Raw genomic sequence first — 72089 nt, forward strand, 5'->3', positions numbered from 1 at the left:
AAAGGAGAAAGTTCATGTATGTATTCAAATACATACCTTCAGAAACTGTGTTCATTCATTCAACCAAACAGATATAAAATACTTGTTGGTCAATATCAAATATATGTTCAGAGAGATAGCGCTACCTACCCAGTTCTAGATGCAGGAGCAGAAAATTAGAAGTACTGAATACCAGTGTATAGATAGATATTCAGATGAATTATGACAGAACACAGAGGCAATGGGACTTACTTGTTTCTACTCTTAATGGATTAAATAATGAATTAATCAAGTTTACACAATGTCAAAATTGCAAAATGAGCTTTGGAACTGCTGTAAAATAATTCACAATCTAATAAGCAAAAGCTATCACTGATTGGTAGGCCATCTTTAATGTTTCCTTTTTCATTTCCTAATTGTCTTGATTTTCAGTCTTATCAAGCAGTGGATGGATACCGGAAATTGGGAGTTCAAGGTCAGGTAGGAGAGCTTCAATCTTGTTTAACAGCAGTGAAATGGAGATTAATGAAGAAGTTGAAGAAACAAAACTGAGAAATGGACTCAGGTCATAAGAACAGCTAGAGCACCATTTTAATATTTTGCTTAATGCATCAACAACATATTTAAGACAATCCTGAGAGGAGCGAATGAAGCGGTGGCACTTGAGAACTAGAGAACAGATTTTTCAGATGTCTGGTGATGTCCATCAGTCTTAAGATTCTTCTTTATCATTGCCTAAAGGTCTTGTGCCCACACAAACAAATAGTTTCCATAGTTTGAAGTCTCACCAATGGCCATTAGCTGCATTTGATATTTCTGTGCAAGGCAATGCCTTTGCGTTCTTGACACAACCAATTATCTCTTCACAGTCTGTAGAGACCCCAAAACAGCTCTAAATATATGCTGTCCTTGGGAGATGCATGCCTTGAATTAAAAAACAATTACCTTTATTTTGTTCTAAGAAATGTCATTTCTAATAAACTGCATTGCATTTAAACCGGTTAAGGATTGCAGAAGACTAATGGACCATGTTAATATATAGAAGGCTGTTAAATAATCCCCCCTTCTCTTGTTTCAGAACAAACTATGCACTTACCCAAATTGCTAGAATTTATCCCTTTGAGACCTACCAATGCATCTTGTTGGTTGTACTGATTCCCTTAAGCTATTAGTTTTATCCCAAAAGGTATCCACAATCACCTGTAATGGCCTTCTATAGTCCAAAGGGTGACAAAATACCTGCTTGTTTTTTCTAGTAAGACTTTACCTATATACATCTTTGGTATCTCACACTGAAAATATTTTTGCCTTGCCAAGGTCAGCTTAGGGTTTTTTTGTTAATGGTAGGTACTGGTAGTGAACTTGCAATAATGTCTTGTTCAAATAGCTTAGGTCTATGCAGTTGTGAAATTTACCTGATTTCTCTATCCCTACCATATGTTTGATGAGTTCTGTCACTTTGGCTCTGATGTTATCAATTTCTATTCGTTTGATTGCTTTCATGGTTTTGCCTGTCAATGTTATTGGGACTGTATGTAGCAGAAAATAAATAAATAAGGTTTCTGTTTGCTTATCTGTTATTTGCATGGGTGTGATGTGACACTGACAGTTTTCAAGAAGAGGCTGGATGAATACTTGTCAGAGATGCTTTAGGCTGATCCTGCACTGGGCAGGGGGTTGGACTAGATGGTCTGTATGGCCCCTTCCAACTCTATGATTCTATAATGTATGTAATGTTTGATATTTCATTTGTCCACTAGTACTTGCTGATAGCATGAATTTCTACTGGAAATTCCAAATCGCCTCCTTTTCCTTGGTATGCTGCTGCCTCCAGTACACATTGCCTTAGTGAGAATAGTACCAGTATACAGTTTCAGCTTTTACTTCACTTTGTGATACTTGTGCTGCCCCATCTTGCATAATGTTGAGGAAGTCTCTAATAGAGATGGGCATGATCCAAAAAATTTTAACGATCCAGCGGATTGTAGATTGGTGCTGACGACAATCCCGAATTAACGATCCACGCCGATCATCTCCCATTCCCGAGCCGCGGATCGTGGATTGTGGATCGTGGAGGCAAAAGCAGAGGGGCACCCCGCTGTTCTCAGCGATACAGGAACGGTGGGTGATGCCGACGGCATCTGTGTTTGTGTTTGGCCGTCTGTGTTTGGCCGTCAGAGCTGTCTATCACGGTTTGCAGGGATGAGATTGGAGTGCCCATGGCTACAGAACACCCCCTTCCCCCTCCCTCCCCTGCTTAAGATGTTTATAAAGCAGTGTTTCGTCAACTTTTAAAAATGTCTTGATTAAACAATTATAACTATTTTCATTGTAATGCAAAGCAGCATCAGGAGACTGCTGTTGTTCAGCAAATGAGAAGTGGGGAGGTTAACCCATTACTTTCCAGCTGTTGCTCTGATCCAAGTTTTCCTGAAGCTTTTTTTGTCCCCTGCAGGAGAAAAGACAGGAGTCGCCATACCTTTTTCCTATAGAAAGAAAGCAGTTCATGCAGTAGTGTTGTCAACTTCCAGGTGGGACCTGGAGATCTCTCAGAACTAGAAGTGATCTCCAAATGACAGAGATCCATCCCCTGGAGAAAATAGTAGCTTTGGAGGGTGAACTCTATGGCATTAATATTCCCCTGAAATCCCTCCCGCCGCCTTCCCCCTCCCTCCCCTGGGTGTCTTCTCCCAACTTGTGACTGCTTTGCTGCTCCGTGGTTGGAAGGAAGTCCTGCTGATCCAGGAAAGCTGGGCTTCCATTCTGGTTTCCAGGGCGACAGAAGGAGGGCAAACAGAGCTCAGGCTTTCCCCTGGCTCCGTTGCCAGGGGAATAGATTCCTGGCGCCTGAGTGTCTGGATCCCCGATCCGAGCCCGAATGCAACAATCCAGGCCTCTCCCGATCGCTGGATCGTTGGCCGTGGCCGATCACGATCTGCCGGTTCGTGATCGCGCTATCGCCATTATCGTGGGTTTTTTCCAATTGTAATGCGGATCGTGCCCATCTCTAGTCTCTAACCCATTCCATTTACTGATGCCATACTGCCTGTTCAGCACTCAGTTTCATGCTTAAGCCAGCAACACAATGTTTCTTTGCCAGATGCTAATATAAGCTTAATAACCCAGTTTGATATTTTAGTATATCCTGTTCTGATGTTATGGATGTAGGAAAAAAATCACTGTCCAAACTGCTGCATTGATCATCATTGTTCGCTTATCTCAACTGAGAGGCAGGTTTGTTCTGTTTTGAGCATTTGCAGACTCCAGCATAATCATTCCTTCTACAGCTTCTGCCAAAGACCAAAGGATGGACATTTGTTGGGATTATGTTGTTTGCCACTGTATCCATGGTTTTCATTTTGAGATCTCTGTGCTTATTCCTGCTCTCATTTTGTTGATCACTGTGTTTGCTTTTGTTGATACAGTGCATGCTTTCAGCTTCTGAAGGATGGATCACTTGCATTTGGGCTAGAGTTCATTCACTAGCTCGGCATATGCCTATGGCTCTTTGCAGAGTTAATGTAGACCTTTTGAGCACTATTTGGGTTCCTTTGTCTTTAGTGCTTATGGCTATTCTGTCTAAGCACCATATGTACATGAATCTGCCATTTTGTGCACCCTAGCAATATAATGCTCTATTGTTTCAGCAGGCTCTTGTTCACATTTATTAAAGAGAAAGCTTTCATGTATGCTGTTTCTGGTAGGTTCAAAATGCTTTTTCAGCGCTCTGATAACTTGGAGGGATCTGACTGTTGATGGTATATCCGGATGCTGCTGAAGCTAGTGACTTTCCTTCCCCGTCACAGGGTTAATAATGCTGGGAGCCTAACTTTTTCCCTTTGTCGTCCAATTCTGTTGCTGCCATTTCCAGTATATCTGTTTGTTCCATTGATGTTTGTTCCTCTTGAAGGCAGGGCTCCTTGAGCTGTTTGTCTTCAAAAAAGTTCTGACACTACATTTTTAATATTTTTGAGTTATAGATTCAGTAACTGATATTTTATTGAAAGTTAGCCAAAGGGAGTTTGCCAAAGTAAGATAAGCCAGAATAGGTCTACTTGGAAGTAAGTCCCATTTTATTCAGTGGATTTTACTCCTGGGCAAGTAGGATTGCAGTCTATGGCTCTTCCATTAGCTCTCTGACTTAAATCCCGGAGCTGCATTTCCAGTTCCTCATACAAGTCAGATAAGTCTTAGTTGCAGTTCTCCCTGTTAAATGGGAGAGCTATCTATCATAACACAGAAGTTCAAGTACATGTTTAGACATAAAGCTTGGGTAGGGTTGCCAACTCTGTCTTGGAAAATTCCTGAAGATTTGGGGGCAGTGCCTGGGGAGGGCTGAGCTTGGGGAGGGGAAAGAGAGCTAGGCAGGAATGTAATGCCATAAAGTCAGGGTTGCCCACTCATGGCAGGCAACTAGCAGGAGATCACAGAGGGCAGGGACTTATGTTTTCAGTGTTGTGATAACACCATGGCCGATTCCAGACGACTAACCTTAAGCCGTTTCATGCCGCCCTCTTCCGGATCGCGACGGGGAAAATGCGAAATATCGCGTTTCCTCGCACGAGTTTTGTGCGATGACGCGCAAAACTCGCGCGAGGAAACGCGATATTTCGCATTTTCCCCGTCGCGATCCGGAAGAGGGCGGCATGAAACGGCTTAAGGTTAGTCGTCTGGAATCGGCCCATGACATCACTTCCAGTGTGACCCATAAGTGACATCATTGTGCCAGGGTAAAAAACAATTTAGCCTTTGTCCAAAACTCTATGGTTTAGCCATAGAGTTTTGGGCCAATGCTAGAGTGTTGCCTGACACAATAGTGTCATTTCTGGGTCATGCTGGGAGTGATGTCATGTCATCAACATATCACTGATCACTAGGGGTGTGCAAGCCAAAAATTTTCGGCTATAGCCGAAAGTAGAAAGCCGAAAGAAGATTCTCTATCGTTAAAGCCGAAAGCCGAAACAAGAATCTCTTTCGGCTTTCGGCTTTCGGGATTCTTTCGGCATTCTTTCGGCATTCTTTCGGCTTTTTTCTATGGGAAAATGCCTCCGTCTTCCAGGACGCCTGGAGGAGGCATTTTCCCACCGAATAAGCCCAAAATTGGTGGGGACCTTCCTCTAACCCTTCTCTAACAACCACCCAAGTTTCAGACAGATTGAACTTCCAAAGCAGGTCCCCCCATCCTCCCATAAGAAAGCGAAGGAGCAGCATATTGTTAGCATGCTGCTGCTCATCTTTCTTCATTATTTCCTATGGGGAAAAAATGAAGAGGCAGGCTTCCTTTGCCAGGGGTGGCATTTTGCATGCAAAATGCCCCCCAACCCTCTGGGGCCCTTCTCCCACCCCTCCTCCCACCCCCCACCAAGGCTCAGCCTGCTCCCACTTGGGGGGGGCATTTCATGGCCTCCCCAATTAGGTGCTCTGCTCTCATCTCTACCACTGACAGCTGGGGGAGGCTTGTCTTGCCAGGGGTGGCATTTTGCATGCAAAATGCCCCCCAGCCCTCAGGGGCCCTTCTCCCACCCTTCCTCCCACCCCCCACCAAGGCTCAGACTGCTCCCACTTGGGGGGGGCATTTCATGGCCTCCCCAAGTAGGTCCTCTCAGCCCCTAAAGTCCACCCCTTACAGCCCCACACAAACCCAATTCCCCCCAGCTGCCACACACAGACCCAAATCCCCACATTAGCCCCTCACAGACCCAAATCCACCCCCACCTGCCCCATACCCATAACCCCAGGAACAGGCTGGCAAAGGCCAGCCCTCTCCCTTTGTTCCCTATGCTGGGAACTAAACTCTCTTTCCCAGGGCAATTCTGCACAGCCCAGGGGTGCCACAATGGTGGGCACACTTCTGAGTGCCAGCTGGTCCCTGTGAAAGAGCACCTGAACCACAGACACCCTCCCTCAAATTCCCCCACCACCTACAGAGATGGCTGGCCAGCCAGCCCCATTGTTCCCTATGATGGGAACCAACTGCACAACAAAGAATAAAACAAGAACAACACAAAATAAAGTTTTAAAAAAATATTTTCTCCCTTCCAAAGTACAAGTAGGCAAAGCATTATGACACATTACACCAGCAGTCCCCCACACAGAAAAATTAAAACAAAACTCACTTAACATCAGAGAATCACAAAACACGATTCCTGTCAAAAACACTTTATTTCTTGAACAGCTTTAGGTTACACAGCAGGGGGGAACACCAAAGGGCATGGCAGCACTATCTTACACAAAAATAACACAACTCACTTAACATCAGAGAATCACAAAAACACAATTCCTGGCAAAAACACTTTATTTCTTGAACAGCTTTAGGCTACACAGCAGGGGGGGGGGACACCAAAGGGCATGGAAGCAGTATCTTACACAAAAATAACACAACTCACTTCACATTAAAGAATCACCCCAAAAATTGCTGTCAAAAGCACTTTATTTCTGTAACTGCTTTAGGTTACACAGTAGGAAGGCACCACAGAGCAGGAAAGCAGTGTACTACACAAAAATAACACAACTCACTTCACATCAGAGAATCACACAAACACAATTGCTGTCAAAAACGGTGAAGTGGGTTGTATTATTTTTTGTAGTACATTGCTATCATGCCCTGTTGTGCCCTCCTACTGTGTAACCTAAAGCTGTTCAAGAAATAAAGTGTTTTTGCCAGGAATTGTGTTTTTGTGATTCTCTGATGTTAAGTGAGTTGTGTTATTTTTGTGTAAGATAGTGCTGCCATGCCCTTTGGTGTTCCCCCCTGCTGTGTAACCTAAAGCTGTTCAAGAAATAAAGTGTTTTTGCCAGGAATTGTGTTTTTGTGATTCTCTGATGTTAAGTGAGTTGTGTTATTTTTGTGTAAGATAGTGCTGCCATGCCCTTTGGTGTTCCCCCCTGCTGTGTAACCTAAAGCTGTTCAAGAAATAAAGTGTTTTTGACAGGAATCGTGCTTTGTGATTCTCTGATATTAAGTGAGTTGTGTTATTTTTCTGTGTGGGGGACTGCTGGTGTAATGTGTCATAATGCTTTGCCTACTTGTACTTTGGAAGGGAGAAAAAAAATTTAAAACTTTATTTTGTGTTGTTCTTGTTTTATTCTTTGTTGTGCAGTTGGTTCCCATCATAGGGAACAATGGGGCTGGCTGGCCAGCCATCTCTGTAGGTGGTGGGGGAATTTGAGGGAGGGTGTCTGTGGTTCAGGTGCTCTTTCACAGGGACCAGCTGGCACTCAGAAGTGTGCCCACCATTGTGGCACCCCTGGGCTGTGCAGAATTGCCCTGGGAAAGAGAGTTTAGAAGTTCCCAGCATAGGGAACAAAGGGAGAGGGCTGGCCTTTGCCAGCCTGTTCCTGGGGTTATGGGTGTGGGGCAGGTGGGGGTGGATTTGGGTCTGTGAGGGGCTAATGTGGGGATTTGGGTCTGTGTGTGGCAGCTGGGGGGGAATTGGGTTTGTGTGGGGCTGTAAGGGGTGGACTTTAGGGGCTGAGAGGACCTACTTGGGGAGGCCATGAAATGCCCCCCCAAGTGGGAGCAGTCTGAGCCTGGGTGGGGGGTGGGGGGAAGGGTGGGAGAAGGGCCCCTGAGGGCTGGGGGGCATTTTGCATGCAAAATGCCACCCCTGGCAACACAAGCCTCCCCCAGCTGTCAGTGGTAGAGATTAGAGCACCTACTTGGGGAGGCCATGAAATGGCCCCCCCAAGGGGGAGCAGGCTGAGCCTTGGTGGGGGGTGGGAGGAGGGGTGGGAGAAGGGCCCCTGAGGGTGAGGGGGCATTTTGCATGCAAAATGCCACCCCTGGCAAAGGAAGCCTGCTTCTTCATTTTTTCCCCATAGGAAATAATGAAGAAGATGAGTAGCAGCATGCTAACAATATGCTGCTCCTTCGCTTTCTTATGGGAGGATGGGGGGACCTGCTTTGGGGGGCCATAACATGGCCCCCAAAGTCCAATCTGTCTGAAACGTGGGTGGTTGTTAGAGAAGGGTTAGAGGAAGGTCCCCACCAATTTTGGGCTTATTCGGTGGGAAAATGCCTCCCCCAGACGTCCGGGAAGACGGAGGCATTTTCCCATTGAAAAGCCGAAAGAAAGCCGAAAGAATCCCGAAACGTTTCGGCTTTTTTCTTTCGGCTACCCGAAACGTTTCGGCATTCCCCGAAACGTTTCGGCATTCCCCGAAAGAAGCCGAAACACTTTTGTTTCGGCATTCTTTCGGCATTCTGAATGCCGAAACGCACATCCCTACTGATCACCCCTCCTCATTTCCTCAGCATTCCCCCCACTGACCCCCAGCTGAGCAGGGCTAGAGGGCAGGTGACCTCCTTACATACAGCCCACCCTCCAAATCTGCCATTTCCTCTAGGGGAACTGATCTCCGTTTTGTTCGAGAACTCCAGGCCCCACCAGAATGTTGGTAACCCAGAGTTTGGGTGACCTTGAGCCAATCATAACCTACTAGCTGAACATACCTCACAGAGTTGTGATGATGAAATGGGGATAAAACATGTGTGGCTACCTAAGCTCCTTGAATAAAGCATGGGATAAAAATTAGGTTTATGTTCTAAAAAGAAAAACCCTTAAAATTTTTCTGTTCTGGTCAACAGAGTTTTTCTCTTCACGTCCCTTTAAATTTCAGCAATATGGCCATATATGGTTTACTTGTCCAGGACAATAAATAAATAATGATGTAACAAAAAAGGTCAGCTTTGTGTCATGTCGCAAAGGGATGTTGAATAAAGTAAAGTTCTACAGATAATGCAGCAGAGAGAAACCTTCAGAGCATTAAAAGTCACTTTGCCATAAACTTCACACAGGAAATCTGAGATCCAGAGCAACTTATATTTTGGCTTGTAATCGGTGATCATGGGGTGATCCAGAAATAAACTCCAGACTTCAAAGAGGGAGAGAGTTCAGAGCTGCTCTGCAGTTTATCAACACACAGAGACGGGAGAGAGATGCTTCCGAGGGGATTTTCCGAAATAAGATTTCATCAAGAAAAATAACTCTGGGTAAACTTTCCTACAGAGACAATAAGGTAATGCATTTATGCTTGCTTTATATGTATTGATTTGGTCCGGAACATGAAATACGTTTACAATATACATAGCTGTTCCTTTTTCCAAATGTTGCATTGCATTGAATTAGGCATAGAAAGTTATTACGTGTACAGTACATTGGAACACAGAAGACTTTTCAAGCAGAATTTATTTGATTTCTAAAATATAAACATGTGATTAATGGTTCTCCACCCCCACACCCACGCAGAGGCATATGGTTGGCATGTTTTATGTCTTTTCTTTCAAAGCATAATATGCTGAATTGGTAGATGCTAACATAGGAAGCTTATAATGCAGTCTTAAGAACACTTTCCTGGGAGAAAGGCCCACTGAACAGACCTGAGAAGGAGTCTGAGTAGACCTGCTTAGGATTGCTCACATTTAGTGCCACCCTAAGCAAAGTTGTACCCAATGGGCTTGGAAGGATGTAACTCAGTTTATGATCAGCACTGTGCATACGTACAGTTTCTGGCCACAGAACAGATTTTTGCAAGAAAATGGTAAAGAAATGTTAAGTTACAATTTCCTTCTTTCAGATTGTTTCAGATGCTGTCTGAAAATGCTACAAATGGCAGAGGGAAGCAATGCGCTAAGGTTTAATATAGTATAAGAGTGAAAACCAGTTGCATCAAAGTGTTTGAGCAAAATCAGGAACCAATGGCAGTGTGTGCGATGTGCCAAACTAATTTCATAAACAGTCCGATGTATCTAGGCAGCTGCAGACTGATGAGATTTGTTTACTCAGAGATGTTTCATCATCTGGAAACTTCATTCCCTGTCTTTACCGGCTTGCGGCAATCATTGCGGCAAAAATATGTTTGTCTGCTCCTGAACTGTTACATGCGGTCGATCTAAAAATATTAGCTTGGAAAGTTTGCATGCTCATCTATGTGTTTTGAAGTCAGATGCCTGAAAACAGATAACTCTTGCAGTGGCCAATTCTGGTCAATAAATAGCAGAGTTTTGCAAAGTAACCAATGGGGAGGAGACCCAGGAAAAGGATTAAAAGAGATTAAATTTACCACTTACACAGAAGATGTTACAGTTTTTTTACTTTCTTCCAGCTCACTTCCACTGAATCCAGAAATCCATATGACTCATATATATATATATATATATATATATATATATATATATATATATATATATATATACGGACCTTGAATATGTGCAAATATTTCGCATCCCTATTTCCGGTCTGCACTCCCAACGGAGCGTATGTGCATTTCATTCCTGGGTTCACATGTGTGCTTTTAATCCTTCTGTTGTACATTTCTACATGGGAGCAAGTGCACACATATACAACTGTAGGCGCCCCAAATACAACTGCTAGATCAGGGTGTCAAGCTTCAGTACTGTACTCAGATAAAGAGATGCAAGTCCCAATGATATCAGAAGGACTTGCATGTGCCTAAAGGGAACAGAAATGTAGCCAAAGCAATTGCAGATATGAGGCTGGAATATAAAATATAAAATATAAAACGATGTCTATGGCACTTATTGCATATAGTTCTTCAAGGCTAGTTCTCATTAAAGATCTATAATAATCAATGAAACTAGCTTCCCACACTACCTTGTTCTTCTTTCCTGCGCTTGTACCCTCTATTGATGCATCCTCTGTTTTTTTGATTTTAGCAAAAAAGACACATCACATGACTGGAAGCTTACTGGGAGTTTGGTATATTCTGAATCTAGCTGAGACTTGTAAGGTTTGCCAGTTAGTTGTACTCTGCACTGGCATCCTATCTTTTGGTCGCTGACCTACAAGGAAAATTATAGCACCTACTGAAGACTCAAAGCAAAGGACAACTTTGCTAAAGACAACTTTGATTCTTAGACCCAAGCAACAAGCAACCTTACACTTGGATGGTGGTTATATATAAGGCTGCCAACTCCAGCTTGGGGAATTCCTGAATATTAGGGAACAGTGCCTGGGGATGGCAAAATTTGGTGAAAAGAAGGAGGTGGTTGGGGATTGTAATGCCATAGTCTCTCCCCTGCCATTTCCTCCAGGGAAACTGCTCTTTGCAGTCTGGGGACAGGGTTACTCTGAGCTATCGTTGCTACTGCAGCAGTGGGGAGAATTTTTTGTCATTCCAAGGGAACTCCAGGCCCCACCTGGAGGTGGCAGCCCTAGCTGTATGCGACCTTAGCTGTGCTGCCTCTACAACCAGGGCTCATTTTGAGGGGGAATGCACAGGAATGCAGTTCCGGCAGTTCACCAAAGAGGTCACATGTCAGGTGGCCCTGCCCACCTGACTCTTGGCCATTTTGGGCCCGTTTCATCCTGGATTGGGACCGAAATGGCCCGGACAGGTGGTGGATCACTCTTCTGCTCAGGAGCGGCCCGATCCTGACCGTTTGGGGCCCCTTTTCAGCTATTTTCTGCTCCTTTTTGCCATTTTGGGCCCAATTTTGGCCCTGAATGGCCAGGATTGGGTCCAAAACAGCCAGGATAGGTGATGTCAGGGGGTGTGGCATATGCAAATCAATTGTACTAATGACACATTTCTGGTAATGTCAAGGGGTGTGGCATATGCTAATGAGATGTGCTAATGAGTCATGCAAATGAGTTCCTCCAGCTCTTTTTCTACGAAATGACCCGTCTACAACTATATTGAAAGCCGGGTTTGTGTAGTGGCCCTAGTGGCAGATGCATTCTCTTCCAGTCCGTCCAGACAGTTGTTTCAGAGCCAATACACAAACCCATCTTGAGTCACACTTTGCCCCAGTGAAAGAGCTGCTGTAGCTTAGCGATGATATTCCTTACACAGTGACCTCCTGTAAGCTGTTTATTTTTCTTTATGTGTCATACAAAATACTTGGCAATATCTGCTGCAACCTGACCCAAGTGGAGTATTTTTAAAAAGTGACACAACTCAGAAAGGGGAGGGAGAGTTAACAGCTGACATGTGACAGCTCTAACAAGAGGCCCCTTTTTAATTTTCTAGAAAGCACAGCAACCTGAAACTTAATACAAACTATTGGGAATAATCTACCCTAGCAGTTGTTGATTTTAAAAAATGTCTTATAATATTGCACAATTAAAAAAAAATCCCCCTCGGGTTTCATACTTGTTCCTTCAACAAAGGCCTACTTCCTCAAATAAAGTTGCATTTGCTAACAGCAACTTGGTGTGTATGTCAAGCTGCTTCCACATAGAGGTGATTTTCTGTGTAATTCTAATTACTGCTGGGAAAGCAAAGGCAACGGAGTGCCCACACAGCCGTTCCCCCTGCACTTTATTTACCTCTGCCCTTCATGGCCACCATCCCCCCTTCACTGTCCACCATGTGAAGACAGCCAGTTTGCTGTAGTGGTTAAGACCAGCAGGACTCTAATATGGAGAACCAGGTTTGATTCCCCAGTCCTCCGCTTGAAACCAGCTGGATGACCTTGGGTCAGTCACAGGTCTTTGGAGCTCTCTCAGCCCCACCCACCTCACAGGGTGATTGTCGTGAGGATAATAACACATTTTGTAAAGTTAAGTTGTCCTGAAAGGTGGTATATAAATCAAATACTGATGTTGCTGTTGTTGTTATTATTAAAAAATCAAAAATTGCTAGATCACTATAGTGTTCTAAAGTTATAATAATCTTTTGCCACAAGCTACCAGTTTCTAATTTTCATCCAGTTGCCTAGATTAAAAAGCCCTTTGGGGGGGGGGGGGCTAGAAACCTCTTGCTTAAAAAAACCCTGTCTTCTTTACTTCTTTAAAAAATATGACTGCAATCTAGCCATAGGGGAGTCATGAGGGAAATGGTGGCTATGTGGGTTGAGGAACTGATATGGGTGGGACCTGCAAAAAGGCACCCCATTCCCATCCATTGAAGGCACTTTGATTGCGATCTTCCCCGAAAGACTATGCCAAAGCAGGTTTGGGAAAGACTGCTGCAAAATGGGAGGAAAACACAGATGTGGTAGGAACGAAGGCTGTTGTGTGGATTCTCTTGAAAACAGTTGCTGCTATAATGGAGCCAAGACAGAGCAAATCATCCACATGGAAAAAGCATAAGGATGTGCAGAGGTGAGCTGGAAGAAAGTAAAAAAACTGTAACATCTTCTGTGTAAGTGGTAAATTTAATCTCTTTTAATCCTTTTCCTGGGTCCCCTCCCCATTGGTTACTTTGCAAAACCCTGCTATTTATTGACCAGAATTGGCCACTGCAAGAGTTATCTGTTTTCAGGCATCTGACTTCAAAACACATAGATGAGCACGCAAACTTTCCTCATGCTAGAAACAGATCATTAATACAACTAAAAAGAGATAGAAACTCCCTCAGTTAGAAGTCTGAATAGAAAAAACTTTTTGGCCTGCTGTCTAAAGGAAAGTAAGGTACTATCGCGAACAGGACCTAAGCATCATTTCACTGGGTCCAGCACTAATTTTTAAAATGGCCTCCATAACACGATTCTATCTTGTTCATGAATCATGATAGAAAATTTTTGTTTTATTTCTGAAAAAAAAGACTTACACAGATTGTCTGGAGAGGATTATGTTGTTCTTATATTTCCAAGTTTCTCGTTAAGCAAAAACTAGAGATTGTGTGTTCAAATTCCACCTCAGTGGAAAGCATAATACCAGTATGAACACACACAAATTTCATTTGCATATATTCTAGGTTTTCCTTTCCTACCATTGCCTCTGACTCCTTGTGAACAAGACAGAAGAAAATGACAACGCAGGTCACAGTGGCAAGAAATTCACAGACAGGGGCAATAAACCATGAAGACTACAGTCTCTACAGCAGCATGAGCGAAGAGGAGCTCATCGAGATGGCCATAGAGCAGAGTCTCACGGAAGGTCCATCAGAGCCAACAGCTGCCAAGACAGCATCCAGAGAGCAGGCTGTGCCCAGTGAACCTTACTATAGCCAGAATTTTTATCTTTACCCTTGGCAAAGGTAAGTAAGCTCGTACAACCAGTGTGGTATAGTGGTTAGAATGAGGATCTAGGATCTGGGAGACCAAGTCTGAATCTGCTATGAAAGCTCCCTGGGTGACCTTAGGCCAATTACCTTCTATCGCCCTAACCCACCTCACAGGGTTGTTGTATGTAGATAAAATGTGATGAGGGAGAACTATGTTGTATGTTGCTTGGGTCCCTGTTGGGGAGAAAAGCAGAGTATAAATAACTAAATATATAAGACAAAATGCGGGGGGGGGGGGGGGGGATAAACCCTGGCAAGAGTGTACATTTTCAATTTACTTCTCTCATCCTGGAATAAAGTGACAAATCAAACAGTAGCAAGGTTATTTTCTCAGCAGGGTGAGGTAAAGTGCAAAGATTTTTAGAGAGACAAGTAATTTAACAAGGAAGTGTGGTAGCAGGGAGGGTATTTTAAAATTCAAAATAACACCCATGCTATAGTAAACCCATAATCTTGATTACCTAGAAAAGCCTATCAGTACTGGATTATTGGCACTGACAGGCATGGAGAGTTGTGTGTTAGATGTGATTTTGATGTCTGATATGGTTCAGCAGGATTTGAGTCTAGTGGCAACAAGATTTTCAGGGTACAACCTTTTGAGAGTCAAAGCTCCCCTCTTCACGTATCTGAAGGTATCTGAAGAAGGGAGCTCTGACTCTCAAAATCTCATACCCTGAAAATCTTGATGGTCTCTAAAGTGCTACTGGACTCAAATCCTGCTGTTCTACTGCAGACCAACATGGCTATCCACCTAGAGCCACCCTCCATAGTGCCTTCTATTTTTTTCTTCCCCTAAAGGGCAGCAGGATTTGAGACCATTGGCACCTTAGGAACCAATGAGATTTTCGGGGTATCTGATGAAGATAGCTTTGACTCTCAAAAGCTTATAGCCTGAAAATCTTGATGGTGCCGCTGGACTCAAATTCTGTTGTTCAGCTGGAGACCAACACAGGTACCTACCTGATTCAGTCTTTAAAGCTAAATAGGCACTGGAGTTCCTCAGGGTATTGCAATTCTGATATCACCTTGGAAGTCACATCTGTTGTCCTGAGTTTCTTGAAAGAAGGGTAGAACATAAATGTTTTTTAAAAAAGATTTGAGGATTAAATAATAAAGTAGAGAGTTTAGTAATCAGTTGCCAAGCCCTCCTATTTGAATTTCAGTTGAGAAATTTGATCAAATATTTTTGTTCTTGAGTACTACTGACACACAGGCTTGAATCCCACTAAAAATTACCGCTGACAGAACAATTTCCATCTATAGAGCTTGACTTTCACACCTCCTGCTCAACCCAAAATGCCCCATCCAATGCTGCTTTGGCGGGACATGGGACTCCTAGGTACAGAGGGAGAGGGAGCTGGCAGTTTGGAGGAGGAGGAGGAATTGACCAAAATCTCCCTCCTTCCACCCATGGAAATGTCATAGGCAGGTTCTTACCCATGGATTCCAATGTTGGTTAATTAATGTTTTCGTTGGTATTCGTTTTGTTTGGCTCTGGGTTTATTTTGTGATGAAAAATAAATGGCTCTTCAGTATTTTTTCCTGGATTAAACATTTGGCCCTACATCTACAACCTTTATTAATCTTTAGGTGTGGTCGGGGACACTTTTTAAAATGAATCTTCACACATGCATCTGAACACCTATGTCTCAATGTCACTTAAATTAGTTTTACAAGAATCTTTTTCACTGTATGTTGAACACAACTTTGGCAACCGGTTCATGAAACATGCCTTCATCTTACTTGGGGCATAACAAGAAGAGAGCATTCTTATACTACAAGCTGTTTAAATTTTCTTTCCCATGACTCTGAGGGAGTATTTTATAAAACCCTCCCCTCCCCTGTCATCCATGTTAAGTTACAAACAGTATTCCATTACTCTTGACCACTGGCAATGGTGCCATGGATATCAGAAGTCTCCTTGGGGGAAATGTCCATGGACCAGAATAAACTTGATCACTTTGAAATTAGTTATTTTGACTTTGCCATTGCAATCTGGAAACAGCATGTGACCTAAGATATGGCAGCAAGACTGTGCAATCTTAAATAGAGTCACACCCTTCTAAGGCCGTTGATTTCAATGGATTTAGAAGATGTACAGTGGAATCCTAAGCAGAGTTACTCCAGTCTAAGTTCATTGATTTCAGTGGGCTTAGATTGGAGTAAATCTTCTTAGGATTGCACTGGTAACGTTGGTCGAATCTACATTACTCATTCTAAGTCGCATGTTCCCCACATTCCCCACACAATCCCAAGTGCCGGTCACATTACCTCATTAAACAGACGCATTTCATTCGCATTTCTCCCAAATATGTGGTCACAGGTTTTCAACGGGAGTTTCACGGTGGCCGTGAACGGGCCAATGCGCAATTTACGCGGTTTTTTTAAAAAACCACCCCCCTTCCTGTCTCTCCGGCCGTTCCGAGAGTTCCTATTGGCTGATTCAACTTGCAAGTGCTCCGTAGTCTGCAAAAGACTGTTTTTGACTTCATAGCATTGGATTTATTGATTATGCTGTTTCTGAATCAAATCTGGTAGTTTGAAAAATCTTTTTGGGGTGAATCCATCCTCAGCACGGACTCGCAAAACTTCCTTTTTAACTGTTTTTTTTTTATTTTATATTACTGTAATATCGAAATTATGAAATATCGAAATAATGACACTTCAAGGAAGTGAAACTTCAGTAAAATTCAGGCATTGAACTGTCCTGCATAGGAAATGCCCACGAAAGCTTCCCACATGCTTCCAAATTTCCAAAAAAGAAATGGGAGAGAGCCATCAGTGCTGTCAGTGGGGGAAAGAGAGGCATCATTATCTTCAATGATGTTTCTGTATAAGGCAAGATCGAAATAACGGAAAAGTGCGCTCAAAAAAATTTTAAAAAATGGCTGGGAAAAAAGGTCCCGCCCAAAAAAGCGGTTTTCAAGCGGCCGTGTGACCAGAGGGGCGCGCGAGAAAGACGGATTGGAAGCAGGAATGCGAACGAAGAGGAAAAAATCGCGGATTGGAGGCAAACGGAAGATATCCAATAAACATGCGGGTAATGGGTGAATGTGGATTCGACCTTTGTTTAGAATTGTGCTGTCAGCAAAACAAATAACTTGGCCCTGGAGCAGATGTATATAGCATGAGTAGTAGCTGCTGTCAAGGTCAAGAGGAAACTCCTGCATCTCATATGGCTAAAACCTAAAGAAATACTAAGCAATATAGCTGTACAGAGCTTTTCTGCTTTTACATAATTAATTAATAAAGAGACCCAATGAAAATCTTGCATCAGTCTTTCATTTGTCCTTATTTTGACTGTTGATCTAAGAAAAGTTAACTGGTACCATCCTGTCTGTGTATTTCTTTGGGAATTTTATATGCTGCCCTTCCAGAGACCTGCACAAGGCAGCTCAGAAAAGACAAATACAACAAGATCATAAAAATAAGTAACATAAAAATTATCAGAATTAAAACAAGCTATAAAAACCTTAACTATAAAATAGCACTCAGACTAGAGGCAGGCCACGCTAAAAGGGGGGGGAATCAATAGTATTTTTTCAGTTGCTCCATCACGTACAGCTTCTCTAATCACTGCAAAATTGTAATAGAAATGATATTATCTGATTAAAGACTTGGAACTGGGGTATCTGAAGGATTGCCTTCCTGCCCAGAAATTAAGATGGCAGGGGTAGGTCCTCCTGACTGTCCCGTCAGCTGAAGAAGCTCACCTGGTGGGTATTAACAGAGGGCCTTTTTGGTGGCTGTCCCATGAGTATGCAATGGCATCCTCTCTAAGTTAACTCAGAGACTTCAGTTGGTGCAACACGCTGCAGCTCGGCTATTATCGGGAGCTAGGAGAACCATGAATATTACTACCATTCTAGTCACTCCATTGGCTCCCTATCAGTTACCGAACTCAATTCAAGGTATTGGCTATCACCTACATAGCTCTCCATGACCTTGGTCCATCGCATCTATAGGACTGCCTCTTTCTCTATATTCCGCCATAGCAACTTCGCTCATCTGAACAGAGCCTTCTGCATGCACCACCCTTCACATGGGCAAAATTAACAGCTGCCAATACATGTGCATTCTCTGTGGTGGCCCCCACTTTATGGAATGGACTGCCTGAGGAAGTTAGCTCCCACTCTCCTGGCCTTCCATAAATGATGCAAAACTGATTTGTTCAAGAGGACTTTTTGCTCAGATGGGAGTGTACTGTAAGGAAGTGGCCTCAAGAGATCCATCAGTAAAGGGATGAGGGACCAAAGACTTCACTACTATTTCTGTAAATAATGAGAGACCACTACTATTGGTGTAAACGTTGAGGGACCATAATCTTCACTACTATTGCTATAAGTATGATCCTACTGGGTAGTTCCTACATTGTTTAATATATCAGTAATAGGAGTTGCTTCTGTTCTGTTTCAACATTGCTAAATCATTAAACCTTTCTTTTCATTCTTTCTTTTTCTTTAAATTTTGCAAATTGCATATACACCCATTACATGAAATGGCTTAATATTTACTGAATCACATTATGTAATCCGCCTTGAGTCCCAGTAAGAAAGGTGGACGATAAATGGCGTAAATCAATCAATCAATCCCCCAGGCAGAGTGCCTGGCCCCCTCACTGCTGGTCTCAAGAAGGCTGCTGAAGACGTTTTTATTTAATTAACTTTGTTCTTATATTTATTGGCAGTCCTAAACTGAGTTTCTAAACTTTGTTTTATTCATTTTATGGTTGTTATTTTATGTATACTATAAGCTGCACTGAGTTCTGCAAGGGGGAAAAGGTGGCTAATAAATAAATAAATAAATAAATAAATAAATAAATAAATAAATAAATTCTACCTTCAAAGCAGACCTGAAAAATTTTGCAGGTTTGGAGTTGGTACTTTCCCTGATCTCCTTAATCATACTTGTCCTCTGAAGACTTCCTTCCCTCATCTGCTTCATAACAGTACTCTCCGGCATTTCTTCTCTGTGATGTGAAGAATGCCTTCAAACCCATTTTCCTCATCCTGTGTGGTGATAGTGGGATTCCTGTCATCTTATTTGGGCATTTGAATCCCCTGACACTTCCTCAGAGGGCCAAAAATAATCCAGTGAGCAGCTGAGGCCAGGGCCAGAGCAAGCTGAGGCCGTCTGCTTTTGTTTCAAGCCCCAAGGCTTTTTCTGTGTCACTTCCTCAGTGTCTCTGGGCCCTCCTTTAAGGGATCCTATTATGACTCGCTTTTCTTATTCAGAGTACTTCTCTCTGTTTCATTCATGCTGTCATCACTTCAGGCATGCTGCACAGTCCGGAGGCCAGACTCAAACCACCAGCTCAGGGTCACCTAGTGGTGTCTGGATGAGATACGATGGCAGTCTCTTCAGAACACCTCAGCCAGAGTAAGTCCCCCTTCATGTTTCTCTCTTCACTTTTGTTGAAAATAAGTTTTGTTGTCAGCTTGGCCTAACTAGGCAGCTGGGTGCTTTTATGTGTGGGGGTGGGGTGGAGGGGGTGATATTATGAACTTCATGTGAAATTCATATTTCCTGTGGGAAACTGTACCAGCTTTATCCCTTTCCTCTGCCACTTTAACTTCCCATTCTCCCTAACCTATAAAGCAACCACTCTAATCCCATGTAAAGTAGCTATGTTCTTTTAAGATTCACAATTGCACTGAAATTACTTTGAGAAACAGGATGCTTGTCTAGTGATTTATTTAGACAGACAAGTTCCTATTTCAAAACACGATATGGATCTGACCCAGTTAATGTTATTTTGAGGCACAGGCATAAATAAATCTCACAAACTCCCCCCCCCCAACTCAAAATCTTTAGTGAATCTAGCATAGCTCTTTGGATCCTGGCCTCTGTCCCATTATGGATGAGTCTACTTCAGACTAAACGGATTGGACAATTACATTTTAGTAAAGGCTATACATCTTTGAAATTGGTCACTTTTAATATATTTTATTTACTTGTATTATATTTTTAATTCAAGGAATTTTAAAGTCCAATTTCACCCCTTGTTTCCTATTAAGTAAACCACCTTCCTGCCATAGAAATTTTCTATGTGAAATTTCTGTCATTTCCTGCTTTCTCCATTGTCAAGGAATTTGGTTTCCGCTTCTTAGGTATAAGTTTGGGAGGCAACTGTTAAAAGCCTCTGCAAGTGAATGATGGACCACCAGGCAAAAGTAACTCCAATAGATGGAACTGCCATGCTGGACTCCATTGCAATCAGAGCGCACAGAATATTGGCTAGATTCAATTAATGCAGAAATCTGCAAGCTATGGCTTTAGAACCAAATATAGCTCAGTATGGAAACAAGTATGGCTGTTTGAAAAAGAAAATCAAATATTAAGTTATATTGGAGTGGTGGGTGGGATGCTGGAACAACCAGTATGTGAAGGGAATGGCAATAGGGTTGCCATGCACAAAGATAGCAACCAGTAGGGACTGGGAGACTGCTGGGGGGGCGGGGCTCGCCAGTGACATCACTTCATTGCTAATGACATGCTGACATCACTTCTGGAGGAACCAGAAGTGATGTCAGTGCATTTCCGGCAACACTCTAGCATTCAGCCAAAACTCTGGTTTAACCATAGAATTTTGACTGAATGATAGAGTGCCATGACCAATGCACAGGCATCACTTCCAGTTGTGCAGGAAGTGACATCAGTACATCAGGACCCTGGCTATTGCCCTCCCATTTCCTTTTCAATTTTCTCCCACCACTCAGCTGACCAGTGTCAGGAAGGCCCATGTGGGAGCAGGAGATCCCCCACTCGCATCAAATCCCATCAGATTTGATTCAGTATAAGGCAGCCTCATGCAAATCTTGTGAATGTTAAGAGGTATGTTTTCAGTTATGCAAATAGGCTTTCTGATACCAGCTCTTTGTCAATCTTTTGCTCTGAATTTTGATGTTGTTTGGCTGTTTAACTGTAAAAAGGTTGCTGAATCCTGATTCAATGTGAGTGCCTCCTCTTCAGGTTATTTTTGGATAAATTTTATGATATTGCAAAGGGTCAGAGGTAATTCTACAAAAAGTAACCCATTTGCTATTTTGCTTTAAAGAGTGCCAGATCCTGTTGTATCAGCGATTAAGGAAGGAGATGAAAAGGCCCTGGATGCCATGATGAAATCAGGAAAAAACCTTGCACAGCCTAACAAAGATGGATGGTTGCCGCTTCATGAAGCTGCTTATTATGGACAAGCAGGCTGCTTGAAACTGCTTCATAAATGCAAGTACCAGAAAAGGGACCGATTATGCATAGGATAAAAACATCAGATCACGTCTGGATACAGTAATCTGTATCCCGTTACTGTCTCTGTCTGATAATCTGTATCTGAAATGGTCCTATGACAGTGTTTTTTATATTTTCTTGTATGGCGTATCGCACATGATAAGTAAGAGAAAAGCCAGACCAAAAATCTCCGGAGTTAAAAAGTCTGATAGCTACTTAATAGGGATTTTGTGGGCTGCTTCCATAGTTGCTCAGTCATATCTTTTCCGCAGTTAGCTGCAAGCAGAACTGAAACTTTAGCACTTAAAATAATTTTATGTTCCTCAATAACCCAAAATCCAGCAAAGTCAGTCCCCATGGGCAAGATCTTACTATATGTTTATTTGGAAGTAAGCCCCTTTTAGCAATTGCTTCTTCTTGCAATTTCCTTTTGGTTTCTTTGTCTTATAGCCTAAACTTTCTGGGAATAAGCCTCACTGAATAGCCCTGAATAGGATTCTGAGTAAACCTGTACCTCTGTATGTTACAGGTAACATCTCATATGTTAGGAACTCAGGTAGCTTCCTATCATGTATAGAGACGGGCACAAACAGAAAAAAAAACCTGAACATGATGTTTGTTGTTCATTGCCATCCATGAACAGGGACTCATTAACACTTATGAGCATGACCTGTTCATGAACATGTTCGTGGTTGGCTGTTCATGGGGGCCAGCAGGCTCTCCTCCAGCCATCATCCAAGTTTGGTCAAGATCCCTACTGCACCACTCCCAGAAACCTGACCTGAGCAGGCAGCAGGAAAGGTACCAATAGTAAATAATAGCTTGGCCCCAGAGCCTGGCAGCCCCGGAACCTGAAGAGGTAGATCCATATCCCACCACACACACAAAAAATTCAAGCTCCAATGCACTCTCCCTGTTTCTCTATCAAAATGCCAACAGCAGCTGTCTCTCCCTCTCCAGTGTCTGCAAAGACTAGCCAGAACTGGGAGCCCCCCCCTCCCCCTGGTCTTTGCTCTCTTGTAACAAATTTGGAGCTCCACACTTGGAAGGAAGACCTGCCTATCAAGCGAGATTGGGCTTAGATTGGGGTTTCCAGGGAAACAGCAGGAGTTCAGACAGAGTTCAGACAATCCCTGCCTAAGTTGGCAAGGGAATTGATTGCAGGTGCCAGACTGTCTGGCTTGACGAACAGCAACAACAGCAATGAACGAGGCTTGCAACAACCACCTGTTCGTTTAGAATGGGGCCTCATGAACAGCTTGTTCACGAACAGCAGATTGGGCTGTTCGTGGCTTTTTTTTGTTTGTATTGCTGTTTGTGCCCATCTCTAATCTTGTAATGATTTGAATACATTTATGAGGAAACTGGCAAATATTTGCCCCCTGGAGTTGTCTGAGTGCCTTGCTAATGTGGCTCAATGCTTTCTCTAGCATACCCTGGGACAATCGATCAGCGTACGCTTCAGGAGGAGACACCACTCTACTTAGCAACCAACAAAGGGCACCTTGAGTGTGTGCTAGCTTTGCTGCAGGCTGGAGCAGAACCAGATATTGCAAATAAATCTAGAGAGACCCCTCTCTATAAAGGTTAGTCTCTTTGATTCCACAGGCCTTGAACCAACACAAGAAACAACAGGTGCTCAATAACTATCAGTGTAACTCTAAGCAGAGTTACACTTTGCTAAGCCCATGGACTTCAATGGATTCAGAATGGCGTAACTCTGTCTAGAATTGCACTGGCATGCTACATTCAGGTGTTCAAACAGAGAACGAGCTTTAGAAATCCCTGGGCTTATGCAGTCCTTCATTTGTTCCCCTTCTGGGCAGCTTGTAGGTTGAGGACTTCTTTTTAAAAAATAGTATAATTTGTGTAGCATCCAAACTGGATTTAATACCCTCCCCTCCCCCCAAAATGTGCACCTTGCTTATAAATCATGATTCAAAATGGCCTTGTTTGAAATTCTGTTTGTAAGCAAGAAACAAATTAAAATTTGTCATTTCCTAGGGTTGCTAACTCTAGGGCTGAATCCACACTTACCAGCATAGCGCTAAACAGTTGGAATGATAATGTCTTCCTGGCGCTTTTTCTGATGTCATCGCGCCATGAGAGCGGCATCGTGGCGCGATGATGTAATAAAACACGCCAGGAAGACGCTATCATTCTGTCTATTTAGCACTATGCTGGTAAATGTGGATTTGGCCATGGTTAAGAAATTCCTGGAAATTTGGAGGTAGAGCCTGGGGAGGGCAGCATTTGGGAAGGGGGGGCCTTAGCAGGTTATAATACCATAGAGTTCACCTTCCACAGCAGCCATTTTCTCCAGGGGAACTGATCTCTGTAGCCTGGATATCAGTGGTAATTCTGGGAGATTTCCAGGCCCTATCTGGAGTTTGGCAACACTGTCTACCTTGGATATGACCAAAGCATGGATAAATGCGATCAGGTCACACTCTTCCAGAAAGGCAGCAGCTGGCAACCCAGTCAGTTTGTTTATACCATATTATGCTGTACTATGCTGTTCTATTATATTCTATGATATATGAAGTAACTCCATAAGCTTATTTTGCATGGGCAAGCCATCTGTGTGAGGAAAGTATGGAGGGAATTCTCTTACAGAGCAATGGCAAAGTGAGATCCATGGATTTTGTGTATCTGCCTTATTTTTTTATCCACTCTTTGGGCCAGTCGTGACAAGATGGCACACTTGAGTTCACCCCAGGGACACATTTTGTACAGAGTTCTTAATGGGGAATTTTATAACAGCACTTTGGGGCCTGATTCTGGTCAGGAGTCAGGACCACTGCCTTCCCTATGTCCCCCCTCCATGTTTTTCTGACCTGAAATGGTGCCAGGTGCGTGTTATTTGCAAATCCTCCTCAGCATCGTTTCAGATTAGAAAAATAACATGTGGGGACAGGGGAGACAGAAGCCACTCTTATCCCCACACTGTGAGGGTCCCAACCTGAATTGGGCTCCCACAGTACTACAAAGTAGAGATGTGTATAGGGTGAACTGTCTCGTCTGGTTTGTCTCTTTCTCCTTTGAGGTAGTTTAAGCTGAGAAAGCATGACTGACCCAAGGAACCCAGCAAGTTTCATGGCAGAGTGGAGTTTTAGACCCAGATCTCTCCAATTCTAGTCCAACCCCCTACACCACACTGGCTATCAGTCACTGGAAAGCAATACTCTAAGATGACATAAATGCCCATTTGATCACATGGTCTGCACTGTACCCAATGGACAACTTCTCCATCAAACATTTTCAAGATGCATCCTAACCTCCACCCTGCCTTATTTTTTTTGTCACCAAAGCCTGTGAACGCAAAAATGTTGACGCTGTACGGATGTTGCTGCAGTACAATGCTGATGCGAACCACCGATGCAATCGGGGATGGACTGCTCTTCATGAAGCTGTGGGCCGGAATGATATGGAAATAATAGATCTTTTGGTCAAAGGAGGTGCCAAGATCGAATCTGCAAATTGCTATGGGATCACTTCTTTATTTGTGGCAGCGGAGAGTGGCCACTTGGAAGCCTTGAGATACTTGGCCAAGTGTGGTAGGTAGAATTGCATAAAGACCATTTCACGCACATTCCTTAAATGTGCCAAAAAGGGAACTTTTTTTTTATAGAGTAAATGGTGTTTTCCAGTCATCTTTGTGTTTCTGTGAGGGCGCTATGGGGCTAATTCAAGAACAGAATTTGCAAGGCAAATTGATTTAAAATAAAAATTTCTTTAACTCAACCTTTCCACCCTACAGCAATACAACAAAACTGATGTAGTTATCACATAATTACATAGCAGTGAACAAGAAACCGCAACAGATAGTCTCTCTGAGTTCAGTTAAAGAACTGGTCCTTGCCTGCACAACTTCTCAAGTCTGCCAAGGTGCCTGATCCTTCTTATCCACTTTTCTTTCAAAAGGATGCAGTTCGAACAAACTGGACAATGTAGTAACCAGACTGTAATCTGCAACTTGAAAGGCATAGTCTTGCAATAACAATATAATTACTACAGTAATATTCACTAAACTAAAGGTAACCTCGCCTTTACAAATTAATTTTCACATAGGAAGTTTTCCAGTTACCTTACATAAGGTGCTAAGGGCTTTGAAATCCCCAGCAACCAGCTTTTTCCAACCAACTAGTTCTTGGGGAGTTACATTTGCCTTTTATTGGTTGTATCTATCAATTTTTCCAATGGAAGACTTTTAAAATACTAGTTTCAGTACTTGCACATTTAAGATAGCAATATAGCAATATAGATAATTTCTCCCACAATCTCTTTGTACTCCCTAAAGGACAGGGTGTCTTTATAGGTAGCTGCAGTGAGTGGGGAAATTTTTTGCAAGGTTTTAGGGCCCTGTTTTCTGTTTAAGCAGCATTTTCAGTGCATTTTACATGATTAATTTAATATTATCCAACGCTTCTTCCAAAGAACTCAGAAAATCAAACTTGTGAAAACAGAAGAATTACAGGAATAATCTTTGTAGACTGTAGGCATAATTATAGAAAATGAGAAGTGCTACTCGGAATTGACAGCCTTTGCCCTGGAAGTCTTTGCACCCAGGGTCAAATTAGAGGAGAGGTTCTGCCACAAGTTGGGCCTAGGTTCCTTGACCCGACTCTGATACATGCCACAGTGAGACAGCTGTTGCTGAGAACTAAGTTCCCAAGCACCACAGGGGCCTGATTCAGATCAGGACCTCAGTGTGGCAGGTTGAGGCTGTTGTTGGGGCTCTTCTCCTGTGTTCTTTTCCTGAGCAAAACAGACTAGATGAGGGCTGTTATTTGACCTGTGAGGGAAGCTGTATGTGCAGTATTCAGGCAGGTGTTTTGAGACTGGCTGTGATTCTGCCATGATAAAACTGTGGCTATGCCGTGGTAAATTCTTAAGAGCCTATTTCACATGCCCAGATACAAAACGGGAATGAAAAGGGCCCCCTGGTAGCCTGCTACATGATGGCACACAAAAACATGAGCTGACTCTGATTGCTGGTGTGAACTTAGCAAATTTTCATGCCGTTTTAATTGGTTTGCATTCTTTCTTTACTGCAGAGTAGTGGGTAGTAAGTAGGGTTCCCAAGTGCCCACCAGTGGCACTTGGGAACCCTACTTACCCAGGGATTTGTCCTCTCATCCACTGACTGCCCAGCAGTCCGCAGGAGGGGGCAAACTCCCGGAGCTTGCTCACCACCAGCAGGCACCTCAGGAGCACACACATGGCATGCACTCCCTCCCAGCGTGGCAATGTCACTTCTGTAAGTGATGATATCACACCAACTATGGGAGCGTCCCCTTGCTCCGTTTGGGGCAGTTTTGGGCCCCAAACTGGCCAAATCGGAACCGTGTGGAGTGTGGGAGCACTCCGGTGCGATGACATCACTTATGGAAGTGATGCTGCCGCGCGCATGACGTGGTGACATCACTTCCAGAAGTGATGTCATCATGCCACCGCCGGAGCGTGTGCAAAGCACATGCGCAAAGATTTAAACTGTACCAGAGAAAGCTAAGTGCCAGGTCCCAACCCTCCCGGTGGGAAGCTAGAGGGACCTGGCAAGCCTAGCAGTAAGAATTGCCATTACAGGCTTCTCAATTTCAGGTTGGGAAATTCCTGGAGATGTGGGGGGTGGAATCTGTGGAAGGAAGAGACTGGCAAGGGGAGCGAGCTCATCAGCAGGGATGTGATGTCATAAAGTTCACCCTCCAAAGCAGCCATTTTCTCCAGGGGGAACTACAGCTACCATCTAGAGGTTGATATTGATTTACTGATTTAAAACATTTCTAGTTCACTTTTATCCCAGTATGGAAGTTGTATAAATTTGCAAGATATAATGGGGTTGGAGGAATATGCACTTGACTGAATAATTTTAAAAGTTTTGCTTTAGAAAATGCTGAGGTCTAACTACTTGCATCCAGTTCTTTAACTATGTAATACTATACTTTGCATTTTGTGGTTTGCTTTAATTATCGTCAAGCTCTGTATCTAAACCATTAAAGGTAAATCGAAAGAGTAACTGAAATTGGATTTTAGTTTCCAAAGTTCAATTAGAGGAGGAAAAAGAGGAAATTCCAATAAAACTTTCCAACCATTCCAAGCTTTAAAAGTTCCTCTGAGAACACCTATAATTTTATTACATATATAGAATGCACAAGGTTTGCCATAAAACAAAGATTCCATTTCTTTCTCGTTCAGAAGGAGCCCAGTGTTATTCTTTTGTAATTGTATTCCTAGTTATAATATTGTTAAAATTGCTAACCACAATAAAGAGATTTCAGCAGTGTGCAAAGGCATAGTATTCTCTTTTGCACAGAGAGGGCCATGCTAGTCCTCTGAATATGCACTAGGAAGTCAGTCCCTGTTTGTTCAGTTGGAGTTGTTTCCAAGTTAGCGCAGACTTTGTGATCGCAAGAACTAACTGGTTTGTTGGAAAGGCATAAGGCAGGATTTAACTTTCATTTAGGTGCCCCGTGGGTGTTCTCTCAGCTGGGCAGAGAGCCACTTATTTGCATATAGCTTTGGCACATTTGGGAGAATGTTTAAATGACTCTCCCAGCTATGTAGGCAGGGCCAGTCGTGTAGGCCTTCACCATGAATCAGCACCCATTTACACTAGTTCATTGGGAAGACTGATACAATCAACTTCCACTCACATGGGAGGGCCATTTAAATGTTAACACATTAATGGTTAAGAGACTCCCACAACGGCAATGGGAAAATCTTTAAAGGGCACCTAAAAGTGAACGCATCTTCCATAGCCACTTTATAATGCTTTGACTCTTGCATCTCTCTTCTTTTCCCCAGGTGCTGAAATTAATACGCAGGCCAGCGACAAGGCCTCTGCTCTCTATGAAGCTTGTAAAAATGGGCATGAGAAGATTGTGGAATTTCTCTTATCCCAAGGTGCGGATGCTAACAAAACCAACAAGGACGGACTGTTACCCATTCACATGGGCTCCAAAAAAGGCTATTTTGAGTAAGTTGCATTATTTCTCAACTGTATTTTTTGCATGAGCATGTTAACAATAAATTTATTTTAAAAACCAGTTCCTTTTTACCTTTGAATCTCAAGCAGCAGAATCCACTATTGCTATCCATACTAGACTCCTGCAGTGTTTGTACTGCAGGATATTTGAAAAATTTCGTATTTTGGGTGGCCTGTGTTTGTGCTGCATGTATGTAACCTGCTTAGATCACATTTTCTCACCACCATCTTCTCCTTCTGGTGTGTCTGTATTTTTTTACCCAATGTGTGTTTTCTCTGGGTCTGGATCTTTCATTATTATATAAGCAAAGAAAAGACGGAGGGATTATGTTTCAAAGAGCTTACAATCTAAAGTTTGACTTTGTGGAAAGAACAAGGGAAAGATGAGAAGAAGCAAGGCTAACAAGAGATGGGTATAGGCAAACTGAGTTGCCCGTACTTAGACTCACTGATATCAGCTGGATGTGAAATCTGGGAACTGAAACAAGGGCTTCATGGAGAAGGTTGGGTTATAGTTTTATAACTGCTCTACAGAGTTGAGCTTTGTTCATCAAGAACTGCCTATAATGTATGGTTAGTTTGAGTACCTGGAACAACTGCTCTACACGCCACTGTGAAATCCTCCCCCTCTTCTCCTCCTTCTTCTACATTATGGTTTAGATTGTGTAGGTGGATCCACTAGAAGCTGGTGAGAGAGCAGGTGGCTCTTTCTTTTGGCAGGGCATTGAAATAGGAATCCTTTTGATCCTTAGTGGCTTCAATTTAGCAATTTTTATGCTGGTTACACACACACAGTTTATTCACCATGCAAACTGGTGATGTCAGGGGATGTTTCAAGTCACACTGGCTGGTGCAGAGGGTGGGGTCAGAAGGACCATGTCCTTGAAATGGCTTCCATCCCATATAATATTGTTATATGGGTTCTAGTCTCTCATCCTATTCTAAACCCACTGACTTCAGTGGACTTAGAAGGGTGTAACTTTGTTTAAGATCAGCAGGATTTGAGCCCAATGGCACCTTAGAGACTAACAAGATTTTTAGCCAAAGGTCCTTTTTTCAGATACAAGAATTTGAAGAAGGGAGTTTGACTCTCAAAAGCTCATACTCTGAAAATCTTGTTGGTCTCTAAGGTGCCAGTGGACGCAAATCCTGCTGTTCTTTTGCAGACCAACACAGGTGCCTACCTAAACCTATCCGCTTAAGATTGCATTCTATCAATTTAGGATTCCGCTCTGGATCAAATTGCCTATTCCTAATTAGGCATACTTAGAAGTGAATCCCATTATTTTCAATAGGACTTATTTCCAAGCAAATATGCTCAGGACTGAAGCATAAATAAAAGAAACCATTGTGGAGGGATGACCAAACTGCAAAGTAGTAGCAAAAAGTATTATACCAACAAGGGGTCACCAAAGAAGAAATGTTATAGGTGCTTAGATAGTGGATTGGTACTAAAAAGGAGCCAGGAACTTGTTAATAGAATTGAACAGGCTGATAACAATTTTGTAAATAAAAAACTACGTTAGCAGAGTTCTTGGCTTATTAAAAAAAATTAATAATCTGGATTTGTACTGTTCACAGATTGGTTAGGAATGATTCACATCAATATATGAAATTACACTTAGTTCAGGTTCTGATTTCATGGGTTTCTATTAATTAGTTTTAACCAATCCACGCAAAAAGGAAAATCTGGCCGGTTGGATTTTAAATGTATATATATATATATATATATAATTGAAAACGTTAAGAAATGTTGGACCCAACTTTTCTTTGAACTCACTCCAACACTTCTTAGTAGTTCATGATGACCAAGTACTTTTTAAAAACTTGTAAGGTGAAAGCATTAAAAAGTTCCTCCTAACAAAATATTTATCCAGATTACAAACTTTGCCCCCACGTGGCTGTTCATTTTTAATCCCCTTGGTATTCTGCATAACAATACTCTTCATGGTGACCTCTCTCAGTAAGCTTGTGGATTTAATACGTAATTCTGCAGGAATTCCATACTGAGACTTTCTGCCAGGACATGAAGGCTCCACAACATCAAAAAAAAAAAAAGAGAGAGATGATTTCTATTTTTTAAATGTTTGTTATTTGGGATGTGTTTGTTTTACACAATGCTGCTTCCCTGTTTGGGAAGGTTTATGTTCATACTGCTTCTTGTCAACTGCATGATCATTATGAAATATGCTTTAACTTCCACAGTGCTGAAAATCTGTAGTGGTGATTGGATTTATTTTCTGTTGTGCATCCATTTGTGGATGCATTTTTATTAATTTCATACAACAGGAGCTCCTTTGATGCCATTAGCAGTGTTGATATGGGGCCTGGCAAATGGGGAGCCAGGATATGATGAAAGCCTCGTTGTGGAATGGATACAGCAGTGCTGTTTAAAGAAAAAGATAAAGGGTACTGTACAATAAATTCAGTGTGGAAAGGAGGATTTAGGCAGTCAGAACCAACCATTTATTAGAACTGATTCACATGATCACTGTACGGCTGTGCATGGGGTGGGGAGACTGCCTGAATCATAAGTACAAAGCTCATTGTAAGTATAAATTGCCACTGTGCTAACGTTTTAGGAGGGTTTGTTGAGGAACCATCATTTCTAATGAGGGCAGACCATTTATTTGCCACTAGCAACGAAGCCCATTGTGGGGAAAATACAATGGACTCTAGAAAAGACAGGGCAGGTGGACTGGGCATTGCTGCCTCTGCAATGCCCCAGTCTGGGTGGAGGGATGGCAAGGCAGCTGGGCTGGGCATTGCCCCCCTCCGCAGGGCCCTGATTGGGGTGGGGGGGCAGGGTGGCCGGGCAGGGCATTGCCGCCTCCCCTGCAAGGGTCCTTGGAGTGCTCCTGCACTCCGCAGAGGCCTGATTCATCCCTGATTTGGGCAGCTGCAGGGCCCGGGAGTGTTGCCAGCGTGGTGGTGGAAAGGGCCCTAGAGTGCTCCTGTGGCCTGCAGCCACCTGATTTGGCCCCAATTCAAGCGGCTGCAGGGCCAGGAGCACTGGCAGCGGGGCAAAAAGGGTTCTGGAGAGCTCCTGTGCCCCATAGCAGCCGAATTGGGTCCCTTTTGGCTGGAAATCAGGCTGCTGCAGCAAACAAGAGTGCCACCAGGGAGCCACCTGGGAGGCACATTCCCCTGCCTTCCTCCTCCCTCTGCCAGGTAAGTGGGGACAGGGGGTGGAGCAGGGGATCCTCATCGGGGCCTCCTCAGCAAGCCATGTTGCTGAGCACTCACCTTTTATCCCCGCAGAGCGGCACTGGAGTGTGCCTGCGCAGGGTTAAAGGGTGAGTCGTCGCCAATATGGCTTGCCTTTTATATGGTAGGATATGCATGGCACAAACTGGTTTTGGGAAAAAAGCACTGGCCCTGTGCAGCACAGCCATATGAATTAGTCCCAATTAAACAGTTGCCACGAAAGAAAGTGGCATGATATAGCTGAATCTTGCGAGATCGCGGCCTCACTCTACTTGGATGGGAGACCACTGAGGAAGGCCGGTGTCATACTGCAGAGGAAGGCAATGGCAAACCACCTTACTTGAAAGCCCCATACATTGGCTGTGACTTGACAGCACATGCATACACACAAAGCAGTCGCTGAGTTCCAGCGCTATGCCTGCTTCCGAGAGAAAACAAAGGCTGCACACAGCTGTATTAGTTCGAAGCAAAATCCATAAAGAAAAATCCATGCAATGTCTTTTAGTGGGATCGGCCAACACAACCACAAACACTATGCATGTTTTCCATGACTTTGGGTGGTTGTTCATAAAAGTTACTGCATGGCTGTTTAACAGGAGACGATGGCTTCACAGGCTTTTGAAGTGGGACTTTGTCAGGTTATATTATTATTTTCTAACTGTAGCATCATCTTTCCCAAGCCTTGGGGAATGGATGGGCTTTTTATGTAGTACGTTTTCATCACAACTCCCTCTAAAGGGCTTGGGTGAGTGTACATTGCTCTCCCCTCCTCTGTTTTATCTTCACAACAACCCTGTGAGGTCAGTTTGGCTAACAGAGCGTGACTGGCCCAAAGTCAACCAGTGGCTAAGGGTTTCAACCTGGGTTTCCCAGCTCCTAGTTTAGTATTCTAAACACTGTACCACACTTTCTACATGAGACACCTCTGCTCATGTTTGTTAAGTGTAGGGAGATGCAATATTAACTGGGAAGCATAGTTTTAAAAGACATGGCCAGCTGAGATGCTCTTCAGGGGGTTTGTTAATTTCGTCTTCACCTCCCCAAGGTTCTGTCAATTTCATCTCTCCAGTCTAAAACCGCAAGGAATGGAAATGGGCTGGAGCTGTCTTCCAGAGCCAGGCTTGGACCAGGAGAGGTTATAATGGGCTGAAGATTCCCTTCTGGCATTTCACAGCCCCTTCGCACAGCTCCAGTATATAGCAAAGCCTTTGCCCTGCTGCTGACTCTGTCTTTTAAAACTATCCTTCCCAGCTAACATTGCATCTCCCGAAATGTGTTGTTCACATGGTGTCAGATGTCTCGTGTAGAGAGATTCGCTCTTTGTCATTGATCACATCAGATCGGCTAGTGTTGGCTTTTAGAGCCTGCTCACTGCCAGCAATTTAGAAGTAAATGATATCTACTTTACCCAGAAGGGAGCTACTTTATTCCTGAAAGGTTTTCCTTGGGCCATTAATGCGGCATTCATCTCTCACTATTCTAGGAGCTGCCTGCAGTGCTAAGCAAAGTTATGCCCTCTTAAGCCCATTGAAATCAATGGGCTTTTGAAGGGTGTAAGACTGCTTCAGATGGCACTGCAAGCCCCTCTCGATAACTAATCTTCTTATGGAGCAGCCACTTACAGAAACTTCCTAACACAAATCGCTCCCTTTAGATGGAAGATAGGGGAACGCGTTCAGGAAACTGTGAGCTATCTTTACCCTCCTCCGTTCTACTCTGTGTAGTTGCCTGCCAGTTTTTAGTTTATATGTGGATTCAGAAGTCTGCTCGTTGTAATGGCCCCTTGTTGTAGCTGGATTTGACCAGAGGCTTCAGCTCGCGCACACACCACCCTGCATGGCTTATGTTTTTTGTATTGCCGAAATTCCCTCTGTAACTGGAAGCAAAGCTTGTAATGTCTTTAACTCTTCCATAGGAAGCCTTTTGGAGAAGCCCAGCCCCTTTATTTTAACAAACCCCAGTAGATCAGGGGATGACTAATGATGGTGCTTGGTATACTCGCCTCTCAACAGTGTGTATGACATTTAAACTATTATGGATATTACAAAGTATTTGTTAGTGGTGGACAGCAGCCAGTTCAACAGCACCCAGGGCTCTTGCCTTCCAGGGAAGTCAGACTCTTTAAGAAATGACCTGTACATGAATTTCCTCTCGAGGCTCTGATTACTTTCTTTTGATGAGGTCATAATGTCTCAAGATAATGGCAGGCAGGCTGGTAAATTGTTCCTTTCCATTTGCAGTCTTGTTCCAGCTGTTTAGACCTTTCCCCCGTTTGAATTGTTCCAAGCTGAGCTATTATATGGGATCATACAGGCCTGCCTCAAGCCAAACTCTTCAAGAATGTTCCAGGCAGTGCACACTGCCTGCCCTCTTAAGTGCTTTTCTATATACTAGATATATTTGGCCAGCACAGGCAATCCATGCAGTTCACAAACTAGTGGCATGTTTTTAAGCTGTGCTGGCCTCTCACCTACCTACATAATGGATGGTGACAACAGAGTTCTAACATGTATAATATTCATAGTGTATGTAATCCAAGGAACAATGTCGGGAAAGAGTCTAGGAAGGGTTTAGAAAGTGGGCCTGCCACTTTAGGGGAAGGAAGCTCAATCACAGAAAGGGAAGACAGGAAGAACAATGAACTGGGAGTTGCAAGTTGGGGTGGAGGAAAGTCTAGTTTTCTCCAATACAATTATGTTAGTGTTTGAAGCAGCTAAAGGTTTGAGCAGTGCTTCATGAACCAGGCAGAGTTTATATGTGTATATATATATAAACATACACACATATAGGCTTTGCACAGAGTTTACTTCTAAACTTCTTTTTAGTGCTAAGACACTCCAGAGTAAGCAAGAGATGATGCCTTGTGGTACCTGATTTATGATTTATTTATGATTTATTAGGTATTAAATTATCTTCTGTTGATCAAGTCTATAGGGATTATAAATTGTACAGGATTTTGTGGCATCAGTAGGAGAGTTCTATAGAACTTGATTGCTTGCTGCGGAGCACTGATGGAGAGTTCTTGTTCCTAGATAAAGATGCCAGTCCAATGAGTTTTGATGAGTGGAATATATTCTTGTATCAGGAGGACTGATGCTAGGTAGCTAAGGGCCAGCCCATACATTACAAAGCTCTCCCAACTCTTAGATGCTAGGAAAGGAAGCTGGAAGTCATGTCTGTTCTTCGATTCATTTCTGCTAGGATTGTCAAAATGCTGCTCCCAGTCACCAGCCGCACTCGGATCAAGCGCAGCGGCATCAGCCCACTGCATATGGCAGCGGAGTGCAATCGTGATGACGTCTTGGAAGAGCTGGTAGAGGCTGGCTTTGATGTGAACGCCACCCTCTCTTTTGAGCGTGCCCGCCTCTATGAGGACCGGCGCACCACTGTTCTCTACTTTGCTGTAGCTAACAACAATGTCTATGCTACTGAACTGCTGCTCGAGGCTGGGGCGAATCCCAACATTGACCTCATCAACCCACTGCTCATCTCCATCCGCCATGGCTGCCTGAAGATAATGAAGCTGCTCCTTGATTATGGCGCCAATATCAATGCTTACATTGCTTCCCACCCTACTACTTTCCCTGCTACCATCATGTTCTCCATGAAGTACCTTGCTGTTCTGAAATTCCTGATGGATATGGGCTGTGATGGCAACTCCTGTTTTGACTGTCTGTATGGGTGTGGCCTGCATCCTGCCATAGAAACTAGAAGGGACAGATATAATGATTCCCTGGAGGAGAAACAGCCACATCCAGTACAGGTATGCTTACTTCTTGGAGGAAAGTGTATGATCGTAATTTAGTGGAAAGTGCATGATCGTAATTTAGTGGTAACATCATCTTTCCTTAGAAAAGTTTCCAGATTTAGTATCTGGCTTCTCTGTCCTGTCCTGTCAAGTAACAGGACTAGGAAAGGTTTCAACCTGATCTCCCAGAGAACCACCAACAGGGTGACAGTTAAGTGTCAGTTTGGTGTAGTTGGTGTCAGTTGGTCTGAAAATGTGGGTTTGATTCCTCACTTCTCTGCTTGAAGCCAGCTGGGTAACCTTGGGTCAGTTACAGCTCTTTCGGAGCTTTCTCAGGCTCATCCACCTCACAGGGTGATTGTTATGAGGATAATAATAACACACTTTGTAAACTGCTTTGAGTGGGCATTAAGTTGTCCTGAAGGGCAGTATATAAATCAAAAGTTGTTGTTGTTAGATAAAACACTGGGCTAGCTTAGCTTAATCTTACAAGAGGGAAACAGGTCAGTAAGAACTGCTCAAACTCCAGTGGTGTCCAAAGTTTTATTAATATTTAAATTTGGATCACTTCTTGCTGCAGTTACTTATATTTATGTTGATCCAGTACTTCCTCTTGGTTTATAAAAATCTTTATCAGCCATGATGCTCACTGTGTTGTCTTTTGTAACCAACATCCATCGGAACATCATAAGATTGTCATGAAGATTAAGAGAGGTCCCTAGCAGTGTAAAGAACTTTGTACCCCGAAAAGTAGTAAAAGAATTAGGAACAATCGTTCAGTCCTCCATGCCAATGGAAAAGCAGGACATAACGCTTAAGGAATTGTAATAAGCATATAAGGAATGAAAGCTCAAAGTGTAATTTATCCACTAGAGGGCATTTAAACTATTTCACTGAGAGCAAAAGAGAACTATGTTTTTGACATGCTCTTGCTTTCTTCAGATATCTTGTTATATTACAAATGGGGTACAGGTATATGCAATACAAAATTGTCATTTCTGAGTTTTCCAAAAGTCCATCAACCCCAGGAGTAGGATTTCAGGAGCACAGAAGACTGTGGCAGCATGGGGCACATGGGGAAGTTCTCTCCTGCAAGCACTGCTGAGCTTATGGTGCATAGGATCTAGCCCTTAATACGCAGTAGTAAATTTGGTAGGTTTTTGTCCAAAGTAAGATAGCAGATATTTTACCTGATATAGTATCATAGTATTGGGCTCAAATTTGGTATATATCAACAAACTGGTACCCACCATGTGAAAATAAACAGTATCTGATACAGATGCAGTTGAAAATTATGCTTTATATTGTACCTTTTATTTTCCCCATTACATCTATACAAAGCTAGTAATCATTCTTCAAGAATTAGATCTGCCATTTGTAGACTCTCTAACAATATATATTGCCCTGACCTGGATAGTCCAGGTGAACCTGATCTTGTCAAATCTCAGCAGCTAACCAGGGTTGGCTTTGGTTAGTAATTGGATGGGAGACCTCCAACAAAGACCAGGGTTGGAGAGGCACACAATGGCAAACCAGCTCTGTTAGTGTCTTGCCATGAAAACCCCACTAGGGGTCGCCATATGACAGCTATGACTTGAGGACAATCTCCACCACCACCTATATATCTTAATTGTATCACATTTCTTTATGTTACAGTTTTGCGAAATTGTTTCTACCCCAGAGATGAATCGTTGGGCAGGGCCGATCATTGATGTTCTTCTGGATTATGTGGGCAATGTGCAACTTTGTTCCAGACTAAAAGAGCATATTGACAGCTATGAGGGTTGGGTTAACATTAAAAAGAAAGCAGGTGAGTTACTACCATGAATTGCTTAACACCAGTGCATAAGAATATAAGAGAAGCCGTGTTGGATCAGGCCAATGGCCCATCCAGTCCAACACTCTGTGTCACATAGTGGCCAAAAAACCAGGTGTCATCAGGAAGCCTGCCAGTGGGGAAGGGATACTAGAAGCCCTCCCACTGATTGCCCCCCCTCCAAACACCAAGAATACAGAGCATCAATGCCCTAGACAGAGAGTTCCAAAGGAAATGAAACCAGCATTTATCAAAATAAATCAGGATGTGGGTGATCATCTGAGAGCAGTTTCAGATGAGTATCCATGTTGGTCTCTAGTAGAAGAGCAAGGTTTGCTTTTTTAAAAAAAAAAATGCCAGAAGTCATATATATGGTTGCACTGATTTCCACCAGTTCTCCTTCTGAACTTGGGAGAGCCCTTAAAAAGGTGCCAGTACTCAGTACAGGTGAGTACCAACACACACACACACAGAGCCCTGCTTAACACAGATAAGAAAGAGTTCTCATTATTCTGTAATTCACTGACAAGTTGGTACAAGCAACCTGCCCTGGACTAACCCCACCCCCAACTTCAATTGTCTGATGTCATAGAAATTTGATTTAACAAAAAGATAAATATTAGAATCAACTGTGCCTATTCACTGATGGCATTTGGGATGGCTGTACTGGAGGAGAAAAAGTATGGCTTGATTCAGATATATTGTCAAACTCTGGTTTAATTTTTTTACTGTGGTTAGATTGTGAAACCAGGATTCTGTTCTCAGATGAGCAAGATATGTGATAAAGGGAGCACTAACTCTCAAAAGCTCATACCCTGGAAACCTAGTTGGTCTTTAAGGTGCTACTGGACCCAAATCTTGTTCTTCTACTACAGACCAACATGGATACTCATCTGAAACTGCTCTCAGATGATCACCCAAATCCTGATTTGTCTTGATAAATGCTGGTTTCATTTACTTTGCTCTGCAGCCAGGGAGACCTGTACAAGGGGAGAAGCTGAGATTAAGCCATCACATGAAACCATAGTTAGCATTAACTGTGATTAATAAACCAACTTCCAACCATGGTTTCAAGTCCTAGTTTTATGCAGGGCTCATTTCGAGGGGGAACATGCCGGAACACAGTTCCGGTAGTTCTCCAAAGAGGTCACATGTCAGGTGGCCCCACCCACCTGACTCTCGGTCATTTTGGGCCCGTTTCAGCCTGGATTGGGGCCAAAATGGCCCAGATCGGGCCTCTGACAGGTGGTGGATCACTCTCCCACTCAGCAGCAGCCCAATCCTGACCATTTTGGGCCCCTTTTTGGCCATTCTCAGCCCTTTTTTGCCATTTTGGGCCCAATTTTGGCCTTGAATGGCCAGAATTGGGTCCAAAACAGCCAGGATAGGTGATGGCAGGGGGTGTGGCATATGCAAATTGGTTATGCTAATGAACCATTTCCAGCAATGACAAGGGGTGTGGCATATGCTAATGAGTTATGCTAATGAATTGTGCTAATAAGTTCATCCAGCTCTTTTTCTACGAAATGACCCCTTGTTTTATGGATTCTAATGAACCATCATTAGTAGAGTGCCCTGAATTAAGATGATCACATAAACCATAGTTAGTTATTCGATGTATTGTCGAAGGCTTTCACGGCCGGAGAACGATGGTTGTTGTGGGTTTTCCGGGCTGTATTGCCGTGGTCTTGGCATTGTAGTTCCTGACGTTTCGCCAGCAGCTGTGGCTGGCATCTTCAGAGGTGTAGCACCAAAAGACAGATCTCTCAGTGTCACAGTGTGGAAAAGATGTAGGTCATTTGTATCTGCTCAGGAGGGGTGGGGTTGAGCTGAGTCATCCTGTAAGAGTTTCCCAGGGTGTGGAATGCTAATGGCGGGAGGCTTCACTGTATCCTGAGGAGGTTCTTTTGCATATGGATTGGTACTTGATGTGCTAATCTTCTCTGCAGGGCTATTGTCAGGGATAGAATGTTTTGTTAGCCTGGCGTTTTTCAGAACTGGAAACCATGCTCTGTTCATTCTTAAGGTTTCTTCTTTCCTGTTGAAGTTTTGCTTATGCTTGTGAATTTCAATGGCTTCCCTGTGCAGTCTGACAAAGTAGTTGGAAGTGTTGTCCAGTATTTTGGTGTCCTGGAATAAGATACTGTGCCCTGTTTGAGTTAGGCTATGTTCAGCCACTGCTGATTTTTCAGGTTGTCCAAGTCTGCAGTGTCTTTCATGTTCTTTTATTCTTGTCTGGATGCTACGCTTTGTGCTCCCGATGTAAACTTGTCCACAGCTGCAGGGTATACGGTATACCCCTGCAGAGGTGAGGGGGTCTCTACTGTCTTTTGCTTACACAAAAACTCCAGTCACCACCCCCGACAGAAAAGAGGCATAATGAAAACATTAGTGGATCGTGCAAGACGGATATGTGAGCCGCACTTTCTCAATGAGGAAATTAATCATCTAAACCACGCACTTCAGGCAAATGGCTACTCCAGAAATGAAATCCGAAGAGCAATCAAACCCAGGATGAATCAAACAACCAAGGAAAAACAGTCTCCTACAGGAAAAGTGTTTTTGCCATATATCAAAGGAATTACTGATCAGATGGGAAAGCTTATGAAAAAGCATAACCTTCAAGCAGTATTCAGACCCACCCGAAAAATACAACAGATGCTACGATCAGCAAAAGACACTGCAGACTTGGACAACCTGAAAAATCAGCAGTGGCTGAACATAGCCTAACTCAAACAGGGCACAGTATCTTATTCCAGGACACCAAAATACTGGACAACACTTCCAACTACTTTGTCAGACTGCACAGGGAAGCCATTGAAATTCACAAGCATAAGCAAAACTTCAACAGGAAAGAAGAAACCTTAAGAATGAACAGAGCATGGTTTCCAGTTCTGAAAAACACCAGGCTAACAAAACATTCTATCCCTGACAATAGCCCTGCAGAGAAGATTAGCAAATCAAGTACCAATCCATATGCAAAAGAACCTCCTCAGGATACAGTGAAGCCTCCCGCCATTAGCATTCCACACCCTGGGAAACTCTTACAGGATGACTCAGCTCAACCCCACCCCTCCTGAGTAGATACAAATGACCTACATCTTTTCCACACTGTGACACTGAGAGATCTGTCTTTTGGTGCTACACCTCTGAAGATGCCAGCCACAGCGGCTGGCGAAACGTCAGGAACTACAATGCCAAGACCACGGCAATACAGCCCGGAAAACCCACAACAACCATCATAGTTAGTTAATTAAAGAGGTCATACCTTGGACTTACTGTTTCGCACTAAGCCATTGAAGAAGGCCTTGATTCAGAGTTGGAGATTCAGCCTGAGCCTTAGTCTGACTACTGTTTACTTAAGGCAAGGGTGAATATGGCACCAACACTCCACAAAAGGGGGGCAGTTAAAATGGTCTGGCCATGGAGGCTCATGGATTCCCACTGGATGCCCAAATGCTCAGGGGGCGAATTTAGGATTCCAAACAAATGCTCTATTGAGACTGCAGTAGGAGTGTGGAGTGTTAAGCTCCCTGAAACTATTGACAAGATTGCTCCTAGTTGACTTCCATTGCCGTTGAAGTGGAAGCTAGCTCTGTTCATGACCACAGTGTTGGATGATCTAAAAAGGGCTAGAAGATGCCTACAAAAACACTGATGGAAAACTTGCAGTGAATCCAACAGAGCATGCTATAGAGCCCATTGGAAGACCTATGAAGCGGCAGTGACTGCAGCAAAGAAACGTTATTGTATCAGTTAGTTCATAACCACCTCAGTTGTTTAAGGTATATAGATATCTGCCAACTCTAAAATCTGGTCCTTTATTGTCTCAGAAAGAGACAGTCAGCTGATCTGGCTGCCAGCTGCAATATAGGCCAGGTAGAAAGAATGCCTAATACTTGGCCTAATACTTTTGACCAAGTTACCATAATGGATGTTAACAGGAACCTGGGATCTGTGAAGGTTATTACTTGTTGACTGGATCCTTGTCCTCCTGGCTGCTGAAATCATGTAAGGACCATTAATGAGCCCTTGATGTCTATCATAAATCAGTAATTAAATCAGGGCACCTTCCCTCACAGCCTCTCAAAGAGGTGGTTATCCATCCACTACTTTGAATACCATCTCTAGAGAAAAATTATTGCCAAAGCTCTTGTCAGATTTTGCCTTGGATGCTATGGTGTGAGGCACTGGAGTGCCAGGCTCTGACCTCTCAAAGAGGTGGTTATCCATCCACTACTTTGAATACCATCTCTAGAGAAAAATTATTGCCAAAGCTCTTGTCAGATTTTGCCTTGGATGCTATGGTGTGAGGCACTGGAGTGCCAGGCTCTGACCCCAGGGGGGCATCAGGGATACTGCAGGACCCTGCTCTGTGGAAGGAGGGGCAGTATACATCATCCTGACACCCTCTCAGTCCCCTTGCTGGCCTGCTCAACCTGACCCAGCCACCACTTGCCCTTCTCTCCTTCTTCACCAACCTTCCTCCTTGTATCCTCAAAATCTTTCACTTCACACTACTCCACTCCATCACTCCCACCCAACCCTGTGGGTGGACTTCCCTTTTATCCCTTCACCAATTCCCTCCTCCACCTGTCAGCCACACACCCCTCCTGCCCTCTAGCCATGCCCTTGGCTGACTCAGGCAGCTGCACCTGGGTTTGCTCTGCAGTTGGCCATGGGCAGTCACACCTGTTCCTTCTTGGCTGGCTGACAAGCTTTCTCTACTGAGCTGGCTACTTAGGGCAGGCATACCTGTGCCTTCTTTGCTGGCTGCCAAGCTTTTCCTGTAGAGTGCTCCAGGCAGCTCCACCTGTGGCTACTTACCTTCTTGCCCACCTGGCTCTGGCTAATCCCTTCTAGCCTGCCTGCAGGTTGGGGTGTGGCCCTGTGGTGTCTTGACTGCCTCCCCTCTACTGCTGGTAAGATTTCTGTCTGGTTTGCTGCTGGCTGGCTGTCCTTGCTTTCTGTGCCCTCTCCTTCTGGTCTGGCCTCCTCATGGTTGCCCTTACTCTCCCTACCTGGGCTCCTAGACTCCCACTGAAGGGTGGGGCTAGCTGGCTTCCACCTGCCCCTTCTAACCCTCTAAGGCTTTGGTGCTTCTTTCCCTCCCTCCGGTGTTGGCAGGTTCTGGCCCTGGGTGTCTGCTGGGGTGGCTGGGTGACTGTATCCTGGCTGTCTCCTGTCCCCTCCTCCCAGCAAGTCCGGGGGCTGCACCCAAGACCCCAGACAGCTCTAACCTGCCCTTTCTAGGCAAAGTAATTGAGAGACCAACATCAAACCAATTTCACCTGTTCTTGGATAACTCATCTGTGCTGACCCTTTTCAGTCTGGTCACTGATGGCTGTCAAATGACCTCTGTCTGAACTGATGGACTGCATCATGTCAGACTGTGGGTTGCAGTCTCATATTTGAATATTCATGAATTGAATGTTTGAATGTTTATATTTGAATGTTTCTTGCATATAGAAGTATAACTTATCAGGGAAACGTGTTCTAGCCAAAGGAATTGCTGATTGTGTAGCTCAGTTCCTAAAAAATCCCAAGGAATAGAAGAACCGCACCACCACCACTGCTGTTGCCAGCACATGACACAATATGCGAAATCATTCTCTCTCAGCACAGGTACTTCTATGCAGTTTTTTTTTAAGTGCTAAGATAACCCAAGTATACTTTGTTTTTTTCCAGAGCTTCCAAGGCCACTTGCACACCTTTGCCGAATCAAAGTTCGAACTGTGATGGGAAAGGACCGTATACCACTTATTGATACTTTGCCTCTGCCGGGAAGACTGATCCGCTATTTACAATATGATTTTACCCACTGACCTCAGATATATCTGGCCATCAATAATATCCTGGAGGGACATCCATGTTTGTGACAGAACAGTATCACATGATGAAGATAGACTCAGAGAGACAAGGAAAGACTGGCTTTGCTATGTAAAAAGAAAAAAGATGCCTGCAAATCAGAATCACAGAAAGAACTTACCCCGCACTGTTTAGAGGATGGGAAAGAAGTGAGGGAATCAGGGTTAAGGACACTGAGAGCAAGCAGCAAAAAATGACTATGCTATTGTTTAATAAAGCCGTAAAATGACTACTAGGTCTGTAAGGAGATGGAAAAGAGAGAACCGACTGTTTAAGAAAATACATTTTTTTGTATTTTATGACCATCTTTAACACACTTGTATGAACTAATGTAACATGCGAATGGGGTGGTCATGTTTTCTTATTATTATAGTGGCACTTTCCCCTACTTTACAGTTATGAAAATTGCTGCCAATTATGTGTGTGTGCGCACATAACTATGTATATCCAAGGACAATCAGGATTGCTCCTGTGGGCAACCCATGTATTTTGGGAATCATTCTGTACCTAAAAACAACTTGATCGTATGGGGAAAACATCTTTTTAAAAAATTCCAGCAACGTTTAAAATTTGGCATAATGGTTCAGTTCATTGGTTAGCCTTCATTTTAGTTTAATTTGCTAGGTTGGTCAACTTTCAGGCTGCTAATTCATTTGGCACCACCTCATTCGTATTTTCCTTCTAAATTATTTGGCCTTTCTGCTTTAATATGTACTAACTTTACCTCTGAGTGATGAAAGGCCCTGGGTCTTCACAAATACTTTTTTCCTTCTCACATAAGACATATTGTTAATAATAGATCTAGTGAAGAATTCGTAACTCCAATAAAAATGAAATAAACACTTTACTAAGTATTTAATCCATGAGAAATGAATGTACATATATTAAATAAGTTTAAGAAACAGGGTTGTTACTGTACTGCAGTTCATCTGCTTGTAGTTCCGATGTCACTGAAGCCAATGACTGGCATAGCTCATGAATAGATGCTTCAGCTTATAGAATATGTTTTTTATGTTTATTTTTTAAGAATGGTGATTATAGCAATAAGCCCAGTAACCCTATAGGCAGTATAACAAAATGAAATCAAGCAGATTTAAACTGTTTAATACTTGCATCTCTGAAGTGCTTCATGGAGATGCTCAAAATAGACTGTAGGACACCTACTGGACGGCACTATCTTCTTGAATCTCTTATATCATAATACAAGAATGAGGTATAATTACTACTGAGTTAAAAAAAATCCTTTGTACAGTAAAATTAACAAGGTTGCTGTTTTGTTTGTTGCTTTTTTTTAAGAAAATTAATTTAAAAAAAACTGGTTGTGGATGGAGCAATGAGGTACTAATTCTTGAATTTACTGTCCAATGTTCGTATGATAGACGGGCGCTGAGGAGGAAAGTCAGCTTGCAACTGTTAGGGAAGACTTGTTTATTTAGGGTGCTGGAGAAAAACAAACCGAGAAAGGCATTCCTAGTTCTTCCCCATCATGCATCCACTGGTAACCTGTTGATTTGCCTATAAACCAGGAAAAATAATGTGTCAGATCTGCAATGCTGAAAAAGGTAGTGCAAACCTCAGGAGATTCAAGGACAGCTGTGCACATAAGCTGGCGGTGGGGAATCATTCCCTGAAAATCTCCACTGGTAATTTGTGCTGTCACTTGATTCATTTTGCCATCTTTTTTACATAGTGGGTTTATGTTTATTTTCATGCAGCGCTTTCTACCTCTCTACATCATTAGCCCTGATCCAGCAATAGCAATCTATGTAAAGAAGAACATTTTCATACACAGGTCAGCTGGATTCCATTTGGAACAGCCAACTACATGAACAATGGATTAACGTGTGTCAAACTGCATGCATTACTTACGAAAATTCCCTATAGCAAGCAGCCTGTTTTGGGGAACCAAAAGCACATTAGGAGTTAGGCAGTCTTTCACTGCTCCACTGACTTTTTGGATCCAGGCAACTGAATTTTTATAAAAGTGTTTCAGCAGTTGTAACAAATCTGTAAAAATTCTACTTTTTATATAAAACTAATTGTACATTTGGAAAAAAAATTACAGGACTTTGTATGCATCTTGCTGTTCCAGTGCATAGAATGGTGGCATATATTGTGATTACAGAACAAACGCTTGTTATCATAGTATTAGATATTCTGGGAATATATTCTAGGAATTGTAGGAACTGATTAATGTATTATTTCTATAGGCATGTGTGCAATTCATTTTTTGTTATAATGCACTTTTAAATTTTTGGTTTTGTTACAACAGCTTTTTTTAAATTGGGAGGGCATGGGTGTGTGCGGTATTTATGAAAGTACTGTTTTTAGGTTTCACTGTTTGCACTAAATATGAATAAAAATTCCCTTTCAGATACTACGGATCCAGAGCAAAATTTTTGCTTGTGCTATACCTCATGCATGAGCAGAAGTGCAAAGAAAAGACTGAGGTAGCCATTTGTGCTAAATCAAACATTGTTTCCTCAATTGTGTTTCCACTTGGGCACTATAATATATAGGGATGAATGCACTAGGAGTTATACAAGATCTTGTACACATGGAACTATGCTGTCCATTAATGGTTCTGCTTTCACACAGTGGATTCAAGCCAGAGCTCTGCCAACAGATAGGGCAACCCCACAGGCACAATGTGCATACAAAGCTGCTCCTTTCCTCCAAGTTGGTAGGGAAGGGAGAGCAAGTCTTGATGTGCTTTGGAGATGCTGTGCTCACATATGACTGGTTGATCAAAAACGTATGATTCAAGTACTCAGACTAAATTTACTGAAGTTGGTTAAGGGAGCCTGAACCACAATGGTTACAGAGGGATACATAAGCCTGCTACGCACTTTGGAACGCCTCACATGTTCCCTACCTACATTTCAATCCCATGCCCAATCAACCTAGTCATGAAAAGCACTCATGCCACTGAAATGTCATTCTGAGACAACTTGGCAAGTAAGTTCACAAAAGTTACTAGCCCACTTTTTTAATATATAGTTGGCCCACAAATACTCATTTGCCATTTGCGGAATATTGATAGCTTGAAAGAGAACCAGAGCCCAGAAACCTTACCATTTGCAAAAGCTTCCCTGCTTGGTTGCTTAGAGTTAACTGCTCCTTGCCACAGGTACTGAGGAGTGGCTATTTACAAGCCTCTTCTGGGTTACAGTTTTACTCATGCTATTACAGAATCACAAAGGATTCAGGCAGAAGCATATAAAGGACACAGAATTTCTGTACCTGCTGCAGTCGGAGGGAATGTTTTACATCTGCATGGTCAAGGACACATGCAGCAATGAACAAATGTCTCTGGTTGAAGAATGGTTGAATGCATTCACAAATCCACTGTCCAGTTCTAGAAATTCCAGTACCAGAAATAATGCTCTGTATTAACTGGTTTTGTAAAAGTATCTCTGTGTTTGGGAGAGGTATTATTCTGACTATTTTATTATGCCATAATTCATTGCTAGGGGATCACAATAAACAAAATAAACAAAAGCCAAAGGTATGAGCCCCCCTCCCCACCAAAAAACAGATGCAAAGTAACTTTACAGAAAAGCTCCTTAAGCCTCTGAACTTAAGATTGCCATTTCAGGATGAGGGGAGTCACACACAAGGTTCAAATGATATTTTCTTGAATAAAAACTACACTGTAAAACAGCTGTGTGCTTTATAAATATTTGTTGTGGTTACTTTTTATACCATGTAACCAGTATGGTTAAGGAACACGTTCTGAAAAACAGAGGGTGACTGCCTATCACCCGTCCTAAATAGCGCTCATGTTTCTTTTGTTTACCCCATTCTATATTAGTGGAATAAAAGAATCCAGAACTGACACATACAGAGTAGTCAGTATGCAAAAAGACCCCTGAGCCCTGTCTACTAGAGGCCTTTAACTTCTGCAAACAACTGCAAATTTTTTGCAGGTCACCCACGTCTTATCTGTATCATAGTTCCACCAATCTTTTCAAGCCAATCTACTTTTGATAAGATCTTGATCATATCACCAAGCCTGCAGGGCAAGCCAAGTCCATTATATATGCACTCAGTGGTCTCCTTAACTTCACTATAGCTTTTGCAAGTACATGTATGTCGTTTTCAAAAAGGATTCGGAACATTGCATCTGAAAGATCAGGAAAATAACTGAACCCTTCTATATGTGACACCTTTATAACAGATCTCTCTTATGCTATAGAATATTATGTAAATCACTGCCACTTTCCCAATCACCCCCATTCTCCTGATCTCTCCACGCATATTTGACGCTCTATTATCCTATTAGACAGCTGACCTTTCTAGCCCCAACAGACAGTGGCCCTCTAGGGTCTTGAGGTGTCTCCCAGCCCTCCTGCCTGAGAAATGCTGGGGATTGAACCTAAGACCTTATTATGCAATAATAACATGCACTTTGACCTTTCCTGTAATGGGAAACATTAGTTGTCTATCCCAACAGCAAATATGTTACTTAAATCTAATGTATCTCCTGTGCCATTATAGATCTATGCCAAATATATGTGAGGTAAAAGTTTCTTGCTTCTAAAAGGGAAAAAATGTTTTTAAAAGCTAGCAGGACCAGCTACTCTCAGGTTACAAAGAGCAACTTGCAGAATCTGCAGCCAAATTTCCATCTTCGTTAGTCTGTTGCAGCAAAATTAAACAGGAGCCTGGTGACATCTTAATGACTAACATAATTACTAGTTTTTAAGGTGTCACGGGGCTTTTGTTTGATTTTGCAGGGAAGGGGTTGTCCTTTTCACTGACTGGAAGTCACTTTCCCACCTGAAGGCAATGTGAACTGTGGAGACTCCACTGTTTTGTTTTATTTTATTGTTCTGTTTGTTTTAACTCTCTTAACATTTACACGCCCGAAGTAACTGAGTTCTTGTCCACCAATTTTCCCCCCTCTTATGTTAGACGTCCTTTTTGTCGCTGTACAAGCCCAAGGAAGCATTCCTTCTTTTTGCTTCCTTGGTTCGCTCCTGCTGCCAACCTGTCCGGTAGATTCTCTTTCTTTACTCCAGGTGCAACGTCTGAATGCTCCTTAGAGGGTCCGGAGGATCCTCTGCCTCTCTTCTCCTCCCTTTTTTGTGCGCTTCGAAGAGCAATTCCAAGACGATCCAGGCAGGGCAATGGGCACCATTCCCGCCCCCAGCCTAAATGTACCCAAAGACGCTGAAGATGGGCGGCGGCGCGGCTGGCTTGGTGGGGATCGGTTTCCACACTACGGGCCGGTGTATCTTCTGGCCCGCCCCGCCGCCGCCCGGCTTCAAGAAAGCGGCCCCTTCCGTGGAGGAGGCTGCGCTTTTCCTCCAGAGCCCCAAGCCCGAGAAAGGGGCAGCGGGTGGGAGGGCGGCTGTGAGGGCCGGCGGGTAGACGCCGCCGGGGGAGGCTTGTGGTCCGTGGTACTGAAAAGGGCAGCAGCTCCAGGCACTCAGGGCCTTATCAGGCCCGCTCGAGGGGCTGTCGGAAGCCGCGACCTTGGCGCCCTCGGGCGCTTTTTTACTTTTCTTTTCCTCATAAAGGGCTGCGTCCTTCGAGGAGGCGGAGGTGCCCGTTCGGAAGGCCCCTGCGCTGACGCCGAGCGGGCCCGCAGCCGGCCGGGGCTCTTCCCAAAACGAGGCGGGCAGCTGTCTTTTCCTCATGGGCACTTGGTCGGGCCTGGCTGTCGCCTCAGAGGCGCTCTGCTGCCGCTCGCTGCCGGGCTCTGCGGCCTTGCAGGCCTTGTGCTCGCAGTTGCTGCTCAGGCCCACGGGGGACTCCGCGCCCTCGGCGCTCGGGCCTCTCGCTCTCTCCTCAGGCGCCTTTCGCTCCCTGGCGTGTGGCGGCGGCGGCGGCGGCGGCTGCAGGGAGTGGTGGCCTCGGGGCAGGCGGGAGTATTTCTGCGAGAAGCGTTTGAGCTGCTTCTGCAGGTACTTCCTGTGGTCGACGGAGCGGCGGCAGGGGGCCGATTTGTCCAGGGCGGCCTTGATGTCGCTGGAGGCCAAGTTGACGAAGTTGAGGAGGGTTTTCACCTCGCTGTCCGCCGAGGCCATCTCTCACCAGGGGAGCCGCCGCGGGGAAAGGAAGGAAGGGTCGTCCATGAAGAGCCGTCTCGCTGGGCAGAACCTGGAAGCGACCAACGTAAACATTTTTTAAAAAAAAAATTAGAGACAGGGAGGGATGAGAAAAATCGTTACTACTACTTCTACCGCTATTACTACTCCCTTTATAATCACCCTCCATACTGCCTTCTATCCTTTTCTTCCCCTAAAGGAAAGCACCTAGGAAAGAGATGGTTTCAGGTGAATACCCGTGTTGGTCTGCAGTAGAACAGCAGGATTTGAGTCTAGTGACACCTTAGAGACCAACAAGATTTATAGGGTATAAGCTTTCAAGAGTCAAGCTCCCTTAGTCAGATACCAAGGGACCTTGATTCTTGAAAACTTATATCCTGGAGACCTTGTTAGTCTTTTGAGAAGGTCCTGAACTCGAATCTTGTTCTTCCATTGCAGACCAGCATGGCAGCCCAGCTGAAACTATACTCAAGACAACATGTGGGTAGAAAAACATCCAGTGAAACCACTTAGAGTCCACTGATTAAAATATAAATGCTTTTTCATAAACGTCTTTGCCTTTGGTGTAAAGTCACTCTAAGACCTGATTGAATTGTAATAGTTGGAGAGGACCTAGGCCTTTTAAAAGAAAAAAAAAGAGTATGCAATGCAGAGCTGCATTGACTTGCTATGCATGTTGTTGTATTATTAGTGGCCTTATGCTGCAGCTTTGTAACACATGCCTGTTAATGTGGTGAGTGAAGCAGCGCTAAGAAGGCATGTTGCATTCCCCTATCTGTACATAATACCTATACTTAGAATGTCAATTCAGTGTAAAAATGGGTCCTTTTCAGCATTTTACCCTAATTTCTATCATCTGCACATGCACACAAATAGAGCAACAGAAACTTGAGGATGCTTTAATTGTCACGTGAGAAACTGCAAAGAAACGACACATCCCTTTTCACACATCTGCTGTCATCTTTGTATCATACACATTTTGTATGTGTATACAAATGCACATTCTAAACACCATTGGAAAACTTTTGCATAATTATTCATACTACAGCTTCACAATGATGCTCACATACTTTCACAGTTACATCATACACACAGTCTCCCATGCTTGTGTTATGCATGCACATTCAGATTACCTTTTGCACAAAGAAAAATTCCCAGTGAGACAATAACTTTAGATGGATGAACAAGCATTTGATATCAATAACTAGCAGATTCAAACAAGATCACATGCAGTTATTTCTGCTGCAGACTCTGCTTATTATACATACATATGCACACTTCCTTACAATTGTGCTACAAATTACAAATTAGTGCACACCACATCATGCATATACTGTCATATCCACATCCATCCCCCCAAATGCGCCACCCCATCTTACAAGCCTCACTTGCTAGTATGGCCCCACTAGTTAATCTTGTTAGACAGGTAGCATTTAACCCTTGAGTAGAAATCTGTGCATTGCTTTCATGACCCTGCAGTCTGACTCATACACGCCTCCCAGCTAGATTGTCTGTCAAATATTGAGTGTTACTGTAACTCTGGGGTAGAGAAGAAGCAGCTCACCAGCTAATCTTGTTACATAGGTTAGACTCTACCAACCTTTAGAGAAGCAGCCGGACCCTGTGAGTGTTTTGCAGCACTTGAACAAGCTGAATGAATATCAAGTCCTTCTAGTTAGGAGGCTTTCTCAGGCCAATCAGAAGCCACTTTGCCAAATACAAAGCATCCCAATCAGGCATTAGGCTCCCCGTTCTCACATTCTTTGCCATCACAAATTGTCACCATGGGGACAGCCACAGAAAGACAGCTAATAAATACGATCATTTCCCTGTGATTCCTACCATTCTTTCCCTTCCAGCCTCCTCCTCCCTTTTTCTTAAATACAATCAAACATGATATGCTGAGGATGAGTAAAGAAAGTTTAGAGGCCCTTTTCTCTAAACTACTCCAAAGCTGTCTGAAGGCTGGCAGTAACCATGCTTGAGTAACACTGGACAATGCTAGTTTGGAAGACCAGGCTAGCCTGCTTTTTAAAAACTGTTCTTGATCGGGGCATTTTTTTCCTCCTTAAAGGGAGGGTGATGTCAGAAAAAGGTAGGAAAGGAACAAATCTCTAAAGAGATGTGCAGATATCCATGGAAAAGGAGCTTGAGCGCTCAAGAATCTTGTCTTTATGTTTGCCCCCTCAATTGAACCACACAAAAGCTGAATTACCCATTCAAACCACCCGGACAAAGGGATGGAGTTGGATAGTACTCTTGCATCTGTAGTCAAACAGTTAGAGACTTAAATCGAGTCGTCATGATGGAGAAAGAGTTAGACAAAGCCCATAGAATTGCCATCAGCAAACATTTTCCTGTGTCATATTAGTGGGTCTCCATGACTCCCCCTGGCCTGGGGACAATAGCACAAGTTTGCACACTCGACTACTGTCACCCTGCCAACGCTGGCAAGGAGCAGAAACAGGACAATCCTTTAAGGGGAAAGCATGCCCACTGCAGGGAAGGTAAGAAGAGAGGGAAGAAAAGCATGTGAAATGCTAATTGAGCTGCTTCCTTTATTGATCCAGAGTTATGTGAGTCCTCATCCTCCTTGCAGGGTTGCCCTTAGGGGTGGCAATCACTTAATAGCATGCTAAAGCCAGGAGTACCACACTCTGTGTTATCCATGCAGAGATCTTTCAGAACAGCAAAGGAAGAAAAAGATTCTTTTGAGCGAATTTCAGAAGTGTTAGACATTCAGGATTAAAGACAGTTTGTAATACAGTTCCTCCGGTCAAAACTTGATGAGAGCAGACAATTACAACTGTTTTTAGTCTTAAACACTATCCAATGCCTTCAAGATACATAAAGTGATTGTAAGCATATGAGGAGACTATCAGAAATGGACGGGAGGTGGGGGTCAATACTAACAGCCTGATCCTGTCCAGTGGACTTACTCCCAAGTAAATGTACACCAGGAAAAAATATTTATGCCAGTTAATGGGATCCTGAAGACATACATTATGGATGATTAAAATCTACCGTATACTTTCTTTTGAATCACAATTTTATCATTTAGAGGTAAAACAAAATTCAAGTCCAGGGTATAGGCTTGTATAAGCTCACTTCATCTATATACATAAAGACAAGCGTCCTGACTGACTCATCAATGCCCAGCCCAAACCCCTAAGCATAGAAACCTGAAATTTGGGGAGACTGTTGTGATGTAGAGGCTCATTAAGAAGGGATTTTAAGAAATTTGCCCCCTACAGCGGTAAAAAGGAGGAGCTGTATCCCATAGGGATACAGCTTTCCTGTGTGGCTGGGAGGCTCCTCTTCCCCCGCCCTGCCAATTGCCAACTCAGCTACTCTTCCCTGATTGGGCTAGCTTTCAAGGCTATTTGCATATGTAGATCAGCCCAACATTCTAAACAGTTGCTAATGGAGTCATTGAATGTGTCCTGAGGTAAAAAGCTCCTCACAGTCTTCCCCTAAAAGTTCACTAGGTTTGCCAATCTCCCTGTGGTATAGATTTGCCAACCTCCATGTGGGGGCTGGAGATCTCCCAGAATTACAACTGATCTCCAGGTGACAGAGATCAGTTCCCCTGGAGAAAATGGCTGCTTTGGAAAGTGGGCTCTATGGTATTATACCATTCTGAGGCCCCTCCCCAAACCCCACTCTATCCAGGCGCCACCCCCAAAATCTCTAGGAATTTTTATTTATTTATTTATTTATTTATTTATTTATTTATTTATTTATTTATTTATTTATTTATTTATTTATTTATTTACATCATTTATAGTCCAACTTTCTCACTGAGACTCAAGGCAGATTACACAGAATACAATCAGTATCAAGTAAGTATATTTCAATACAATACCATAAGTTAACCGTGGTATTGTACCGTAACATTTAATGCTTTACATGAACCGTAACATTTAATGCTTTTAAATGTTTTTAAATGTATTATTTAATGCTTTTAAATGTTTTAATGGTGGGTGATGTTTGTATTTTGTTATCCGCCCTGAGCCTGCAAAAGCTGGAGGGCGGAATATAAATATAATAAATTAAATTAAATTAAACATATACAAGTTTAAAGACATAGCATTAGCAAGGATCCAAGACATAGCAGAGATACTGAAGCAAAACATAATCATTTCTAGGACTAACATTAGACAGCATGGATCGATGGTTGGCCACCCTACTCTGATCCCTTCCTGCTTCCCCCCCCCCCACCTCTCTGATGGTTCAGTTGTGGAACTATGTGTTCTGAGGTAAAAATCGGGTCAAGAAACTGCAGACAGTTGAAGAAAGACAGTACAAGACTCCTGAATAGGGATTTTATATGAAAGTCAGTATGGCAAATGAGTTTTTAAATGTTCATGGGGAGATGGTGCATGACCTTCCTAGGGGCCATTTCAATGTGACCCTCTCACATGAACCTACCAAAGTGCCCACTACACCACTCCTCCCTCAGTCCAACTCCACCTCACACCTCTTGCAGCCATCACCTTTTATTGCTCCCAAGAAGCCTCCAGGCAGACATCGTGCAGGATACTAAAAGGAGGAAGGGGTGTTTTGAGGCACTGTGTATAACCTTCAAAGATGTCAGGGGCTACAGGAGAGTGATGGGGGGAATCATCGGGCTGCTGGTTGGAGACTTCTGGCAGACTCTGCCAGTAGTCCCAAGGGAAACTCGAGCTGACGAGGTTATTGTGTGTGTCAAGGCATCGTATCTGTGGCCCCTCATCAGGAAACTCTCACTAAGAAAGAACATGAGGGTCCACTTGGTCCACTTGAGAGGCAAGGTGTCTGCTAGGGAATTCTCTGAACTCCTACTAAAAATAGAGGACAGAGAGTATCCTGAGTTCAAGGGAAAGGTGACCATACCTGCAGATCTGGGCACAGTAATGATGACCCTAGCAGACCTAACAGCCACAATATACCCTGATATTGTCACTATAACAGAGAAGTCCATGGACTGGCTGTGCAAGTGTGCCATTCTGACCCCCAAGAATGACAAGGTTGCCATCATTAATGAAACACAACTCCCTCAAAGGGGCAGAAATGGAGTACAGATCTGGGGTCTCAGTGGGGCAAATGGATGACATGGTCCACTACCCGTGGAGTTCCTCAAACACACTCAACCCTCCTGGCATCCCAGACCACAAGTTTCTCCTCAAAGTGGGGGCTGCAATGATGCTGTTCCGGAACCTCAACTAACCCAAACTCTGCAATGGCACCAGACTGTGAGTTACAGCCCTCCACAGGAACGTCATCGAGGCCACATTGTTCACCAGCAGTGCTTGGGGTGGTGGTGGTGTTCATACCACACATACCACTCATACCATCAGAGAATCCCTTTGAATTTAAGAGACTGCAATTCCCCCTCAAGGCCTGCTTTGCTATGACAACAACTCTCAGGGGCAGACACTGAAGGTGGCAGGAATTGACTTGAGGGAGGATTGCTTCTCTTGTGGGCAGTTCTACGTGGCCTGCTTCAGACTGAGCTCACCCAGCAGCCTGGTGATCCTAGCACCTGAGGGGAAAACCACCAATGTGGTCTACAAAGAGGTCCTTCAGTAGAAAAAAACCAGTTGTACATATTTTTCACTTTATTTATTGCACTACAATCTTTTCCTTTTAAAAATCTCTTAAATAACTGTTACATTTCGAATTTCACTTCATCAGTTTTCAGCATCAACACACTTCGCTTTATTTAAATACTTTTGTGAAGCTCGGGTACTATGCTATTATACTACAAAACCAACTGAAACCCCCCACCCAAACCAAAAAATGTTATATACCCATAAGTAGTATAGTTGGACTTAAAGTAGTTAAATGCTTTAGCGAAACACGGGTATCAAGCTAGTCAGATATAAAAAAGCATTGTTTTACTCTGAGGGTGGTATTATTGTGATTTGAGCACTTCAATTTAATTATGGTTAAGGATTAATTCATGCAACTCTTTGGTTGTGAGGAAGTAATTTGTGCAATGGAATGCTCACCCAAGATCGGCGTTCATAATGCAACATTTAGTGCTGTGCCTTGGGAGAAAATGTAACGGATCACTTTATTTCTCTTCAATTGTAATTCAAGTGTTTTTGATTTCGAATTCTTGATTTTTTGAAATTATTCAGATCCCAAAATTGAAAGTTTATAAATCATCAGATGATTGGCTTTTTAAATAATTTCTGCCGCCCAGTAAATTTGCAAATCTTGAAATTATGTGTAAGCATCAGCAGTTGTAAATGTGACCTTGTGAAAGCTATTGCAAAATAGATTCATTTGTTTTCATTCAGATGCTTTGGGAAGATCACTTCAGATTTTGAAGTCATTACTCATTCACATTTGAGCCTTTGAACACACAAGATATAAATTACAGGTGGCTTTTCCTAGCATGCTCCTTTTAGTTCCTATGGTAGTGAATGTAAGTTGTGTGAAAGGGGAATTACTGGAGCATTCCTGTGAATCTGGCAGCTGCCAACATAGCAGCTGGTGGAGGATGCTGGAAGTCATAGTAACTTGAGTGAATTCAAAGATTGTACTAAATTGTGCTGGCAACAAGTTTAACTGCAGGGATGTGTTGTTGCCAATAGGTTCATTATTCTTAAAAGAACTTCTTAGCTTTGTCCTGTAATTTGAATCTGGTTTTTTTAACCTGAATTGGATGGAGAAGAGTTAAAATGCTAGAAAAGATACTTTAAATAAGAATCTGTCATATTGTCCAAAATCACATTTTAAAAATAATCTTTTCATCATTTCTTTCAGCAACAGTGACCCCTCACTGGGAGACGTATAGCTTACTCTTTATGCTGATTTATTAAAGGTAGGCCTTCTCAACATGGTACCATAACCTGGAAGATGAGTCTACACCTGTGTGAACAGGAAAAGAGACTTAGGAAGAGCCCTTCCTCTAATCAAAAAGAGTCCAGTAGCACCTTTAAGACTAACCAATTTTATTGGTTAGTCTTAAAGGTGCTACTGGACTCTTTTTGATTTTGCTACTACAGACTAACACGGCTAACTCCTCTGGATCTATGACCATGGAAAGCACCCCTTCCTCTAAGTACCTCAATTTCTCACTGTGGATTAGCTTGAAGGTAAGCAGCTGAGATGCATAAGGGAGTGGTTTGACAAAACCTCTGTTGCAGTTCAGACTGTCCTTGAAATCCCGACATGGTGGTGTGAGATTCTTTGAAGCTTGTGTTATAAATATGCTTGTGATAAAGCAATAATGCGAAACGGGACCAGACCAACATGCTAGCGAAACCCATAGGCGGTGAAGTGAATGGTCACAGCTTCGGCGTGACAATCACACTTCCACAGCTTTACTGCTTCACTATTTCCAGCAGCTTCTTCGTTATTTATTGTTAGGAGTGCTGTTGCACCATTGTGAATGAACTTAAATGATTTTTCCACCACTTGGATGAATTTATAGATGCTGTAGAACATTGAGACTTGAAGTTCTTTGTATTCATTGTATTTATTGTTATATGATTTGCTTGAAAAACTGGATACATTTTCACACCGTTGATAAAATGTTACTTTATTGCCTTACTTTGTGTATTACATATATATTGTTTCCTGGGATTAACTTTTTGTAAATTTCTAGTCCCAGGTTAAACCCTCTAGCTGGTTTAGCAGTTCATATTGCAAACAAGTGGTTAATGAGTTCTTTTCATCTGCCAGCTTTGGAAATTGGAAGCTGAAGTATGTATGTGTGAATTCCATGTGAGTATGTGCAAGGCCATGAAGTACACTAGGGATGAGAGAAAACCCTTGGGAACCACATTTAGCACCCAGGCCTCACCCTAATATGTTTTATATAGGGGAGCAAAACCCTCTCTTCTTCCACATGGTTTCCAAAATGTCAGATAAATATACCACATCTAGGAGAGTATCTTTGGACTGAAAAGGAGAAAAACAACCTATCTCCCAGTGGTATAGTTTAGCAACTGCTGACAGCTTGGCCCATTGACACCAGTACTGATCTAAAATAATCTCATGATGGCTTCTAGCTCATAGGTGGCTGATGCTAAAGGACACCCTCTGCACAAGCTGGTATGAGTTTTGGCAAGGGGTAGGGAGGAACTAAACACTGTCTCAGGAGTTTACATATTTAAAGGACCATCCTCTGCTCACTCCACACGGCAACCCCATAGCTATGTGTGCTCATAATATTTAACAGTAGTTAAACAGTAATTCTGCCTCCTACCAAAAGTTTTGCAGTAATAATTGATGAAGCAACAGCAAGTTATTTTTGTTGAACTGTAGGCAAAATTAGATTTTTAACCAGGGGCCATTTAGTAGAAAAAGAGCTGCAGGAACTCATGAGCATAACTCATGAGCATAACTCATTAGCATATGCCACACCCCTTGACATCACCGGAAGTGTGACATTAGCATAACTGGTTTGCATATGCCACATCCCAACATCACCTATCCTGGCTGTTTCGGCCCCAATCCAGGCCGCAGTGGGCCCAAAATGGCCGAAAATCAGGTGGGCATGGCCACCTGACATGTGACTTCTTTGGAGAACTACCGGAACTGCGTTCCTGTGCGTTCCCCCTCAAAATGAGCCCTGTTTTTAACAATCCTTATTTCCAATGGGGATCCAAGGTGACTTACATCATTCTCCTGTCCTCCATTTTATCCTCACAACCATGTGAGGTCTGGCTGCTAGTTTATGTGACTGGCCCAAGGTCACCCAGCAACCTTCCATGGCAAATTGGGAATTTGGACCAGGGTTTCCTTGATACTACTCTGATATTCTAACCACTGTATTGCACTAAACCACACTGGCTGTGATAGGTCAAGGCAGTGCAGGTCTCCAATGGAATGCTTCCAACAAAAGGAGTCACTTACCTGTTGGGATGTCCATATGAAGGCAACAAGGTTTACTCCACTGGAATTGGGATAGGGAGCATCAGCAGTGCCTGTGACAAGGTGATACACCTCCCTCTCAGTGGTAAAAGTTCTTAGAGTGTCTGGCAAGCATTAGCTGAAGCTGGGACTGTGCCCTCTATCAGGTATAACATGACAGAAGAGTTAAGCGACTACATACATATCTCCTGTTGAAATCCAAATTCCTTACTTGGGCTGGATTGTGGCATTGATTGCTTTTTAAAACAAGTCTTTTATCAAATTTGTCTAAGAACTGGCTCCTCTGTTAATGCACATGGCTGCTGAAAAATACCTGTGCCACTGAAAAGTATTGGTTAATCATTCCCCACATAATTCCTGACACTAAAAATCTTATCTTTGTTTATGCATACTTTTGTGCAGCGTTTTTTTATTGTTGTTTTTTTAAATTTCCTTTATTTATACACCACCTTTCTCTGCAGTGGGGACACAGGGTGGCTTACATAATTCTTTCCTCCATTTTATCTTCACAACAGCCCTGTGAGGTAGGTTAGGCTGACAGTGGCCCAAGGTCACCTTCAGGCACACACTGGCCAAGGTCACCCAGGGAGCTTCCATGGCAGAGTGGGGATGCCAAGCTGGTTCTCCCAGACCCTAGTCTAACATTTTATCCACTGCACCAATGCTGGCTAAACTTGGCTGCTTGTAAAACAGTGACAAAATTCATCACACAGAAGCATATTTCAGCATCACCTGTGCCTAGGAAAGGCCTTCCTTCAACTCCTTATGGAGCCTGGAAAACGCATAAATCTGTTCTGTTTCTGAGTCATCCCAAAATAATCTGTAATAATAAAAGCATTCACATATCCACTTGTTGCTCCATTTCATCCTTAACCTACCACCCAGGGTTGTCAGAAGGATAAAATGGAAGAGAATGGTGTAAGCCCCTTTGGGTCCACACTGGGGAGAAAGACAGGGTATAAATGAATTAAATATATCACACTAAAAGGAAGAGCCTGTCTGCATGGCTGTCTTGGTTTAGAAAACCCTCGCTTTGCACATGGGCGACTTTATGTGGCATGCTCAGGAGTAGGAGACACAAGACAACTTTATTTAAGCTCCTCATGGTAGTAGTAAATGCCAATGTAAGTAAATAACAAAGCCTAACTACCCACGGCACTCTGATGTTGGGGGCGAAGGGAAGGGGCTGGTCTGGCACATCCCAGAGAATGCTGATCCCAGGGGAAAGTTGGAGAGCTGGGGTACAGTCCTAAGGGAGGCAGCCATCCAGCTGTAGGGCAGAGAGAAGCAGGACTGCAGGGAAGCTAAGGGACAGACAGGGCCTGACAGCCAGCCCTTTGGAGGAAAGGCTTCCAGGAGAAGTCTCCTTGGGAGAAAAGGTCTTCTTAAGAGACATTAAAGGGAGGTAGGAATTGGGAATGGCCAGGAGAAAGGGGATAAAAGGCCCCAGTAGGATAAAGTGGCGGACAAAGGAAATCAGGGAGGAGAGTAGTCAGACTTGGAGTTATGTTGGAGACACTATAACCTGAGACTTGGCCAGAACCTCCTGGGTCATTCATAGTCCAGCCACCTCAAGCTCAACTTTGCAAGAAGGGTGCAGCAGTGTGAATCTAGGACCAATGGGAGCTTGGGAAGGGCCCATGCCTGAAGATGACTTGGAGCCTGGGTTGTAGCAGATGGAGAAGATACTGAAAGAATGGGTCTCCTGGCCTGTTAATGTTATAAGTTAGCTGTTGTATGTGAATGCAGTTAAAGTGATATTACTGCAGTTCCTGGTTGTGGGGTTGTCTGTGCTAGAGATGTGGGAAGATGGGACACCTTGATGGAATAGTCCCTGACTCTGGGGTGTTTGCCCTACCACTAATAATTATTTTGCTTTTTCAATTCTATCAGTAATTGTTACTTGTTAATTTATTTGTAATTACTTACTATGATTCTTTACTATATATGTGTTGACTAGTAACAAGAGCCTGTTGTGGGAAAAATTACCATGGGTTCTAGAAAGAGGAGGGCAGGCAGGCATTACCTCCTCCTCAACTGATCCCAGCTGGGTGAAGGTGGGGGTCAGACATTGCCACCTGCTCTGCTACTGATCCCAGCCGGATGAAGGGGGGCGGGCATTGCCTCCTGCTCCGTGCCTGATTCTGGTGCAGTGAATGGAAGGGGCAGGCACACACAACAAAAACTGTGGGAGGGGGGAATGATTTGAGATTTCCCCCATGTCATTTTCCCTTGAGAAATTTCCCTCCTAGAAGCTATTAACTCAAGTAGGGGAAAAAAGATGGGGGCAATTTTCTAAGGGAAGTAGTGGAGGAAAGAGAAGCAGTGTGGTGCATGTGACACAGGTTCAAATCCCCACTGTGCCCTGGAAGCTCACTAGCTAATACACACTCAGCATAACCTACCTCACAGGGTTGTTGCAATGATAAGTGGAAGAGAGGAGAATGATGTTTGGGTCCTCATTGGGAGGAAAGGTAAAATTAGTTGTTTGATTCAATTCTCCTTCCCTTCATGCTACGGCATTGATTCAAATATGGTGTCTGCATGATTGCTTCTCAAGAAAAGGTGTCTAATCATCTGATTGATTCTGAGTCCCCAGTCTTTTGTCTAATTACAGTAAAAGATTAAATGCCTTTATGCTCTGCTAAGAGAAATTTCAGAAAGTAGCAAATTAACAATGGATGTCCAAATGGAACAGTAAAATTTTTGGAGGAAACCATTTTTTTAAAAAAGATGGAAGAAAGAGATGCAGGCTAGTGGTTGAGAAAAGGCACATTGCTGAATATTTGTCCAGACTAGGTCTGTAGTAAATGTTCTCCCAATTTTATTTGGGGTCAAAGAGAGTGCTGTTTGGTGGTGGTGAGGATATATTTCCTGACAATTCTTCTAATTGTTCAGTCCTGTCCATCACCTTTGATTCCTCTATTGACTGCCATTGTAATGCCAGCCCCCCTGCCCCGTGATGCTATATTCTTCACATGTTCCAGCCAATATTTGTTCACCTAGCAACATGGAATGATGTTACAGCACTATTTTGGCAATCTGATTTGGCTGTCATGATTACTCAGGGCAAAGTCCCTTCAGATTAAGGGCAACACCTCCTGAACATGTGAATACCTGTGATTCAGTTACTCAAAATTCAGTTAAGGTGAACCCTGTAGAACTTCACAAAAAGCAGTAAGTAGTAATTTTGGTTCAGCTCTAGTCCAAAGCAATTACAGGCAAGTTTAATGAGGTATGAGCTTTTGTACCACCCACCTTCTGAAAGTGCAGAGCTAAAGAGAAACAATGGATGACAGATCGCTGTATGTGGTTTGCCTGTGCCAACTTCTTGAGTGGTTATTAGTAGCAGATTATATGAAAAAAGCACCAAAAGGGACGCCTCCCCAATGACATTTCCATCTTGTATTTCTGCTCGCATTTTTATTTAGGCTGCAATGTATTAACTTTGATGCTTCAAAGCCACCAGGAAAATGCTCCATGCTGCTGCAGAAAGTAGTGCTGGATGTTCCTCTGACATTCCCTCCTTTGGTGTCCTTGTCCCCCTGCCATCGGATGACAATAGAACAATGGAGTGAAGAGCACAGTTTTCCGAATAAAGGAAACTCTTTCAAGGTCAGGCTCAGGTTGGGCTGCACAGGGGTTTCCCCCAAGAGGCCACCGGAACCCTTTTGTTCCTCTCTGCTTTAGTCGTGTTTATCTCAATGTACGTCTGAAAGGAACAATTAACAATAGGGCACTCCTCTTGAAGTTTCTAATGCTCTTTGAAGTGTCCACTGAGGAAAGGCATAAGAATGATACATCATTTTAACTGTGAGACTGTCAAAGTCATATGGCAATGGAAAAAAATGTCTCCCCATGCCTTCCCAGCATGTAGACAGGGACCAGCTGTAGTGCCACTTCATATCTGGCATGTCACTCCTCTGACAGCTGGCTTCCTAAGAGTTTTGGTATGCAAAGGTTTGAAGGGAGGAGACTATTTCATGAAAGCAAATGCTTTTAACGCTTTAAAAATACAGCAGTTCTTTATATCAGAACTCAGCACTGGACAGGGGAGAAAGTGGAGAGAAACGAAAAGGTCTCCTGTCTAAATGGATAGAAGCTGTTTTTAATATAGGGAGGATTTATAAAAGTCTCTGCTTATACAAAACAAAGGAGTAGAATTTGGAGACTAGCTATTGAACAGGATAGTCTTGCTTGTAAATGAAACGAAGTAACCAAGTCAGAATTTTAGAGCTATTTCACACATTTTTCAGACTCAAGTGTATAAAGGGTGGTTAGATCAGTATGGTATATTTAAAGAGAGTAATCATGTTCCCCCTCAATCTCCTTTTCTCCAAACTAAACATTCCCAAGGCCCTCAGCCTTTCCTCGTAGGGCTCAGTCTCCAGACCCCTCATCATTCTTGTTGCTCTCTTCTGAACCCTCTCAGTTTTGTCCACATCCTTTTTGTAGTGAGACCTCCAGAACTGCACACAGTACTCCAGGTGCAGCCTGACCAAGGCCGCATCCTGTATTTATGCTTCACACTTTTGTGGCCCAGATGTAATACTGTGCACTTATCTATGTTGAGTTGCATCCTGTTCACAACCGCCCACTTCTCCAGAGTATTCAGGTCTTGTTGAATTTTAACTCTATCTTCTTGGGTGTTTTGCACTCCTCCCAATTTGGTATCATCAGCAAATTTAATGAGTAGCCCGTTTACCCCTTCATCCAGATCATTGATAAAATATTGAAAAGTACCAGGCCCAAAACTGAGCCCTGTGACACCCCACTGGACACCTACCTCCAATCTGATGAAACACCATTGACCACTACTCTTTGGGTGCGGTCCGCTAACCAGTTCCCTATCCACCAAACTGTCCTATAGTCCAGTCCACAGTTTTCCAGTTTACCCATTAGAATGTCATGGGGAACCTTATCAAAAGCTTAACTGAAATCCAGGTAAATCACGTTGACAGAGTTCCCACAATCCAGTAAGCTCGTCACTCAATCAAAGAAGGAAACCAGGTTGGTCTGACAAGATCTATTGGGGACAAAACCATGTAGACTTCCCCGGATCACTAAGTGGTCCTTCAGATGCTTACAGATCGATACCTTTAAAATCTGCTCTAATATCATCCCAGCAACAGAAGTCAGACTGACAGGCCTGTAGTTTCCTGGGTCATCCTTCTTCCCTTTCTTAAAGATTGGGATAACATTCGCTCTTCTCCAATCTTGTGGCACATCCCCAGTCCTCCAGGAGACCTTGAAGATGATGGACAGAGGCTCTGCAAGTTCTCTAGAAAGTTCTTTGAGCACTCCTTGGTGCACACCATCCGGCCCAGGGGATTTGTATTCATCCAGTGCAGCCAGGTGCCTCTCCACAACCTCTCTGTCAATGTCAAGTAGCCCCCCAGGTATCCTGTTGTGTCTATTACCATCTCTAGATGGGCTCAAGTTCTTCAGGGAGAAAACAGGCAAAAAAGTCAGTAAGCCTGTCTGCTTTTTCGCTGTCCTCTATCAGAGTTTCTCCTTCCACTCACAACAGCGGTCCAAATGCCTCTTTTACCTTGTATTTGCTTCTCACATATCTGTAGAAATTTTTCTTATTGTAGCGAGCCCTCCTGGCCAGACCCAGCTCATACTGAGCTTTGGCTTCTCTGATGGCTGATCTGCAGTACCTAATAACCCTCATATATTCCTCTTTAGGTGTCTATCCTTCTCTCCATTTCCCGAACATTTCCTTTTTCTCCCTTAGCTTATTCTGGAGCTCTCTGTTCATCCACATCAGTTTCTTGGAGCTCTTACCATGATTCCGTCTTGCTGGAATAGTGAGGGCTTGAGCTTGCAAAAGCTCATGTTTGAGAAGAGCCCACCCTTCACTCGCTCCTTTCCCTTCCAGCACACTCCCCCACGGAATGACTCTCATCAAGCCTCTGAATTCACTGAAGTTGGCCCTACGAAAATCTAACCTATGAGTCTGGCTATGAATTTCCTTGCCCCCCCCACAGCAACTGGAATTCAAGGAGCACCTCAGAGGTTTGAAGGGGATAGAATGAACATATCACAAAGGGTTGGATCTGCAAACTCTGCCCTGAGCTGTATGTGTTCATTTGCACAAATGCACTGATTGCAACTATGCGCATGCTTTCTCTGTGCAATTTGGAACCCTGAAAATAAAGGCTCTTGATTGTGTGGAGAGAGCTGTACGTTCATACATCTGTATGCTGTTTGTGTCTGTTCCAGTGACTGTCCATAAGTCAGGGCCAGAGTTTGCCACCATGATCCCCCCCCCCTTCCCGGCGCATGTTTATTCTATCATCTTCAAATGTCTGAAGAGGGCTATGGAGTCACATTTTTATTGCTTTGCCACATAAAAGATGTTTACACGTTAAACTAGTACATCAAAGGAAAGGTGTCCCTAAAGCATTTCTAAGATAAAATAAATCAGTACACGCAAGGAGCTTTTTAAGTGGGGAAATTCATAACTATAACTCTCCACCAGTGGTCTAAAAAGTATAGTCCAGAATTCATTCAGTCTGCCACCTTTGTATGCATATTGTCTTTTAAGGCACATTGTCTTTTAAGGCAGAGGAATGACTTGTGATGCACAAGAAACTGCACTGCATCTGAATGTTAGTAAAGCCATGTTCAAACCTCCCAGTAGCCATGAAATTCCCTCAGTAACTTTCAGCAAGCCACTGTCCCTCCACATAACTTTTCTCCCAGGTTGTGATAAAGATCAATCAAATAAGAATTGCAACACTCTTTTGTATACAAGAAGAGCAACTGGAACAACATTCTTGCCACAGAAAGTTCTTGCATTGAGCCATATGTGGCTCTTAACCATAAGGTTTCACTACATTTGAGGGTAAACTGTGGTTTGTGCAAATCATGGAAGTAGCAAACCCTGGCCGCCTGAGGACAAGGTAGGGGTATCTACATACTTGGGGATCTTCCAAGGTATGCAGAAAAATAAGGCTTTGTAAATTAACCAAAGAGATAGGTTTGATGAGGCACTGGAGGGTGAGGGAATAGAAAACTGACAGCAGTTGAATATTAATTAAAGGGGGGCAGAGAGGAAACAAACTTTTTCAAGACCCTGAGAGTTTAGAAAATCCTGGATGAGGAGATATTGGCAGGTGGAGGGATTTCCAAATTGTTCCTCCTGATCCCTCAGCTTGTATATCCAAATTCCCATGATTCTATCACCCACAGTAGGGATATTCAGATGAAGAGATTGGGCTGTCCAGAGAGGGTTCAGCTGTCATGACTTTCCTTGGGTCAATGAACAATCAATGGGCCGCATTCTGGGCTGCAGACTGGGCAAAACCAAAACACTGGCATTATCATGGGACTCCAGTGGTGTTCCCAAGTGCATCTCTCTACTTTTTCCTTTCTATTGAGTGACTGGCATTCACTCCTCTTGGGAAAACAATGCTTGTCATTTGGGACAACATTGCATTTGATGTAAAACTTTTCCACCACCACCCCAACAATGGATTCCTATAATAGGAGACAGTCCATAGATATTTAGGGGGTCAAACTCCCAACAGGAACTTCCTGTTTTTCTTCATCCAGTGATTTAGCACCAAGAGTGCAGAGAATGGCTCTTGAAAGAACACGAACTGTTTCCCGCCCTCCAGAATCTTTGCCATGCCATGAAACTTCATGCTGCATGGCTGTGGGGTAGAGTGGAGGAACTGACATAATAAGATTTTCATAGAACCAGTTGTTCTAGTGGCTAGGTTTTGACTAGAAAAACTTGATTTCAAATCCCTGGTCAGTTATGAATTTCACTAGGAGATCTTGGGTCAGTTACTGTCTCTCAGCCTTGCTTATCTCATAGGGTTGCTCTGTGTACTTCACCCTGCACTCTTTAGTGAAAAAGTGTGATAAAAATAGATAAGCATGGATCCAGTCTGTACACAGATGTGCTAGAATTGAGTATGGATATTGTCTTTTTGAAAAAAATACCCAAATTCCACACTTGGGTGGAATTCTGGAATCTGTATAAGTTATGCAAGTTAATATGCATATATTTAGATATTTGCTGAATTGCTTAGTAGTAGCTTAATGTTGATAACACTGCAGATTGTAATGCAAAGCACTGAAGCTACATACCCCCAACCACTGAACACTCTGTTTAAATGTGTCCCTGCTCTCTTATACTCTTTCTGAGATTATACCAGAAATCACGCATATACTTTAAAGCCCTTTGTACAGTCACAGGGGCTATGATATTACATTTTTTTTTAAAAAAAGCAAAAAACCTGAGGTGGATTCAATGGATTCAGTGTCTCATGTAGAATTCTGTGCTTTTTCCCTTGCACTTACATGGAACTATAGAACATAGGCAGTATCGCCGATGTTTCGTTTCCCAGATATCATGGATTTCTGCGCCAGAAATTCATACACCTTTGAGATTGTTCTGGCTGCTTTTTTAGGTCTGGAGAAAAAAACCCTGGCTCTTCTCTTACTTAATGCCTAATTTTATATGCTAAATGAGGAGGGGGTCCACATTGCTGGACAGAAGCTCCTATTTCCCATGTATTTCTCACTTTGGAAAATATGAAGGTCATACTAAAATTCAACTAAACCAAAATTCAGAGCTAATTTGGGTGTCCCTTCTCAGGTAAAACCTCTGAGAAATAATGATGACAGAACAAGGGGGTGAGGTTTGTAAAACGAAAGTTCTGCCAATCTCTGGATTGTAACTGAATTTTGCTTAAAGTGAAAAGTGAATATGGAGGCATCATTTCAGGTAAAACTAAGAATGTTGTGGGAAATCAATGAGAAGATTTGAGAAATTTCCTGATGGGTTTTCACATATTCCTAGAGAGAACAGATCTGTCCAAATTAATCCTTTTCGCCCATAAAACAAGAAGTATGTATATAATAAACCATTATATATAATAAACCATTTGTAACTTGCATTCCTGGAAACCGAAGCCTTCTCTTGCCATTTTGGATTCATTGGATTCACAGTCTTCTTTCTTCTCCTCCCCTTTGGCTTGTGCTGGACTTTAAGTTATGAGCTAAATTTTGAAACTAGTATGGAGGACATACAGGGGGAGGAGGGGAGAATTGCTACTCAGAATCCTGCCATTCAGACAGATGGTGGAATGATTTGATATGAATAGCTGCTGTCAGTCTCATACAGCGAACTTTTCAATTGTGCTACGTGTTGGACGGCATGTGACTAATGCCATTCTTTTGCAGGCTGCAGGCAGGACACAGCTGTTTCTTTAAGAAAGGAACAGGTTTTACTAATGGACAGAAAATTTATGGCTAAATCATTTGAGGAAATGCGCAAAGGCCCACGCTGCACCACATAATGAGATCCGACGAAATCCCATCACCATGGCTGTAAACAATTATTTTGCTTCTCTAAAGCAATGTTTATAGCTTTGCAGGTTTAAGGTACTTGTTCACCCACCTATGTCAATAAAAACTGAAAAATTGGATTTTGTTTGTCAGCAAAGATACAGTGTATATAGACCGCTTGTGATTAGATATGGGCATGAACTGCAAAAAAACCCGAACTGTGCGGTTCGTGGTTCATGGCATTTTCACAAACCAGGAACCACAAAATCCCACGAACTGGGGCAAGTTCATGAACCAGTTGGTGGTTCGTGGTTTGTTGGATTAAATGCCCCTTTCTGGCTGCTTAGCACCGGCAAAGAAAGGGGCATTTAAACCCCCAGATCAGCTGCTTGTTGGGGAGATCCACGACAAGCAGCTGATCATTTAAACAGGGGCTGTTTAAATGGCCGCTCCCAGCAATGGGGAAATGACCATTTAAACTGTGGGTGGGGCTTGGCTGATCCAACAAGCAGCTGATCCATGGGTTTAAATGCCCCTTTCCCTGTCGCTTTGCAGTGGCAGGGAAAGGGGCATTGCTGTTTTAAAATGAACCAAACGAACCAGTAGACCAGTTCGTGGAAGTTCATGGAAACGAGCTTCCACGAACCACTGGTTTCCAAAAAAACACTGGTTTTTTGGGTTCGTATTCATGGCCCATCTCTACTTGTGATATTTTTTAGGAGGTTTGAGGGTTTTTGTAGATGCCCATTCATTTTAGAAGATGTGAGGTTTCCCTGAAAGAGCAATGCAACCCTAGAAAAGAAAATCACATTTAGGTGTGAAACAACCATCGATCTACTTTTCCTGGCAGAGCATTTGCCAAAAGACAGGAGGTGGGGATTGGATGGGGTGCATTGCTGGCAGCCACAATTACTGAAAGTGTAGGACACCCTGGACACCTTTCTATCTGGCCTAGCTGGATTGTTGCAGGCATCTTCCATTCTCTGATCCATCCACTTGTGTCACATTCAGAGTACGTGATAGGATCATCCTGCTTCACGACACTGGACTGTTTCGGAATTCAACAATTTATCAAGATTTGCATAATAAGCTCAACTGGACAACACAGCTACCCTGCTCACCGAAAAGGTAAGCTTATTGCTGCTGGGTATGAAAATACTTTCTTGTTCCATTAATAGTAATGTTAATGTGTATATAGTTCCCCCCTCCCCCCCAGTTTCTTGATGTACTTTACAACAGTCCAGGCAGGTCAGTATTATCATGCTGGGGGTGGGGAGTTGATGACAGAGAAGAGGTCTTTTTTCTGATGAGTTCATGGCAAAGAAAAAACTGAAGCAGGGACATTGTGGATAGCAACATAAGAGGAGCCCTGCTGGATCAGAGCCGTGGTCCATCTGATCCAGCATCCAGCTTCACACAGTGGATGATCATTTGCTCAGGAGGGCCAACAAATAGGGCATAAAGGCCAAAGCCTTTTCCTGACGTCTTCTCCTAGCATAGGCATTCAGAGATTTACTGCCTGTGGCTGTGGAGGCTCCCTTTAGTCATCTTGGTAGCCACTGATGAATCAGTCTAATTCCTTATTAGAGCCATCTGTGCTTGTAGCCACTGCATCATCTACTGAACGGCACAATGGAATTACTCCATGAGTGAAGAAGGACTTACGAGTATTTTATTTGCTGCTTTTTCTCCTGAAGGGAACCAAAGCAGCTTACAACTACAACAATTCAATAAAAATACAATGAAAAAATACAGTTTTAATATACAAACAAACAGAACATGTTGGGCTGGTCCTGTATCCACTGTCCCAGCTTCTCCAAGGCCACAGGCCCTTTGGGTTACCCTTCAGCTTACATCCAAGACCATGCACCAGGTTTATACCTGAGAAAGGAAGAGCAAGCAAAATCAACATTTAGACATTGCCACTGGCAGCAGGATCCTCCCAGTCCTCTGAGCCTGCCCTCCCTTTCTTTTTGTCCTGAACCAGCTTCATTGGGCCAAATGCTGCTCATACTTCTTTAGTATCTGCTTTACACATATTCTAGTAATTGCCCTGTGTATGAGAGAAGATGTCATTTGGCTGGCCACTTTCGGCAACACTTTAGTCCTTAACCTTTAACCCACTACCACCTGTGTATAGAAAATTATCACCAAATGTCCCCTCAAAATACCAAGGAAAATAGGATGTAAGAATAGCGTTTTAGTCCAAGTAACTTTATAAGGTTTTTGAAATACATATGTAAATATAGTACATAATTGCTCAGACGTTCATTCAATGAAACTTTTGTGCCAGATGGCTATCAGCCTGTTCTCGTTAAGGTAGATTCATGATTGCTGTATGCCAGTTTTTAAGGACCTAAGAACGAAATGTAGGATGTGGAATTTTATCCTCAGGGCAGAGTAAGCTGTACAAAACAACTCTCCTCCATGACCTGTTTGAAGCCATTACAACTGAGGAGATGGGGGTGTCTAAAATCCTGAATGCCCACTTTTGCCTCCTGAGTTCAGAATGCCCCCCCCCCCATGTTTTGTAGATCACCACCTTGGGGTCCTATCACCCCTGTTAAAAATCACTGGACTAGTTGAAGCCATCTAGATACATTCAACTTCATATATTAACCAAAAATCTTTGTTGCTGATTCAGCTGTAAGATGTCTGAAATTTTTCTTGTCTGTTTTGCAGCCTTAAGGCGGGAATCTCAACTCATTAGGCCTCACCCACGCCATAGATAATTCACCACCCCTTCAAATTAACCTCTATCAGGAAATGAAGCAGAAAAGGCTGTGCCTGACCTGTATCATGCTGTGCTTCTAACCAAGGCAAGGCTTCTTGTAACGACGATGCTTCCTGTTGACCTGATCTACAACAAGGGTCAACTGGCATCCTTTGTGCTCAGTTGCCTGATATGGGGAAAGGGTACCGGGTCTGCACATATATATTCAGGGCCTACCTACACAAGACATTGTCCTCATGTGAGCTCCATGTTGTCCTGCCAACCTGAGGTTTGGTGAGAGTTCCATGCTCAAAGCTTAATTCCCAGGTATGCAGGCATCCAATTTGGATTGGGACGGTGGCAGCTGAGAAGCACAGGCTTAAGCCTTCCTTCCGTACTGTTTTCCTCACCCAAAATGGCCCCGGGGTGCTGTCTGTCCTGTTAAAGAATCTTGTATGTTCTGATGGGCTACATGTAACTTTCCCCAACTGCTGGCTTTCAGGACTGTGAACAGGAATCTGTTTCTATAGCTCAGCAGTTATGTGCAGTTTGAGAGTGTTGCAAGAATGTGTTGGTGTATAAAGCATCCTTCTTTGTTGCAGGGATCAAACTTGATGGTTTTCTGATGATTCTGAACCAGTTCCTGACATTCCCTTGCACCTTCCAATTTTCCCATTACACTTCAGTGTATCCCAGATGTCCATTCATACATCGATACTGTGCTATTATAATAATGTGGATTTTCAGTTTGATAGCCAGTTTGGGGTAATGATTAAGAGCAGCAGGACTCTAATCTGTAGAATCGGGTTTGATTCCTCACTCCTCCACTTTGTGGAGAAGAACATATCTTTGTGGAAACTTGAACTTGTGCACAATTCAGTTGCTGAGAACAAATATGTCTGGCAAAAAAAAAGGCATGTACTACTAACTACTTGCATATCTATATTCACGACTCCCTCTAGTGGCTAATCCTTGTAATGCTCCGTCATTTTTCACCTTCTAACCCAGGAATAACATTTGATAGTGCTATACAAAGTTGTTCCAGCCATGGAGTTAATGACCAGAAGAAACTTTGTAGAGTAAACAGTTCAAACTCACAAATACACAGAGCCAGTGTTGTGTAGTGGTTAGAATATTAGACTAGGGTTTAGGAAACCCCGGGTCACATCTGCACTGCCATAAGGTTTGCCTGGTGACTCTAGACTGGGTCACTCTCGTTCTCTCACTTATATCATAAGGTTGTTGTGAGGATAAAATGGAGGAGAAAGAACAATGTAACATGCTTTGGGTCCCCACTGGGAAGAAAGGAGGGGTATAAATGAAATAAATACGTAAATTACTTGGAAGAAGGAATGGATAAAGGTTCATAATCACCAAAAACAATTTAGAAAAATTTCTTAACATAATTTAGAGTGACTTTCATAGTGTTGACCTCTTTACTGCCTCTGAATATGGTGACACCTTTAGCCATCTGTCCATTGTGAATTTGTCTAAGCCAGTAGTTCTGAACTTTTAATCCATTACCATCTACCAAGTATGCAACATTATCTTCAAATGATTCCCAAGTCACAAGTAAAAAATGGGATATTTGATTCCTGTTTTCTGTATTCCACTTTTTTTAAAGACCTAGCAGAGAAATCCAGAATCTGGGATTTTATCCTGAGGGCAGGATGAGCAGTATAAAACAACTGTCCTCCACTGGTTGTCAGAAGCCGTTGCAAGTGAGAAGAAGGTGCTGCCTAAAATCTCAAATGCCCTTGTTTGTCCCCAAAGATTACCTCCACTTCATGGCCCTCATTAGGAATCACTGGTTGAAGCCCCTTTTAAAGCCATCTCCAGCATAGCCATCTGGTTATTCATCTATGCATCCATCACCCACTTCTTGTTGCAGTGAATTTTGTAAATTAATTATTTCTTTTGTCTACCTTGAGTCTATTGCCAGTCAGTTTCATCAGGTGACCCAAAGTTTCAGTATTTTGGGATAGGTAGACAAAGTTATTTCTGTCCTCCTCTTCAAGCCATGCATATTTTTATGTGTTGTGTCCACCTTAGAAACACCTTGTGGCCAAAAGTCACCCACTGAAATTTATGGATGAGCAGGACTTTGAACTTGAGACTCCCCAATCTGTTACCCAAACAGTCCCCAGGGCCGTATTATTCATAAGGCTGAATAGGCTGAAGCCTAGGGGCACTGCAGGGACTAGGGACCATTAGTTTTTTTTTTTTTGCTGAGGTACACCCCTACATAAATTACAATTAATTGATTCTCTTATATAATCTTTGTTAATGAGATCATTAACTGCTTGCATATTGAAGTGAAACAAATTGTCTCTTATATT

General features: G+C 43.1%; 2 protein-coding genes across 2 annotated transcripts; one reads left to right on the top strand and one right to left on the bottom strand.

Moving 5' to 3' along the window:
* Positions 1-8801: 8801 nt before the first annotated feature.
* On the top strand, positions 8802-45183 carry ASB2 (ankyrin repeat and SOCS box containing 2). Its single transcript, XM_054969869.1, has 10 exons — positions 8802-8997; positions 13642-13923; positions 19225-19329; positions 21008-21174; positions 22608-22763; positions 24489-24734; positions 27982-28153; positions 34571-35132; positions 36774-36927; positions 42622-45183. The coding sequence occupies exons 2-10, from the start codon at positions 13694-13696 to the stop codon at positions 42756-42758; spliced, it is 1929 nt and encodes a 642-aa protein (XP_054825844.1). The 5' UTR covers positions 8802-8997; positions 13642-13693; the 3' UTR covers positions 42759-45183.
* A 2774-nt stretch (positions 45184-47957) lies between these two features.
* FAM181A (family with sequence similarity 181 member A) lies at positions 47958-54139 on the bottom strand. The gene is made up of 2 exons (XM_054972978.1): positions 54086-54139; positions 47958-48836 (listed from the first exon to the last, which is right to left on the bottom strand). The coding sequence occupies exons 1-2, from the start codon at positions 54119-54121 to the stop codon at positions 47958-47960; spliced, it is 915 nt and encodes a 304-aa protein (XP_054828953.1). The 5' UTR covers positions 54122-54139.
* Between the last annotated feature and the right edge of the window lie 17950 nt (positions 54140-72089).

Source organism: Eublepharis macularius, chromosome 2 (assembly GCF_028583425.1).
Source record: "Eublepharis macularius isolate TG4126 chromosome 2, MPM_Emac_v1.0, whole genome shotgun sequence".
Taxonomy (NCBI): domain Eukaryota; kingdom Metazoa; phylum Chordata; class Lepidosauria; order Squamata; family Eublepharidae; genus Eublepharis; species Eublepharis macularius.

What these genes read in the sequence shown, in the direction of transcription:
- ASB2 (XM_054969869.1), top strand. Translation starts at nt 13,694, where the DNA reads ATGACAACGCAGGTCACAGTGGCAAGAAATTCACAGACAGGGGCAATA. An exon ending in CTTGAAACTGCTTCATAAAT is followed by an intron (nt 21,175 to 22,607) that starts GCAAGTACCAGA and finishes TGCTTTCTCTAG; the next exon opens with CATACCCTGGGACAATCGAT. An exon ending in AGAGACCCCTCTCTATAAAG is followed by an intron (nt 22,764 to 24,488) that starts GTTAGTCTCTTT and finishes TTGTCACCAAAG; the next exon opens with CCTGTGAACGCAAAAATGTT.
- FAM181A (XM_054972978.1), bottom strand. Translation starts at nt 54,121, where the DNA reads ATGACGTTCCTGTGGAGGGCTGTAACTCACAGTCTG. An exon ending in GGGCTGTAACTCACAGTCTG is followed by an intron (nt 48,837 to 54,085) that starts GTGCCATTGCAG and finishes CCCTGGTGAGAG; the next exon opens with ATGGCCTCGGCGGACAGCGA.